We start from the raw sequence: 54,177 nt of genomic DNA, 5'->3' as shown, positions 1-54,177 counted from the left end.
CGCTACCCTCTCTCCCTCATCCTTCCCTTGGCGCCTCTATCCGGCCTTCGCGCCGCCACCTTGCTTTGCCTGCCCGGCCGTCGAGCCGCTTTGCAGGGATCGCCGCTGCTACCGCTTGTCCATGCCGTGGCCGCCGCAGACCCAGGCTATCGGTGCTCCGCGCGCCACCACGATCTGCGCCTGCAACCCCGTGCCGCAACTTATGCCGCGCTCACCCCGCCACACCAGCCCGCGCGTCGCTAACCCACACCACGCCTGCCTTCGTGAAGCGTCCCCACATAAGCAGAGATTAAATGTGATACAAATATCAGTCCTAGGAGTCTAATAACACATTTATTCAACAGATGGTTCGTAAACCGTACAACTCTCGAGGGAGTGGGCGCGACAGCCACGCTGAAATGATAAGTAAATAAACAACAGCAGGGAGCCAAGCTACTATCAAGAGACAACACTCGAGGCAGCGGAAGCATTCTGCAAAGGCCAACACCACAGGCAGTGTTGGGTGCGGAAGTGACCTCCTATTCAAAATCCTCGACGGCGACGTCCGGGTCTTCTTCTGAAGCAACAAAATAAGGGTGAGTACAAAAGTACTCAATAAGTCCAACCCCATCCACGGAGGGGAATACAATCAAGAATATACACAGGATATATCAAGGATAAGGCTAAGGTTTATTTGCAATAAAGCTAGATATTAACACATGTAAGGGTTCATTTTCAAAAGGGGTTTTCGCAAAACATTTCTTTAGTAACCGAATCAATAAGTGGGGTTGATCCCACATGAAGGATCCAAGTTTTAGTGCTACCGGAGTCCCTGTCCGCGGTAATTCACGGCACAATTGCCGGACACTTCCAAAATCCCACACCATGAAAACCATCATCTCCCAAAAACTAGTTATGTGGCAAGTCGTAACTCGTCCAATGCCGTGGACACGGCTATTCGAATAGATTTTAACTCTGCAGAGGTGTACACTTTACCTACAAGTAGGGTACCGCAACACGATCACCTTAGTGTTAGTGCGGATCCTATCAAAGCTGTTACCCACCTTAGCTAAACCTGACTAGCCAACACGGAAGCAACCAAGGGGTTAATGACCTGCCAACGAGGTCTCAATCGGGATCTAAGTCACACAGTTCTTACTCCTTCTCCATGGTCTCCCGTTGCTCACCAGCTCTCCTGATGGCTAATAGACCAGCTAGTGGGATTTATGCTAAGTCGTTGCCGCATACAACAGTCGAGGCGTTGCAAGATAAATTGGGTTAGGCAAGATGGCACATCAACTCGGTCATCAACCGTGATAAGATGGATATCTCCCAACCTTCTCAACCACAGAGATACAAGCCCAATTTGACATTTCACACAAGAAACACTCATCCATCTCATCTAAGCATTTTCTTTCCTTTATTTCCTGAAAACCCATTTTTCTCATTTAAAAACATTCACACCTTTATTCTTTGATAAAACACATTGCAGTCATATTTGAATTGTAATAAAATGAGTAACAAGGTCTTAAGCATTCTAGCAGTAATTATCATCCAAACAGAGCAAGTCATACTTAGACATAATTATAGGACATCAAGGAATAATCACAACAATCAAGGGGTAGCTATCCAACCGTGTTTCAGCAGTAAAACAATATGCAATTTTATAAAACAGGCCAATAGGTTGTGTTTGAAAAACTAGGATAAATATGCATCAAAGGGTGAAATTGGACTTGCCATCTTCGAATCCTTCCGGGAGCTCCTGCTCGCGGTACAGGTCCTCAGGCTCAAGCTCGCGATACTGTCCTTCAAGCTCCTCGGCTAATCCGTGATCTATGACACACACAAGTGGACACACAACAAACTAAAAGAATTAAAGATTTACCCGTTGAGCTCGGAGAGAGAGGAAGTGAACTAAAAATAAAAAGGAGTATTTTTAGGGAATTTGTAGATGACTCAGCGCAAATATATTTGAGAATGACGTGGTTGAATTTGGGGTTCAATGGAGGAAGTTTGCCGCATAAAATGTTAGCGCGAAGGTGTTTAAGGGCTGTTTCAAAATGATTCAGGGACCTTTTCGTAGAGATTCTTGAGAGGGAGGGGATTTGGTGGAAAAGGAATAGGAGAAGGGGTGTCTCCATGTAAAAAGGGAAAAGGGGAGGGGTCTAAAGGTGAGACACCTTTCTTCCCCTCGAACAGAACAGAGGAAGGGTAGGAAAGGGGGGGGGCGGGCGGTGGCGGCAGCGCCGGCAGCACGCCGGGGTGCGGCGGTGGTCGGGAAGAAGGGGAGAAGGAAGAGGGGAGTGAGGGGGCTCCATTCCCCTTCTCACCTTGGGCTGGAACAGCTTGTGGCGGCGGCTCTACAGCGGCGGTGGCAAGCGGCAGTGGTGGTTAGGGGCGCCAGCGCTGGGGAGCTCGGGAGAAGAAGGAGATGGCCGGGGGTGTTCGTGGTGGAGTTGAGGGCTGGAGTGGGGAGCCTTTTATAGGCTGGAGGCGAGGGGAGGGGCGACCACGGGTGGCGCACAGGGAGGCACACCGGGAGGCAGCAGTAAAGGCGCCTGGTGGGGGACGCTGAGGCGATACGGCATTGACGGCGCGCGCAACGAGGTAGCAGCGGCGTGGTTGAGGTGGGGCGTAGCAAGGGGTGGCACGGTGTTGTGCCGGGCGGCAGTGCGAGGTCACCTCGCGGAGCAGGGCGGAGCAGTGAGCATTAGGCCAGGCGCTGTAGTGCATGTGGCACTCGCACGACGCCGGGTGCGACCGGGTGGCGAGGGCACGAACACGCGGCGCGTGGCGCTGGGAGCAGGCAGGGTGAGCGCGGTGAGAGACGGCGTGTGGCAGGGCGACGGCGTGTGGCAGGGCTTGGCGTGGTGGTGTGGAGCGAGCGCAGGCATGGGAGGTGGCATGCGCCAGAGAGGAGGGGGGCTAGGCGTGCTCGGGGCAGCGCTGTAGCGAGCGAGCGTGCGCCGACGGAAGGGTAGTGGTAGAGCTGGGTGCGCGCGGCGAGGTGAGAAGGTGGTGGTATGTGGGGCTGGCGACGGCGTGTGCGCGGCGTGCGAGGGCCAGGAGCGCGGTAGCGAGGCGAGCAGGCGCAGGGCCAGGTAGCAAGCATGGCGAGGTAGTGGCGCGTGGCGCTGGGTATAGTGCGCACACGAGGCTGGCACGGCGCGTGTGCGGCCCAGGGGCGTGCGGCGCTAGGGAACAGGTTGGGCCGGGCACAGGAGCGTGCGGCAGCGGTGCGGTGCTGGGGAGCGCGGGCCCAAGCGTGAGCCAGGGTGCCAGGGAGCATGGGCAAGAAAGAGGAAGGGAGAAAAATTGAAGGGGAAAAAAAGAAGGGAAGGAAAAAAGGAAGAAATAGGAAAGGCAAAAAGGAAAGGAAAAACGAGAAGAAGAAAAGAGGGAGACAACGACGATTGCGGGAAATGGTCGCGGGCACGCACGGCGGTCTTCTGTCCGGCACGCGGCATGACACGTGGAGAGGAAAAAGGAAAAGGGAATGGACAGCGGTCGGCTTTGGTGCCGGGACGACGAATTTGCCGGGAAGTGAGATTTGGGAGCTCAAATGGTGAAAGGTTTTGAAAAACAATTTTTAGCGAATGATTTTGGTTGGTAAATTTTACGGGCATTACACTTCACCGCCGCGCCGCACCATGACATGGCGCGGTCACCGCCGCCCACTCCGCGCCCTAGCCAATCGCGCGCAGGCCACATGCTCAGCTACACGAGCGTGGTGCACAGGATCCGCTCGGCACACCGGATCCCGAGCTAACCCTGTGCAGCCACATGCGCACCACGTGGCAGTGCCATGTAGACTACGATGACCATGTGGAGCCACATGTCACTAACGTGTCAAAGGTGTAGAGAAGTAGATGGAAAAACACCACACACCCTAGTAAGGGGGGTGACCTCTATATATATGGTCAATATGACTTGGAGTACAAGGAATACATCAAGTGTACAAGGAATACATCATGGCGAACTCGAAGTGAAGACGCCCCATGATGTGCTGAAGAAGAGTCGAGGACGAGGCGGTGAGGACAATGTCATCGACGTAGAGCAGCAGGTAGGCGATATTCGGCCCCTCTTTATATACAAAGAGGGAGGTGTCGCAGGTGGAGGCGATGAAGCTGAGCTATCGAAGGAAATAGGCGAACCGCTGGTACCATGCCCTCGGGGCCTGCTTCATTCCATACAAAGACTTCTGCAGGAGACAGACGTAATCGGGGGCAGCAAGGTCGACGAAGCCAGGAGGCTACTGGCAGTAGATGGTCTCCGTGAGGTGTCCATGAAGAAAGGCATTCTTCACATCCAGCTAGTGGATCGGCAAAGCGCGAGAGGTGGCGATGCTGAGAACGGACTGTATCATCGTCGGTTTGACGACCGGACTGAAGGTCTCGTCGTAGTCGATGCCGTGACGCTGGGAGAAGCCACAAACCACCCAGCACGCCTTGTATCGGGCAAGGGACCCATTAGCATGGAACTTATGCCGGAAGACCCATTTGCCCGACACAACATTGGCACCGGGCGGCCGTGGGACTGGTCGCCAGGTGTCGTTGTCGATGAGGGCTTGGAACTCATCAACCATGGCGGCACGCCAGTTAGCGGGACGCTCACTGGTGCAGTCGGAGTGCTCACCCGACCGAGCGAGACGCTCACCGGTGCGGTCGGGGCGCTCGTCTGACCGAGCGGGGCGAGCACTGGTGCGGTCGAGGCATACGCTCGACCGAGCGGGGTGCTCGTCGGTGCGTCCGGCCGACCGATCGGAGCATGTGCCGGTGCGATCGGGGCAGGCAGGGGCGCGATCGGAGCAGGTCGGAGCATGGTGGAGAGTGGCGACACGCCCGCAAATGGAGCAGGGGACACGGTCGGCCCATGGAATAGGATGGCGAGGTCGTCGTTGGTGAGTTCCTACAAAACAGCTGGTGAGGGCCGCGGCTGCTCAACGTCTGACGATGGGGCGACCGAGGTAGAGGCAGGAACAGACGAGGGGCTCGACAAAAGGAAGTCGAGCTGCGATGGAAAAGTAGGATGGGAGGAGAAGGGAAAGACAAACTCATCAAAGACAACATGGCGAGAGATGATGACCCGATTGGTGGATAAGTCAAGACAGCGGTACCCCTTGTGAGCGGAGGGATAACCGAGGAAGACACATGCGGCTGAGCGAGGAGCAAGCTTGTGGCGTGTTGTGGCTGAAAGGTTGGGGTAGCAAAGACAACCGAAGACATGCAAGTGAGAGTACTCGGGGGTCTGGGAGTGAAGAAGCGGTAGGGAATGTCATTCTGAACGGCAGAACATGGGCGCCGGTTCAGAAGATAGGTGGCGGTGGCGAGCGCCTCGGCCCAGTACGGGGCGGCCATGGAGGCGTGAATGAGCAATGTGCGAGTCATGTTATTAAGGGTGCGGAGGACACGCTCGGCTTTCCCATTTTGGGGAGAAGTGTAGGGACACGAGAGGCGTAAGTGGATACCCCGAGAAGTCAAAAAAGAAGTAAGAGGTTTATTGACAAACTCGGTCCCATTGTCAGCTTGGATGCTTCGAACAGGAAGACTAAACTGCGTGTGAGCATAGGTGCAGAAATCAAAGATATGTGAGGTGACTTCAGACTTGTGAACTAGAGGAAACGTCCAACAAAAAAGCAAGAAATCGTCCAAAATGACTAGGTAGTAGCGATAACCAGAGATGCTAGCTACGGGAGAAGTCCAAACATCACAGTGAACTAACTCAAAAGGAGCAGAACTGCGAGAGCTAGAATGGAAGAAAGGTAACTGCACATGTTTCCCTAACTGACATGAATGGCATAGAGTATGACTATCTTTAATACAAGCATTGGATGACCAAGACGGAGATGCCACAAACTGGAGAAGATGGCGAGGCCGACGTAGGGTGCTGCAAAGCTGGCTGCTGGAGGCATGGTGTAAAGATCGCCATCGCTATTGCAGTGAAGAATCACGCATCTGGTCAGAAGATCCTTGACAGAAAAACCAAAGGCGTCAAACTCTATGGTGCAGTTATTGTCCTTTGTAAACTGATGAACAGAAAGCAGATTATGAATCAGAGAAGGAACAACAAGGACATTATTAAGATGAAAGTAAGAGTTGGGGTTGGTAAGGGTGGAGTTGCTACGGCACGTGACGGCAAGAGTGTGACCGTTACCAACAGTAATGGAGGAGTGAGAGGGAGGGAGTCGGGAAAGAAGAATACCATCTGAGGATGACATGTGGCCGAAGGCACCTGAGTCAACCACCCAACCGCTATTCTGCGGCGCCATCTGGTTCAGAGCAGCAACCAGACCCGCCTGGTCCTAGGTTGACGCCTGAGTGGGTGCTGGAACAGGGGCGTAGGCGGCGTGAGCCTGCGGAGGAGGGCCGAGGAGACCAGGGGCGCCGACGCGCTAGCCCCCACCACCGCTAGCCTGCTGGAAACCCGTGGCACCGTAGGGGTTGGCCCCAGGACTGAAATAGAACCATGGGCCAGTGGGCTATGGGGACTTGCCGCCATGAGAGCTGCTATCGCCAGGGGGCGCCTGGAAACCGCCGTCGCCCTTCTTCCGCCACTTCTTCTTGCCGTCGCCGCTGTCACTGCGACCACCACTACTGTTGCTGCCGCCACCGCCAGTCTAGACAGAACTAGACGCCAAGCGACACTCACCCGTACAGCCAGAAGATGAGGAGGTTCCGACGAGGAGGGTGGTGGAATTAGAGATATTCTCCTCATTGGCGAGGCGAAGTTCTTTCAGGGCGAGCATGTCCCGCACTTGGGCGAAGGACGGGAAGCCGGCGGAGGAGTTGGTGATGTCGTCGCCGGTGTTGGAGAAGCGCGGATTGAGGCCACGGAGGAGGTTTAGGATAAGCTGGGAGTCCTGAACGGGATGGTCGACGTCGCGGAGGGCGTCGGCGAGGGTCTTTATGCGGCTGCAGTACTCGACGATGGAGGAGGCATCCTGCGTCATGGAGTGGAAGTCGTGGCTGAGGAAGATCACCCGTGATTGCTTGTTGGCACGAAAGAGGCCCTCGATGGCGAGCCAAAGATCCCGGGCGGTCCGATCGTCGTCGGTCATGGTGAGGTCGAGAATGGAGTCATCGACAGAGCCAAAGAACCAGGAGCGGATGCAACAATCCACTTGATCCCAGTCGGGATCCTGGGGTTAGGGCGCCACCGTGCTATCGATGTGCGACTTGAGGCCGAACTTGACACACATGGACTTGAAGAAGGACGTCCATCGGGAGTAGGCGTTGGACTTCATCGTCAGTGTCACGGGGACGTGAGACTTGACGGAGACGGTGACGTAGGGGTGGACAGCGGGCGGCAGCGTTGGGTACACGATGAAGCCACCGCTGCCGTTGCCGGGCGCGTCGCCGGCAACAGGAGCTTGGGGTGCACCGCCAGAGGAGCCGCCAGTGACAGGTGGCGGCACAGGGGTCGGGATGGGAGGCAGCACAGGATTAGCAACCAGAGCGGTGGTGTCTCCGGACTCAGAGGAGTCGGCGGAGGACATGGCGCACAACCGGGTGGAGAGCCGGTCAGGGAACCGGTCGGGGAGGGGTGGTGGTGGTCGGGGAGGTGCAGTGGAGGGTGGGTAGCGACGGCGAGGGGGGCGCCACCTAGGGTTGCGCGGAAAGGAGGCCTACAATCTTAATCTTGTGATACCATGTAGAGAAGTAGATGAAAAAACACCACACACCCTAATGGGGGGTGACCTCTATATATATGGCCAATATGACTTGGAGTATAAGGAATACATCAAGTGTACAAGAAAAGGATAAATACATCCTAAAATACACATATACTTCCTAATAAAAGGGCTAGGCCCAATCATGGGGCCCACTAACAAACAATGGGGCCCACTGACCAGTGTGCCCACCGGCTGACCAGTGGGGCCAGTTGACCGCTGATCGGTCAATGTTGACCAATTCAACGTTGCTCGTTGACTGCTAACAGTGACGTCACGCTGACGTCAACCAACACGTGGCACCCTCCTATGATGCCACATGGCGCAACCAGAAGCTGACCCGTGTCACCCTAATTAATGAATTCCCAAAATTAATTAAATAACTAAATAAATCATTTAATATTTAAAAATTCATAACTAATTCATTTGAAATCAGAAAAATATAAAACTAGTTGCATTAAATTTGTAAATCGAGCCCGTTCTATTTGTAACTAGTTTGATGTTATTTGGATCTTCTAAATTTGGCTTTCTTGAAGTTTTTGCCTAGATGTAATGCTGGTTAATTTATATTGCGTCGTATTTTGTTCTGCTCTGACCCGAGCTACGACCTGGAAGACTCTCCAGACCCCGATTACACCAAGGAGGATCCCAATGACTGTGGATAAGGTGTCATGTCACTCCCAATCATATAGATCCTATGCATGCTTAGTTGCTAGTGCTTGGATGGTGATTGATTGCATAGCCTATGTTTCTAGCCATGCCTTGATAATTGTTTATCCTGTTTTCCTTGTTACCTACTTGTGGACTAGCTACAGACCCCTAGCTAGTCCACCTTACTTATATTCATATACATACTTTTGAGTTATGGATGGGCATATGCCATGACTTTGGTGATGGGATTCATTGTACACTCTCGCGTGTGTTTTGGGTGAGTGTGATTCTTTGTCGTGTTTTGGCGGGAGCGAGCCGCGGTTGGTACTGAGAAGTGCCTTGCCAGGGGAGAGCATTCTGGACTCTCTCCACCCACCTGCCTATGGCGGATACTTTGTTTGACACTAAGGAGCAGGTGACATACTTGTATGTTGCAGGTGCTTCGGCACATACTTGTAGAGTTGAGTGCTCGCTCTCGACCCCTAAGGACCTAGTCAGTTTACCACCAGTCACAGTATCTATTTTTGTACATACCGTTCACCTTGTTATGGGCGGGGTTTGGTCCGAGACTAGTGGTGGATAGTGTTCAGCCTGTAGGCGGATTGGAGGATCAGTGTAAGGAGTTCGAGGCATTGACCTGCTCTGACCAGACTTCATTCCGGCGTGGGTAGGTTTCACAGCTTTGAGGTCCTCAACTGGTGATGGCGTGCCCTGCAGTTGAAGGACGGTTCCAAACTCGAGGAAACAGAAGAGTATTATCCACTTACTAGAGCTCCGTCCGTTAGGTGGGGTTTGGACGGATCGCTACCGTTCAGGCTCCATCCGTGCGGGTACAATTGTACAACCTCTGCAAAGTGTATAAACCTATAGCTATAGTCCGTGTCCACTAGTTATGGACAGTGATGTTGACTACCGCTACTTCTGACTAGACTTATATTTATACTTCTACCTTCCCTTTTTGAGATAGGCTGGTGTTTGCCATTGAGATGTGAGGGAAGGGAGCTCTCACATCGCCTAGTGTGTTTGGGTGCTGGATTCTTGGGTGAAGGATCTGGTGATTTGTGATGACTTCCTTGATGTGAGGTATTGACCTTGGAGATAGTATTGCTTTGATGCATCCTTGATTGTTGTTGCTGCTGCATATACCTCTACAGCCATATATAGGTTGATCCATGCATATAGTATAATTCCCCCATTTCCTTGGCTTGCTACTTTTGGAAGTTGACATGGCCTACCCGCTTCTCGGAGAGATGGTGGCTTTTCAGGGTTGGAGCCCGACTATGACTTCGATAACGACAGATGGGAAGACTAGGGATGGTTCCTCGCTCAAGTCACCTCTGAAGATGTTGTTCACCACGCTACATGTTTCCGCTGCGTCGATGTTTTACCTTTCATAATTCAATCCTGATGGACTTGTATCGGCATGAGCCAAAGTGTTGTACTCAATATTTATGATATTGTTACTCTGTTGCTATTCTATATTTCTGTGTTGGTATGGATTTGTACTATCTGAGATAGGGATACATAGATGATAGCCTTCCTAGGACTATCACGGAGGTGCGTAGGCTTGAATTCTTTAAAATTGGAATTTGGGTCATTTCAAAATCCACCCTACCTCCTCGCTATTGCCAGAAAAGATAAGGAGAAAACAAATCTCCAATACCATGAACCGCGGCATGGAGAAACCTAAACCCTAAAATTGGACTTGATCTACTAAAACTTATTAGAGAGATGGATCCCCACTCTCTCCAGCCTCCGGTGAGATGCCGGAGGTGGGAAGGGAGGGGGACCAATATTGGTGGTGGAGGCAGAGGGCCGGCGGCAGGATCATGGTGCCGCCCTTGTCGCCCTTTAGGATGACGTGGGGTGATCCATTTTTTCTATCTAAAATTTTTAGGGCTTGTAACTGGCTGTTATCGTTGTGCCACCAGTTGTGCATGGGTCTTGTAATCCACCCAACCCACCCATCATAAACCCAATCCAACCCATTAGAACTTTTAATACATGGATCGGGTGGATCTGGGTAATACACATTAGACCCATGGATCAGCTCCTTCCACATGCCTCCGTCGCTGGGCTGCTGGAGTTAGTGCCGTGACTTATCCTCGATGACACAGAGGTTTTGCGTGGCTGTGGACGTTGTGAGAGGTGTGTCGCACATGGAAACAGCAGGCCGGGTGCAAGCGGCAAGCACAACGACGGCAACGGCGGCTGTGCGAGCAGCAAGCACGACGATGGCAGCGGTGTAAAGTAACCAGGTAGATTATGGAAGCGTTCTCACCTCCCAGAGGAGTCTGTGTGGTTATATTTATATTGGCCAAGCACCCTTGGCGTGGTTTACAAGATGCAGTACAACTCTAGATGATCTCTCCAACTCTATCTCCAATATCTCTAATATAAGAGTTTGTTACATATAATATTCCCTAAGTGTGGGATGAGATCTCCTGTCGGTTGTACCTAGGATTCCAATACATGCTTTCTATCACTAATACTCCCCCTCAATCATAACTTACATAAGTTGAGATTGTATCTAAATTCTTCAAGCTTTCATTGTGTCAATGCTTTAGTAAAACCATCTGCTAGTTGATCATTGGTGGAGATGAAACATACCTTGAGAAGTTTTTGTGAAACACGCTCACAAACAAAATGATAGTCTACCTTTATAAGCTTTGTCTTCGCATGAAACATTGGATTGGCTAATAGGTATGTGGCTCCAACATTATCACACCAAAGTTGAGCTTGCGGTGGGGTTGGCACTTGTAATTCTCGGAGCAAAGTTTGTATCCAAATGATTTCAGCTGTCACATTGGCCATAGCTTTATACTCAGCCTTTGTGCTTGATCTAGACATAGTCTCTTATTTCCTAGAACTCCAAGAAACTAAATTCGACCCCAAGAAAACAGCAAAGCCACTGGTAGAATGCCGATCATCAACAGAACCTGCCCAGTCGGCGTCCAAGAAACCACTAACCATCATTGACACTAACTTTCCAATGTTAAACCCAACTTGAAGATTATATTGTAGATATCTTAATATACGTTTTACTGCAGCCCAATGCACCATTGTTGGAGAGTGTAAGAACTAACATACCTTGTTAACTGAGAAAGAAATATCTGGTCGAGTTAGTGTTAGGTATTGCAAAGCTCCCACAATGCTACGATACTTGGTTGCATCTTCGGGTCCTAAAGGATCTCCTTCTTCAATTGATAATTTTTCAGTGACCAAGAGAGGAGTGCTAACTGGTTTGCATGACATCATGCCTACTCTTTTGATAACATCTTGTGCATACTTGCTTTGAGACAGAACTATCCCATCTTGTCTCTTCTTCACTCCAATACCAAGGAAATAGTGTAGTTCACCTAAATCCTTGAGAGCAAACTCAGCCTTCAAATCCTTAAGCAACAATGAAATAGCTTCTTGATACGATCTAGCAACAATAATGTCATCAACATATATAAGCAAATATATAGTTGTTGACACTATTTTTTGATACGTATCGAAATTGGCGTCAAAAGGTAGCGAAGGTGCTAGTACAGGGCGAAGGAACAACGGCTAGTGGAATCGGCTAATGGAGTCACAGCAGTCCAGCCGACGGAGTCACGGTAGCCCAGCCGATGGAGTCACAGCGGTCCAGCCGATGAAGTCACAAGGGATCGGCTGATGAGAACAGAGGGATTCAGCCGATGGAAGGTGATGGAGACCCAACCGATGAAGACCCAACCGATGGAGACAGAAGGGCCTAGCCAATACCAGAAAGGAGATTCTATCCGATCGGGGATTTCGGAGATTCGGCTGAAGATCTTTCTAGATAGTAAATATAGAGTTAGTTAATAAAGGTTAAACTCATGTCGGACTCTTGCACGAGTCATTTTTTATTTAAATAGCTTGTTTCTTAGAGATAAATTTTGTATTTTGTCGTAATCGACCACGACTAGGAGTTTGGGATTTTAGGATATAAATAGAGGCCCTGCGAGGTCTTAAAAAAGGACATGTACACACATCAATACAAATCAACTTTACTCGCAATTTACTTTCAAGTCGGTGACTTCGCCAAAGTTATCTTTTTCTTCAACGAGTTCTTCCAAGTTAGCAGGGCTGCATCAACTTGATCTCCGGCTGGATTGTGAGTTCCGCGTCTACCGAGTAATTTCTAGGCTTTAACTTCCAAGCGCATCGTTGTGGTTTCATCTAGATTTATTCACCAAGTTATCGATATCTGCTAGATCTACAAGTTCATCTTGTTGTTTTAGCTTTTATCACCATTATCCAGCTTGAAGTAGTTTCTATCGACTTTTTATCCTGTTCTTCTGTCAAGAGATTATCGTACAACCGATTGAATCTGTTTCAAGTGTTGTTCGCATAGCACTGTTCAGGTTACGCTCTCAGCATTTCCTCTACATTGATTACGCATACATCGCCTAATCTAGCCGATCATATCTATTCGTATCGGCTACCTAGCTGTCACGATTCCTTGTCAATCGGCAGGTCAGATTAACTAGCACGCTCGCGTTCACCACGCGCACTAATTTACAAACTGTAAAAGTGCGAAGCAGATTCTCTCGAGTTTCTGCGTTAGCACGTGGAAGTCATCGTGCGATTTTTGCGTCAACAATAGTCACATTACCCTTGACATAAAAGAAAAGTGACGTATCAGCTTTGGAGGATCTAAAATCGAGCTGGAGTAGCTTCTAGCTCAACCAAAAATACCATGGTCTAGGCGCTTGTTTTAAACCATACAATGCTTTATCAAGCTTGCAAATGTAGTTCGATTTTAACTTATCTTCATACCCAAGAGGTTGCTTCATATATACATCTTCCTCCAGAACACCATGAAGAAACGCGTTCTGCACATTTAGTTGATGGAGTTAACATCCTTTCGATACAGCAATAGACAAGATAACTCGAATAGTTGCAGCTTTAACTATTGGACTGAATGTATCTTCGTAATCAATACCATACCTTTGCATGAAGCCTTTAGCAACTAGATGGGCTTTGTATCTGTCTATAGTACCATCTGGTCTTCTCTAGATTTTGTATACCCACTTACAATCTATTAGATTTGTATTAGGCTGTGGAGGAACCAAATGCCATGTTTGATTCCTTGTGAGAGCATCAAACTCACTGTCCATTGCACCTTTCCAATTTTCATTAGCCCACGCCTCTATCAAACTTTCTGGTTCACCAGTAGACGTCAACAAGCCATATCTTATTGTACCATCTGTGTAAACTTTGGACTTACGAATTCCCTTCTGAAGATGAGTTACATGATGACTCATTTGCTGTTGAGAGGAGCTATCTGCAGAAGATCCTGCAGCTGCTCCCACTTCATCCACATCCGATCCTGTGGCCGCTGGTGCTTCCGACGCGACTATAGGATTTGCACAGAAGATCTGGTTGTCTGCTGGTTTTGTCGGGACGGCGACGCGGGAGAATCCCGCGCTCCCGACAGCGGTGATGTGGCCATTGGCGGTTCGCCCGCAGCGCCCGCGGCTATCGAGGTTGATGCTGGGCGTGATCCCGAGGCTGATTCACCCTGCACATTCCTCATTTTTGCGTGCAGTTGCAGGAAGATCTTCCTGGTGATCTATGCCATGGTGCAAACCTGTTTTAGCAAGCACCAAATTCTCCAGAATTTTCACCATTAGCTCCAGAATTGTTAGTAGTATCAGGCAGAGTATTAGAGAGTTGATCACTATGTGTTTGTCTCCCGTGACTGATACTGCTATTTGGCACAAGAGCTCATGGAAGGAGAAGAATTTGAGACCGAAGGAGAGCACCAGAGTTTGGGTGAAGTTTTGAGGAAGGGAAAACTTGTTCATTGAACATCACATCCCTTGAGATGTAGACGCGGCCAGTAGGCACATCTAAACACTTAAAACCTTTATGCAACACACTATAGCCAAGGAAAACACATTGTTTAGATCGAAATTGCAATTTTTGTGTGTTGAAAGGATGAAGATTGGGCCAACATGTACAACCAAAGACTTGTAAAGAATCATAATCAGGTTTTTGCTCAAGAAGAAGCTCTAAAGAAGTTGAGAATTGAATGACCCGAGTAGGGGTTCGATTAATAAGATATGTTGTTGTGAGAAAAGCCTCATCCCAGAACTTTCATGGCATGGACGCCTGAGCAAGAAGAGGAAGCCCAACTTCAACTATGTGTCGATGTTTTTGTTCTGCAGCACCGTTTTGTTGGTGTGCGTGTGGACAGGAGACTTGATGTGAAATCCCAATTTGGGTAAACAAAGAATTCAACCTCTCGTACTCTCCTCCCCAATCAGATTGAACAGCTATAATTTTGTGATTAAATCGTCTCTCAACAAGATTTTGAAACTCATGAAATTTGGCAAACACATCAGATTTATGTTTAATAAATACAAGTAAACTTGCTATAATCATCGATGAAACTAACATAATATTTATATCTCCCCATAGAATCTAGAGTAGGCCCCCATACATCAAAATAGATGAGTTGCAAAGGTACAATAGACACGCTAACAGATCTAGGATAGGGGAGTTGATGACTCTTGCCTTGTTGACATGCATCACACACCGACTCACTACTAGAATCTAAAGAACAAGGCAAATTATTCTTTCTAATGACTTGCTGAACAATAACTGAAGAAGGATGGCCAGGACGACTATGCCAAACTGTAGTGGAGGGAGATTTGTGAACGCCAAAAACATGCTTGCTTGAATGGAGAGATTTGAGAGGAAACGGGTTGAGGCCACCTCTACATCTACCTTGCAGCAAAGTTTGCTTCGTCTCTTGGTCCTTAACAAGAAAATAATCAGGATGAAATTCGATATAGGCTTGATTATCAGGGTAAAGCGATGAACTGAGATTAGATTTTTCTTTGATTTGGGAACATGAGTATATTATTTAAGAATAGATCACAGTTATACGAAGGAACAACACAATGACCAACATGACTAATACTCGTACCTGCTCCGTTTGCAACAAGGATCTAATCATTGCGCATGTACTTCTCCTTGACTTTTAGCTGCCCAAGATTGCTTGTAATATGATCTGTAGCTCCGGTGTCAGTATACCAATTTGTATCTACACCGTATGAAGGTGTTGCTACTGCCACCAATCTTTCATCAGGGACGTAGTCTTCATCGAAGCGATGCCAACATTTAGCTGCTGTGTGATTCACCTTGAAGCACACCTGACATCTGGTTCCTGACGAAGAGCTAGAGGGCTTGTAGTTGGACCTGCCACGACCACGTCCTCCACTAGCTTCATTATTGCGACCTCCAAATCCACGTCCGCCATTGTTTCTTCCTCTGCCACGTGAGTTACCACGGCCTCCTCGACCGCGGTTTGCAGAATTGACTGAGGATTGTGATCCACCATGGAACAAGTTGAGTCAGCGCTCAAAACTTTGAAGCTGAACAAATAGTTCATTGACCAAGATTGATTTAGCACGAGCCAAGACCGCCGAGACAACAGGGTTAAATTCCATGTCAACTATTCCTGTCAGGATGTATTCAACTAGTTCTTCCTCTTCAAGAGCTTTTCCTACAGATGCCATCTCATCTCCAAGCGCTTTCATCTTGCCGACATATTCAGCAATGGACATGGCCCCCTTCTGAGCCGTAGCTAGCGCAATCCGAGTGTTGACTGCTCGTGCGCGAGTTTGAGAAGCATATATCTTCTCAAGGGTGCCCCAGACATCAGCTGCCGTCTTTGCCGTGGCTACCTGCCCAAGTACATCTTTGGACAGAGAAGAAATCAGATAACTCATGAGTTGCTAATCACGTGCCACCCAAGCGGCATACCCTGGATTTGGCACCTTGATGGCCTTGCCATCTTTGCTTTATCATCTAGTTGCACGGGCGGAGCTTGGACCATCCCATCGAGAAAGCCTTCAAGCTGTGCGCCTCTTACAGCCGGAAGGACTTGCACCTTCCATAGAAGGTAGTTGGTCTTCGAGAGTTTCTCTATCACCGGCAAACCAATGGGGCTCGGCATGGAGAAGCCTGAATTGGAGGAACCTGCCTTCTAGATGTGTTGTGGAGGTCAAGCTCTGATTATCATGTAAAGCAACCAGGTAGATTATGGAAGCGTTCTCACCTCCCGGAGGAGGCCGAGTGGTTATATTTATATTAGCCAAGAATCACCCTTGACGTGGTTTACAAGATGCAATACAACTCTAGATGATCTCTCCAACTCTATCTCCAATATCTCTAATACAAGAGTTTGTTACAGATAATATTCCCTAAGTATTGGATGAGATCTGTCGGTTGTACCTAGGATTCCAATACATGCTTTCTATCTCTAACAAGCGGCAACGGCCGCGCGTGAGCAGCAAGAGCAACAATGGCAACAGCAGTCGCGCGCAGCAAGCCGCCGATGACAATGGCAGCAGCCACGCGCGAGGAGCAAGTGCAATCATGGCAATGGCGGCCGTGCGCCAGCAGCAGCCACGATGAAGGCAACGGCAGCGGCGGCCGCGCGCCAGCAGCAAGCACGATGATGGCAACGGCAGCGGCCATGTGCGAGCAGCAAGCGCGGCGGCAGCAAGATGGCAACAACATCGACGACCAAGCGTGAGCGGCAAGCCTAACGACGGCAACAACGACAGCTGCAAGCGACCGGCGAGTGCGACGAGGCCACAGCGAGGCAACAACAACGGCCATGCAGAGGTTTCTGGAGCAATGTCCATGGTGCCGATGCGGCTGTGCAGCAGCAATTGGCCGTAGGTGAGCCACCTCTTTTCTCTAGGGGTGTGATTGGTTGCTCGCATATACCCGGAACCGAGCTCCCCGCGTGCGAGTAAGGCCTGATTGGTTTCCTGGGCCTTCCGCTGGGCCTGGTTCGCCGGATGCAAAAACACCCTGGGAGCCTGGCTCCCGTGGTGCGGCCGATTCGACCTTCTCCCCAGAGCCAGGCTCCGCGGGTGCGGCGGTGCGTGCAAGGCGAGCGCGCGGCGGGCGAAAAAGCTTTGGGCGCGTGCACGCGGGAAGCTTTGGCGCCTTCGCTAGGGTTACCGGGCGATTTCGCGCCATTCCGCGGGCATAAATGTCGACCCCGACCCTTCCCCTTCCCCTTCCCTCTCGCGCAGATTTGTTCCTCCACCGGCGGCTCGCAGGTTAGGGTTCCAGCCTTGTCCACTGTCGTTGTTGTTTCGGATCTCTGGAGGCCTGATCTACCACCCCCATGTCTTTGTTTTGGTTTGCAGGTTCGAGTTGTTGACGGATCTGTTGGGCCAGGCAAGTTTTTTTGCATCCTTTGTTCGGATTTCATCAAAACCGTAACCCTAGGGTACGATGATCCCACTGACCTGTCCTTTCCTTATGTGACACACGCAGTCCCCCACTGGATCTGAGTTCTTCGGTTGTTCCTAGGTACGATTCTTGAGTTGAAGGACCCGATCTGATTTCTTTATGGTTCGTATGTTCTTTTTTGAAGTTTCCGCACCCGATCTAAAATAAGAAGTCGTGTTCTGAGTGATTATTATTTTTGTTTGGATGCTAGGTTTCCCGATTTGACCCCTCCTCCTCCGGACGCCGCTGATCTGTTCGTGGTTCGGTTGCGGAGCTGAGTTCCCCGTCCTCTAACACGCTGTTCTCCCTGTTGCTGTTGTTGCGGTAAAATATCGTAGCCCTTGCCCCTCTGTGCATGCGCATGGTACCCTAAAACCATGCTGTCGATGGTTAGTAGGTGGTTCAAATGATTGGTACCAGTGTTGTTTGATATGTGAGCATACTCTGAGCACACTTGTTCATGATGTTGATGCGTGTATATGGATAGGAGCATGTTTTCCATGTGAATGATATGTTTTTAGATTGGTCTGAGCATTGTTGTTCATGTCAATGATGACTACTATGTTGATCTTATTATTGTTGTCCATGTCACTGATGTTTTACAATAGTCATCTGAGGCATGTTCTCTGCTGTCAGTGATGTTTTCATATATTGACCTAAGCCTTGTTGTCCTTGTCAATGATGTGTTTAGATACTGATCTCAGCCTTGTTGTCCATGCTTGTGATGTTTATACATTTAGATCTGAGCTTCTATTGTCCATGCCAATGATGTTTATACATTTATGTGAGCTTCTGTTGCCCATGCCAGTGATGTGTTTATATGTACTTCTGAGGATCTGTTGCCCATGTCAGTGATCCTTATTTTTGCATGTTATTCATATAGATGGGTCTTGAAGACAAGAGACGCATGCTTATTATTCATGCAGCTGCTCTAGTGGCTGCCATGTATGCATTCTTCCTGAATAGGCTTAGGCTGGCTAAACCCTCACGTCCGCAGATTAGTTATGCCCCCATGAGTGCTATGGATGAGGAAAGGCAAAAAAATTTGGATAGAATATATAACTGTAATGATGTAGAGTGTGTAAACATGCTACGCATGAGAAGAGCCCCTTTCTTTAGGCTATGTAATTTGCTTAGGGGCAGGGACTTGCTTAGAGATACCATACATAGCAGTGTAGAAGAGCAAGTTGCTATGTTTCTCCATGTTGTTGGGCATAACCAAAGGTTTAGAGTTATCCATCAAAGTTGGAGGAGATCTGTAGAGACAGTAAGTAGACATTTCAAAGAGGTGTTGTATGCAATTGGTGAACTTAGGCATGAGATCATTAAGGCTCCATCAACTGAGACACCTCTTAAGATTAGAAACAGCTCAAGATGGTACCCATATTTCAAGGTAACACATTAGTATCCTTATGACAGACATAATGCATAATTCAGTAAAATTTTTGTAGATGATTGTGTTGTTGGGTTTATGTAGGATTGTGTTGGGGCTATAGATGGCACTCACATCTATGCTAGAGTCCCAGCTAAGATGCAATCAGCATTTAGGGGGAGGAAACACTATACAACTCAAAATGTCCTAGCTGCAGTGGACTTTGATTTGAAGTTCACTTATGTGTTGGCTGGCTGGGAGGGTTCTGCACATGATGCCACCATTCTAGCAGATGCACTAGAGAGAGAGGATGGTTTAAGGGTTCCAGAAGGTAATGAAATAAATTAGTTCCTTAAACCTAGTTACAAACTAGTTGACTGTAGGACTAATACCTGTTTATAATCTTTCTAGGGAAGTTCTATCTGGTAGATGCTGGATATGCATGCCGTCCTGGATTCCTACCTCCTTACAGGGGTACTAGATATCATCTTAATGAGTTCGGTGGTAGAAATTACCCAACCAATCCAAGGGAGCTGTTCAATTTGAGGCATTCTAGTCTGCGTGTTACGGTTGAAAGGGCTTTTGGGGCTTTAAAAAATAGATTTCGCATTATTGACAACAAACCTTTTCATCCATTCAAGACACAAGTGAAGTTGGTCCTTGCTTGTTGCATCTTGCATAATTGGATTCTGGGGCATGGACCTGATGAGGTTATTCCTCTTGAGTCCACATGGGAGCCTAATTCTGTTAATGGACATGGGGTCCCTGTTGATGACAATGCAGCTCGGGCTTCTGTTAGAGATGAATGGGCTAATGAAATGTGGGCTAGTAGGGGTAATGCACATTTGTAGACATTGAATAACTTTGCTACTGTGTTGTAATGTTCTGTTCCCTTTGTACCTTGAAACATTGGACAACTGGTCTATGATGTTATGTTATTCCTGTTTCTTTCTCACATTGAGGCTTGGGCAACAATGCTATGATGATCTGTTATTCCTCTTTCTATCTCACTTTGAGGCTTGGACAACAATGCTATGATGTTTCTGTTATTCCTCTTTCTTTCTCACTTTGAGGCTTGGACAACAATGCTATGATGATATTTTTTTCTGTTTCTTTCTCAAATTGAGGCTTGGACCACAATGCTATGATGACCTGTTATTCCTGTTTCTTCCTTACTTTGAGTCTTGGACAAGTGTGCTATGATGATATATGCATTCTGTTAGTTATCCATGAGGCTTTGGGCTATATGCAATGATGATCTGTTATTCCTGGTAGTTGTCCATGAGGCTTTGGGCTATATGCAATGATGATCTATTATTCCTGGTAGTTGTCCATGAGGCTTTGGGCTATATGCAATGATGATCTGTTATTCCTGTTAGTTATCCATGAGGCTTTGGGCTATATGCAATGATGATCTGTTATTCTTGTTAGTTATCCATGAGGCTTTGGGCTATATGCAATGATAATATGTTATTCCTGTTAGTTATCCATGAGGCTTTGGGCTACATACAATGATGATATGTTATTATTGTTTGTATATGCATTGTTCTATACTTATTGCGCATACATAAGGCTGTGGGCTGTATGCAATGATGTTTTACTAGTTCCTGAGGCAATGGGCAACATGCAATGATGTTTACTAGGACATGGCACAAGTGAATGGTCAGTTTGACCTGCTGGAGGAACTTGAGGCTGCTGAGGTTGCTGCCCAAGCTGCCATCCATGCTGCTGGCCAGGCTGCCGCAGCTGCTGGTGGCCAGGCTGCAGCTCAACCTGCTGCCCAGGCTGCACCTGAAGCTGGTGCCCAGGCTGCCGCAGCTGCTGGAGGCCTGGCTGCAGGTGTTGGTGGTGCTGGGCAGCAACCCAGGGCTGCTATGAGGTGGACTAATGTGATGTCTGCATTTGTGCTTCGCCGGTTCTGTCAACTGATCTCTACTGGTGTCAGAACTGACAAGGGGTTCAAGGAAGTGCACTTGAACCAAGTTGCCAAGAGTGTGGTTGAGTTCTCAGGGCTTGAGGTCACAGGGACTCAGGTCTACAACCATTTGAGGAAGTGGAGACAGAGGTGGGTCAGGGTGATCAAGCTGAGAGAGCTGAGTGGTGCACTGTGGGATGATGACAACTTCATGATCACTTTGGAGGATGACCACTACAAGGGCCATGTGCAGGTAATGATCTATCCTTATTTTTTAACTACTACTATATATGCATTATCTGACCATATGTTGTTTGCATTTCAGGCACACCCAAAGGATGCTGAACTGTTGAACAAGCCCATTGAGAACTACCAGCAGATAGAGGTGATCTTTGGGAATGGGTTGGCAACAGGGAAATATGCTATGGGATCGAGTGAACCTTTGGGGTCCCCTTCTGACTTTGCAGATTCAGAGAATGACCACATTAAGCTGGATGATATGGCAGGGAAGGGTCAAGCTGCTGGTCCTCTTGGTTCAGAAGGAGGGAACAAGAGGAAGAGGTCCATGCTTAGTGAGGGGGACATTTTGGTGATGCAAGGGATGACTGATGCTGTGAACAATGTTGCCAATGCCATTATTCAGACCAAGGTAGAGGATGTGCACCCTGATCTCTATGATGCTATCATGTTCATGCCTGGTTTCACTGATGAAGAACTGATGGCTGCCTATGAACACCTTCTTGGCAACAAGGCTCATGGTACTGCTTTTGTCAAGATGAATAATTCTCACAGGGTGCTGTGGTTGAAGACCTACTTGGCAAAGCACTTCTACATGCACTGAGGCTCTAGTGCAGAGACCTACTTTTGTGCAGTGACTATTCTTTTGTGCAGTGACTGCTGATCAGATGGTGGCTTCTTTTTGTGCATGAGCCTCCTGGTCCACTCCTTCATTCTTTTATGCAGTCAGGCTGACCCTGTTCTGTTGGTAGCCTCCTGGTAGATGATTTGTGACTGAACAATGATTCCTCAGATGTGATGACTGTCTGACTGGTGATGACTGAGCATATGCCCATTGCCTATGATGGTGCTGTGTTGATTCTGAGCATATGCCATTGCCTATGATGTTGTTGTTGCTTTATTGTTATTTTGATTCTGAGCATATGCTTGTTGCCTATGATGGTGCTGTGTTGATTCTGAGCATATGCCCATTGCCTATGAGGTTGCTGTTGAGTTGTTGTTATTTTCATTCTGAGCATATGCCAATTGCCTATGATGGTGCTCTAGTGGCTGCCCTTGCTTTGTTGCTTTCATGTCATGCCATATGCCCAACTTTGTGCAGGTACTTGTGCTGCCTTGTCAATGTTGCTGCTGTTTTGATGTTGCATAGCTTCTGTTGTCCTCATTACTGTCATTTTGGTACCTACTTGCATATAATTCAGAATTTGAGGTCATTGGCCTTTTATCATGATCAGTACATTCCTGATTCAGTCATTTATCTCAATTATGTCCTAAATCATGTCATTTTGCAATATTATTTCATCTAATGCATAACCTGTGCTACATTCTGGTCATTTTCCTATTTCCTTTAATCTGGTCCACAATCTGCGCAATAGCCCTTTGCTAAATGATCTCTCATGTTAGTTAACAGAAGTGGAGCACTTCTTGTCAGGTTATTTGTTAGCCCAATTATACTGTGTTCTGTGCTAATTTCTGTCATTTTCCTATTTCATTTAATCTTGTCCTGTAGCTGAGCATTAGCCCTTTGCCAATGATTTGCCATTTCTGTTATCTCAAATTGAGCACTTGTTGTCAGGTTATTTGTAAGGCCAATGCTACTTTGATCTGTGCTAATTTCTGTCATTTAGCTACTTCCTTTAACGTGCTCCTGAATCTGTGCATTAGCCCTTTGCCAATGATCTTTCATTTATGTTTTCTGAAATTTAGCACTTGTTGTCACTACTATTTGTAAGTACAATTGGACTTTGTAGAGTGCTAATTGCTGTCATTTTGCTACTTCCTTTAACCTGTACCTGAATCTGAGCATGAGCCCTTTGCCAATGATCTGTCATTATTTTTTCTGAAATTTAGCACTTGTTGTCACTACTATTTGTAAGTACAATTGGACTTTGTAGAGTGCTAATTGCTGTCATTTTGCTACTTCCTTTAACCTGTACCTGAATCTGAGCATGAGCCCTTTGCCAATGATCTGTCATTATTTTTTCTGAAATTTAGCACTTGTTGTCACTACTATTTGTAAGTACAATTGGACTTTGTAGAGTGCTAATTGCTGTCATTTTGCTACTTCCTTTAACCTCTACCTGAATCTGAGCATGAGCCCTTTGCCAATGATCTGTCAATATTTTTTCTGAAATTTCGCACTTGTTGTCACTACTATTTGTAAGTACAATTGGACTTTGTAGAGTGCTAATTGCTGTCATTTTGCTACTTCCTTTAACCTGTACCTGAATCTGAGCATGAGCCCTTTGCCAATGATCTGTCATTATTTTTTCTAAAATTTAGCACTTGTCAGGTTATTTGGTGGTACAATTGGACTTTGTTCTGTGCTAATTGCTGTCATTTACCTACTTCCTCTAACCTATTCCTGAATCTGATCAGTAGCCCTTTGCCAATGATCTGTCATTTATGTTTTCTGAAATTTAGCACTTGTTGTCAGGTTATTTGTAAGTACAATTGGACTTTGTTCTGTGCTAATTGCTGTCATTTAGCTACTTCCTCTAACCTATTCCTGAATCTGAGCATTAGCCCTTTGCCAATGATGTGTCATTTTTTTTTCTGAAATTGAGCACTTGTCAGGTTATTTGGTGGTACAATTCGACTTTGTGTTGTGCTAATTGCTGTCATGTAGCTACTTCCTTTAACCTGTTCCTGAATCTGAGCATTAGCCCTTTGCCAATGATCTGTCATTTTTGTTCTCTGAAATTTAGCACTTGTTGTCAGGTTATTTGTAAGGCCAATGATACTTTGTTTTGTCCATTTTGTAGAACACATGGCGTGGTACGTTGTCACTGTTGGTCGTCACACTGGAGTCTACTGCAGTTGGGAGGCTTGCCATGATCAAGTGAATGGATTCAAGGGAGCATGCTACAAGAAGTACAAGACCAAAGACGAAGCGATGGAAGCTTTTCATGGTGCCAAATTTCAACCTACTGAGCTACCGGCGCAACCTCGACCTATTATCAACAATGCCCAATGGGACTGTAAATATATGTTCATGTTGTTAGAGGCTTTAATTATCTTAGTTCAAGCTGTAATAATTGTGGTTTTAGTTTCAAAGTCTAAGTAATTTTAGTTTAGTTACAAACTCTACTTTCCTCATAAACTATGTTCAGCTAGGTAACTTCACCTCCTCAATGCAAGTGGTGATTCGAACTGCCTCTATGCGACCAACCAAACAACGTCTCTTTTTTGAATTTTAGATTCGTACATGCAACCAATCACCGTATCTTCGCAGCCTGGTTTAACTCAAACGATAACCAAACACGACCCCATTGCATCCCCAGATCCTAGTTCCGGCCGGCCAGGTTCTCTGATGCGAGCCAAGCTTCTCAGGGAAGACAACCAATCACACCCTAGGTGCTTTGGTACCTGGAACCAGCTGACCCACCCAATCCAATACTATCTGATCCGTCTAAATTAATCACTAAATGGGTGGATCAAAAACCCACCCAAATGCGTGTAAAACCACCCATGCACAGGCCTTACTTGTGGGTTGCCGGATCCACGTGGGGTGGACTTCGAGTTCGGTCGCGAGTGCCGGTTGTCGGGGTGTGGGTGGGCTTGTTGTTTTTGGCTCCTGCCTTCAGGTCGTGAGCGCGTGAGGCGGACGGCTGGACCGGGTCTCGCAGCACGCTGCCCGGCGCCTGCGTTTCACCATGCGGTCTCGGCACGCTGCCGCGACTGCAAGTGGCAGCTGAATAGCTGACGGGTGTTTGGTTCTTTAGGATCTCCTAAAATTCATATCACATCAAATATTCGGATGTTAATTAAGAGGACTAAATATGATCGGAGAAATGATTTCATACTGATTGGCAGCTGCACAGGGCCCACTCGCTGGTGCTCGCACGCCGATGCTGCGACACCTTTACAGCGAACATCTTTTTCCTTCCCTTCCTCTCTCTTCCTTCCTTATCTATTCCTTCTTCCTCCGCCGCCGTTCTTCTTCCTCACGACTACGCCGCTGCCCCTGCCACTGCCCCAACAGTCCGCCTCCCTCGCAGCCGACGGCGCCACCCACGGTGCCGCGGCTACCCACCGTGCTCCCGCTGGCTGCTCCCACCGCCCGCGGCTGCCGCCGACCTCACCGCCGACCCACCAACCTCACCCGCCGCCTCCACCCCGCCCTTCCAAACAACTCGGCATCCTCCGCCCCCGCCGCCAGCACAGCCTACCGGTTATCCTGCCCCGACCCCAGCTGGCGGCGCCCTCGCCGCCCAACAACCCGCCACCGCCACCGGTCGACCGCCGGCCCCAAGCTCTCCTCTAAGTCCGGCGGCCACAGACCAATCTCGGCAACCCCCAACCCCGAAAACTCTAACCTCTATCTTTTTCTTCTCCGGCTGCGAGCCACGTTGTCTCTCTTCTTCTCCTCCAGTTGCGAGCGGCGTTGCGCTCTTCCGATAACGTAATCTCTTCGGTCGCTGCTAACAGGTAGCGGCGCACGCGCGCTCTATAAGGTTTTCAGCTGCACAGCCTTCGTCATGATACGCTGACATCAAGAATCGCAAACATGAAAAAAGAAAAATGAGTTCTGCAAAATAGAACAGCATGTGTGCGTCCGTACATGGCTACGTGGTTCTCTTCTGTTCATGCACGGACGCACCCACAGCCCGGTGGGAAGTTGGTGCCGTGGAGACATCAAGAAGGAAGCCGATCAAGAACGAGCCGTGCCAAGTTCTTGCTTTTGACCTCCACGAGTGCTACCAAAATTCTTTTTTTTTCGAAAACAGCTACCAAAATTCTTGCATGTTTGGATTGGAGCCCAAGCAGTCGTACCAAAATTCCAGCCGTACTAGCCGGTACACCCCAGGTAAGCTCAAATAATTGATGAATTCGTTAAGAGATGCTGATCATATTGCTCGTCACCAACCGTACAATTAGCCCGTACTCGCACTTTTTTTTCAAGAGAACATGTCTAGAGCATGTGTTTCATTAAGAGGGAGAAAAAATACAACGACCAAGCATTACCATGCATCAGTCAGATCGTCCAGTTCGTAATTAACGGCCAGCCAACCCGAAGCAACAAGACGGCGTCCCATCGCAGTACACCACTGCACAGCCACACATCATGGACCTATGCCATCTGATCATGATGCTCATCAGCTATGCTTCGAAATTTGAATTTTGCATGCTTTTTTCCCCATGTGCAGCCATCGCGGTGTGCGACCTACTCCGGACACCTGGACGGTCGCGGACGCCAAAACCCCGGTGCCCAACGCCCCGAGCCCATCAAACCTGACGTGCGCCGCCTGCTCGCCGCCGCCCAGCCACCAGACGCCACGATCGCACCATGTCCTCTCCATGACTCCACTCCACCCCGTTTATATGCACCTCCGCTCCCCGCGCGCCAGCGACTCCGTCCAATAAGCACAACCCGCCCAGCGCCCACCCACCACTGCATGACTGCCACATGACGACGCCTCGCCACCATGCCGCGCCGCCGCCGCTACTCGCCGCGCTCATCCTACTACTACTGCTCGTCGGGCCCGCCGCCGCGCAGGGGCCGTCGCGGGACAAGGACAACGGCGGCGGAGGAGGCGGAGGGTACAGCAGGCAGACGCAGCCGCCGGGGTTCAGCGCGCCCATGGTTGTGCTCCTCGTGGCGCTCATCGCGGCCTTCTTCTTCATCGGCTTCTTCTCCGTGTACATGCGGCGGTGCGGGCGGGGCGCCTCCTCGGGCGGCCCGGCCATCCCAGCCTCCGCGCTGCTCGCGCTGTCGCGGCAGGAGGAGCGGAACCGGCAGCGCGGGCTCGACCCCACCGTGGTCGCGTCGTACCCGACCATGAGGTACGCGGAGGCCAAGGAGCTCCGGGTCGGGGGCAAGGACGCCGCGCTCGAGTGCGCGGTCTGCCTCAGCGAGTTCGAGGACGACGAGGAGCTCCGGCTGCTGCCCCGGTGCAGCCACGCCTTCCATCCGGACTGCATCGGCGAGTGGCTCGCCGGCCACGTCACCTGCCCCGTCTGCCGGTGCAGCCTCGACCCCCAGGAGCTCGCCGCGGCCGAGGCGAACAGCTCCGGCGAGCTGGCTGGGGAGGACCAGCAGGCGGATTCGGTGGCTATCGACGTGAGCTGCGACGGCGCCGAGGAGGAGGACAGGAGGAGGGAGGAGGCGATGGAGCTGGAGCGGATCGGGAGCCAGCGCCGCGCGGTGCGGTCGCGGTCGGGGCGGCCGCCGCTGCCGCCGCCGCTCGTCCCGCGGTCGCACTCCACGGGCCACTCCCTCGCCACGCGCCTCGACGGTGACCTCGAGCGCTTCACGCTGCGGCTGCCGGAGCACGTGCGCAGGGAGATGGTCGCCGCTGGCGAGGAGAGCCTGCGCCGCACGGGGCCGGCGGAGCGGGACCGGGACCGGGACCGGGACGGCAGCGCCGGCGCCGCCCGAAGCGCGCGGCTCGGGCGGTCGGACCGGTGGCCGTCGTTCATCGCGCGGACGCTCTCGTCAAGGGTCCCGTTCTGGTCCGCGTCGAGGAGGGTGCCGGTGCCCGACGCGGGGGAGCCCGCCGTGGCGGCAGGGACGACGACGGAAGCGTCCCCGAGGACCACCAAGCGTGAGAAAACGGCCAACGCGGCGGACGGCGGCGCCGTGACCCCGCCCAAGGGGAGCGTCCGCTTCGACTGCCTCGGCGGCGCCGCCACTGCCGTCTCCGGCGCGAGGGTCGGCGCCGCGGCCGGCGACAGCGAGACCGAGGACGACGACGAGGAGAAGGCGATCGCCCGGCAGCGGCAGGCCTGATTCGCGCCACGCATCGCGCGCGTGTGTTCGTCGATCCACACCACTGACTACGGCGAGACGGCGACGCACGTCGCACGGACGCGGCACATGGTAGCGTATCAATGCGCGGCGAGGCGAGGCGCCGCTGACTATCCATGGCCATGTGATCCACGAGACGAAGCTGCTCGCGCGCAAATGTGAACGCGCCGCGGGAACGACGACTCCGTTCCGTTGGAAACGGTTTCATTTTCCAGTTTTTACTCTTCTGCGTGCTGTAGTACTTTAGAAAAATGAGAATGCGAATACGAGACGTAGAGGAGTTCTTGATTATTCTTTTCCGTTGCCGTTGAAAAATGGGGCGAAGTCGTTGTAAAGATAGGAGCTGAAGTTAGGCTTGGTAAGCTGAGAAAGTATTCAGTTCAAGAAGATTCAAAAGGTTTACGAAGTAAGTGTTGACTGATTACTGAGTCTTTTCTTCCACACTGGCCCATAGTTTATATTGCCTTCCGACGGGGATGGTCAGAAAACCAGCAGAGAACAGTGCCATATCAAATGGTAAGAGCTTGCCCTGCCTCTATCTCACTTCGAAATGCTTTTTTCTTTTCTGTATCCCGTGAAAACAATTACTCCCTCCATTTCAAATTATATATCATTTTACTTTTTCTAGATACATACATATTATTATGCATTTAGATTACATATTATTATGCATCTATATCTAAATGCATAATAAAATTTATAAATTTAATAAATCTAAAATGATCTATAATTTGGGATCGAGGGAGTAGATTCGTGTGAATTTCAATTTCAATCATCGTGACACCGGCGCGACGGAGGGATGTGTACTCCACGGCAGAAGGTACCGTGCCGACGCACAGCCTAATCAATTCCTGTGTCCACGCTCCTGCAGTGCTAGTTTGACTTCAACCTTCTAGATGCGCTCCACTGGACGATTAAACAACGGGGTCCTGACCTTTGAAAACAGTGATCCTTTCTAGATGCCAATAATGGTCCTCATGACTCACTGACAAAGACTCGTCAGCGGGCCGGCGTTGGTTCCTAATCCCCTCTATCTGAGATTCAGTTGAGAGATACCCTGCAGCCTCGTTCCACGTAGCGTCACGCAATCACGTTCCATGGAATCAGAAACTGCTTTTTCTAAGTATTCTTTGTTTTGTTTTCGCAAAAGAAGTAATCTATGTTTTCGTAGAGAAACAAAGGCTGCAGTAGATAATACAGGTAAATCCATAACTTCACCTGACAAAAACAATACAGCACAGTACACACTCCTCATCTCATCTAGTAATACTGGGACTGTGCAGTCAAGTTCTCTCTAGAAGACTATTGCTAGCATTTACTCAGCAGGACCTCATGAACCCTCGTCAAGAGACCAGATCAGTACACGACCCGATAGAAAAATTTGAAGCGTACAATCTCTATCAATTAAGGTCTGTTTGGCAGAGCTCCACGCAGCTCCAGATCCAAAAAAACAGTAGCTCCACTACAGAGCAGCTCCAGCGTGGATCTATGTTCTCACCGTGGAGTTAAGCAAAAGTGTTTGGCTGAGACAACAGCTCCAAATCCAGAAACAGAGTTTTTGGTTGGATTGTCCACTAATACCCTTGGTATTTTCCATTTTTTCTTCTCATTTTTTTCTGAAAAAAGAAAAATGGCCGGAGGAAGACATACTGGTCATTTTCCAGTCATTTTGACATGTTTTTTTATGTCCGAAGAAAAATGGCCGGAGAAAAATGGCCGGAGGAAGACGTATTGACATGTTTTTTTATATACGCATGCATCCAGTCATTTTCCCAAGAAGTTGATTAATTGTTCATACATAAATCAATTGTTCATACATAAATAATTGTCCATACATAGAAAATAAATTTGATAATTCACTACTTCATTTCATTCTACCTCCAAGCAAGAGCAAGATTGGTGGCCAGCTCATCGCGAAAAATATCCATTGTAGTGACACTGCCTTCTGAAGTAGATCCATCCGATGGAACTACAAATGGATTGTACCGTTGCGGTATTGTAGGGACAAAATTAGGATCACGATCAAACCGAGCAAAGTCTGAATCCTCACTATTATGCTCACGAATGAAATTGTGAAGGACCATACAAGCAATAACTACCATTTTTTGTTTCCACATCGGGTAGTTCGGCATTTTGTATAAAATTTGCCACTTCATTTTCAATACGCCAAAAGATCGCTCAATCACATTTCGAATAGAAGAATGGATGCGATTGAATTTTTCCTTTGGGGTTTTTGGTTCCATACCTCTATGCCACTCAGGCATATGATACCTCTCACCCTTATATGGAGCTAGATAACCTGGACGATTGGGATAACCCGCATCGACAACGTAGTATTTACCTACAAATGATGACAAAAAATAAATTTATTTGTAGTCACGTATAATGGTAAAATAACTATTCCAATAAATTTTACCTTGCGGTGGATGTGGAAAGAATTTCTCATCCACACTCAATGCATTGTATAACACACTTGTGTCATGCATAGCTCCTGGTTGGCCCGTTGACACATATGTGAACCGCATGTCGAAATCACAGACTGCTAAAACATTTTGGGTGGCTATCCCTGTCTTCCCGATATACCTCACTTGATCATCCGGTGGAAGGGAAACACGAATATGGGTGCCATCAAGTGCTCCAATGCAATCTTTGAAATGTGGATATGCTCGCCTATCATCCCTTATTCTCCTATGAACATTATGAAAATTTGGATCTTTTGGCCTAATGAAATCCTTTGCCATGACCATCAAACAGTTTAGAACATTCTCAAATTTTCGACTAATAGTTTCACCAGAGTGCTTGAATCGATTTTGACATTTTCTATTAGACTCATTTCCCGCACAGATAAATAAGAAAATTCCTAAGCTCTCTTCGGTAGACATGTGCAACGATGGTGTTAGCCCATACCTCTGTACCAATAAGCCATGAAGATCAAAGAAGATTTCTGTGCTCATACGCAACTGGCTATGGCATTCGCCTGGAGTGTGCAAAGTCTCCAAAATAAAACCCATTCCACTAGTGGTAGATGTCCTTGTAGGGTTTTTAGTAAGGAACATATCAACATATATTTGAGCAAGCATAGCACCTCCTAGGATAGTTTTGAAAAATTCCTCATTCTCATCACTAGAATCATCACTAGACAACTGCAAGAATAAAAATAACATGTCCAAATAACAACGTAAGATGGATGAATTAAAAATGACAACAAATTAAGCATCACAAATTTGTCCATATGACATAGATGAATAAAAATGACATGTCTAAAAAAAATGGCAAATCACTCGGCCATCACTTTGCAAACATCATATCGTACTTCCTCTTAAGCCAACTAAACCTAGCCTCATTGGTGGGAATAGTCATGAACATTTCCCTTTGCTCTTTCTTGACAAAAAGCTCAGTTGCCACAAAATGCTCATCACTGCCACACGCAGCCCCACATGCGGCAACATGGTCCATTACTTGTTCAATAGTGATCCCAGCTTGCCTGCTTGCCACAAAAGAGGAAGCATTATCTGATATCTTGGAGATGTGTTCTTGTATAACTAATGCTGTGCTTGCCTTAGATTTCTTGTTAGGTTTATCAAGGATCACATGTACTTTTTTCTTAGCATTGGCAACGGAAGGAGAAACCTCCTGGACCTCATCGCCATTGTCTAAATCATTGTTACCACCCATCTCTAACCCATCCTCGGCATCAATGAAGTTGGAACTCATAGGATTGGGTGCTTCTTGGCTTGGGGGTATGATGGGGTTGGAACTCATAGGATTCCAATGATCTTGCTCTTCATTAATGATATTTCCAAACATCACCTTCAACTCATCTTCATTTTGGAGAGGCCTATTCTTAAATTTCCCCACGCCAGGAATGTCCTAAAAGTGTTTGACAAAGGTATTAAATTGAAATTATACAAGACTAATATAATCTATATATGAACAAAATACCATGCGAGAAGTGCTCACTTTTTTTGTTTTTTTCCACCACTCGGCGTCCATATTGATAGTTCTCTTCTCCCAGTTCCAACCAGTACCAGTTTGCTTTCTCATTAATTTTTTCCATGCAGACAAATCACCCCTCAACTTATCCCACTTGTTCTTAAGTTGACTTTTTTTCAACATGATACCGGTACTCTGAAAAAACCTTTCTTTCACCTCGGAATATCCCACATTGTTCAAATGAGTGTTTGGTCGATTTCCTTTTCTAACTTGTTCAGCAAACAACTTGCAAACAATGGTGGTATAGCCATCATTCCAATCCATATGATCACCCTATTAATGATTTCCCCAAAATATTGTTCAAATTCCAACTCTATTATACAACAACTCTACTACAATGGAAGAAAAATATACCTCATCATCCCTTGCCCTTTTGTTAGCTGATGCAGCACGCCTCCTAGCTTGCGCAACCAGTGTAGAAGATGCCTGCGATGCCATCAGGAACTCATCGCCGATCACTGCGTCCTACATGCCATTTGCCAATAATCCAATTAGTATATATTTCCAATAATCCAATAATCCCAATTGGCTCCTGGTGCAAAAATAGCAAAATAGCACGCCAAGCATATGGAGCTCCAAGAGAATATTACAAGGCTATTCTATAAGGCAGTATGATGAACCTCGTGTAAACAGATCATTTATAAGCACATAAATATAACAATAGTTGAAGCAAAATTAATGGATTCAATTAAATAGGAAGTTGTCGGTTTCGTTGTTGTTTTGCATACAGACTGAAACATTTCAGCCCGGGCCCTAGGCTAATTTGTAGTGTGTGTGCTTTTTGTTACGCAATGTGTGGCAATTGGCCGGTCTATTTGTCATACCTTCCTCTCAGGTCCACATTATCATTTTTGGCAGAGTACATTGTTGATCTGAACAGGACACGCGACAGGAAGCTATCATAACCATCCAGAAACAGATTGAGACGTTCTGCACATTCTGCTATACCTACCGGACAGCCAAACAAAAACGATGGCCCAACAGAAAGCATATTGACAGTAGGCCGAAGCTGAAAAATAGACAGTCAAACAGCCCATCACGACAGCCCAACAGAATAATACAAGGCCTACTAGATTGCCCCATAATCAGAAAATCTTCTAATTTTTCTAACTAATGCACCTCTGTCTATATTTTATGATTTTCCTCTTTTTATGTATTTTTTTAACAAACGCTTCCATACTCACATGCACACTAACCTGCTATAAAATGCACGCATGCACACATTACCCCTTACCCCAGATAGAACCTCTTGGAGAGCTGACCAGGAAATGTTGAGATGTATAATAGAGCTGTAACTTTTAGAAATGCTGAATTACTAGGACAATCTTTTGTGGATGTGTTTTGGTTGAACTTCATATCCTTGATCTAAGAGCGTCGCTTTGTTTTTATTTATAGGAAGAGTTGCTCCAGCTAATTCGAGTTGTCGGTAGCAGTTTCCATGTAAAGACATAACCTAAATTACTTGGTCAGGTGCGTGTCGAGGAGTGGTACTAATCAACCTGAAGCCCTTTCTATTGAGCACCAGGTGTCAAGTGAGCAAACTGCTACTACAACCAAGGCAAAAGGGAAGAAATCATCTGCTGCAACCAAGCTTCCAATAAGAATACTATTTTTTAACTACATAGCCTTCCAATAAGCCAACAACGTTCCAAGGTAACAAATTGTTTGAGCTGAACTGTCACAATATGAATACTGGTTGTAAACAATTTTTTAGAACAAAAGATACCGTGTACCCCTGTTGACATCAAATACATCCTACTCATATACAATTTGACATGGTTTTCCCTGAAAATACAATTAAACCGCTTTTCATAGCAAACCATATGAATGATGGTATCAGTAATCCACTTGAAAGCGACTGAACGATTGAACCACCGGCTAACATGAACCACATTTGCCACAATATGTAGCAACTATTACAATCACAAAAAAAGCAAATTTTAATTGAGCACAACAAAAGTTTAAACCAAATACGCACATCTAGCAATGTTATTTTCATTCCCACGGCAAAGCAAACTGCTACTACAACCAAGGCAAAAGGAAAGAAATCATCTGCTGCAATCATGTGGAATTTGTGAAATCAACGGGATTGATGGATCTTACCAAGCCATCCGCGTCGCCCAGGCCACCCGCGGCCCGGCTTGCGCCGTCCAGGCCGGCCGCGCCGCCCAGGCCAGCCGCGGCCAGGCTTGCGCCACCCAGGCCGTGCGCGCCGCCCAGGCCAGCCGCGGCCAGGCAGGCGCCGCCCAGGCCCGCGGTGGCCAGGCAAGCGCCGCCCAGGCTCCCGCCGCCGGGGGCGCCGCCCAGGCCGGGCGCGGCGGCTAGGCTCCCGCCGCCGGGCGCGGCGCCCAGGGTCCCGTCGCCGGGCGCGCCGCCCAGGCCCGCGACGGCCAGGCTCCCGCCGCCGGGCGCGCCGCCCAGGCCCGCGGCGGCCAGGCTCCCGCCGCCGGGCGCGGCGCCCCGGGTCCCGCCGCCGGGCGCGCCGCCCAGGCCCGCGGCGGCCAGGCTCCCGCCGCCGGGCGCGGCGCCCAGGCCCACGCCGCCGGGCGCGCCGCCCAGGGTCCCGCCGCCGGGCGCGCCGCCCAGGCCCGCGCCGCCGGGCGCGCCAGTGACGCCGCCGGGCGCGCCAGTGACGCCGCCGGGCGCGCCAGTGATGGGGCCGGGACGGGAAAGTCCAACCCTAGGGGCCGGATTGGAAGATGAAGGGGGCGGAGGAGGTGGAGGAGGAGCTGATCTCCTCATTCCCGGCGGCGGTCCGGCCACCGACGGAGACGAGGCGGCGGCCGGCGCTGGATGCGGCGGGGGAGGAGAAGGAAAATACTACGATGAAAAAACAGAGGGGCGGCGCGCGGAGGAATTAAACAGAGGTCGAACCGGTACGGGATGTGTGTAATCGATGGCATTGGTGGGTAATTTCCACCAACTCCATGAGGGGTTACAAAACCAGCGTTTTGAGAGCACCCCCTTGGGTGCTCCGTGGAATTGGTGGATCTGGGAGCTGGATCCAATTTTTTTGCGGATCTGGAGTTCACGGAGCTGCACCGTTTGGCTGGAAAAAATAGGAGCGGAGCTGTTTTTTTGGATGTGGAGCTGCGTGGAGCTCTGCCAAACAGGCCCTAAACAAATTCTCAACACGCAATGTTCTCCGGTCAAGGCTGATTTAGTGATCTGACAAGAGCAGAAGCCGGGGGTGTTTGGATACCCGGACTAAACTTTAGTCCCGTCACATCGGATGTTTGCACACTGGAGTATTAAATATAGTTTAATGATAAAACTAATTGCATAAATGAGAGCTAATTTGCGAGACGAATCTATTAAGCCTAATTAGTCCATGATGAATTAGCTCTCATTTATGCAATTAGTTTTATAATTAGTTCATATTTAATCTTTTTAATTGGTATCAAACATCTCACGTGATGTGAGCTTAAAAATTATTATACGGATCCGAACACCCCCAGTCAGCGACCAAGAGTTTACAGTTGGCTGCTATTGCTTCTCTGCTACCGTGGACATGCAGCTAGCCGAAGCTCATCAACGGAGGAACACTTCGTGTAATTGCATTCACATGGGCTGTGGGGGGCGATTTGCAACAAGGGTCGGCTCTGGGAGTGGGCTTGCGCAACAAATGGGCTTACGAGGGGACTAAACTCAGACGACGGCCATAATTTGTGGGAGGTGTTTGTGCAATTTTGCCAGTGGTGGCCCATTAAACCCACAACGTGTTGACAGAGTAGAAGGCCTGTCACATTGGATTAAGCCTTTGTGGCAGCCCACCAGCCGCTAAACCCCCGCATTTCCCTTCCTTTCTTCTCCTCCAATCCACGATCCTCTTTCCTCCTGCTCCTGCTGCATCGCCGGGGGCGGCTTGCCGGCTTCTCGAACCGGGACGCTTCCTGGAACCCACCTCCTCCACGCCGCTCTGATCCTCCCTAGGCCTGTCCACTCTCCAGCCGGGGCACCCGCACTTCTCCTCACCCGTGCGCTCCAGTAGAGCCAGTCCCCGCCGCCCGAATCGACCTCTCTCCATTCCGCGCCGCCACCGCCGCCGCCCCCCATGGGCCGGTTCGGGTGGCTCCGGCACGCCTCCAGATCTCTCGCGTTCTGTTCAGGCGAGGTGAGGCCGAGCCCTCTTGCATTTTGCTGCCTTGCCTATTCTGGTCTGGGGTTTTGCGGAGTGCCGGAGTGCTAGTTGTTTACTCCGTTTGGGCTTTGCTTGCAGGTGGCTGCGCCGAGGAGCACATGGATTCGGCCGGATGCGCGTAATTTTCCTTCCATTTGACTTGTTTTGTTTGATCACTTGTTGGTTTGCGGTTTGAGAGACGTTTTGCTGTTTCTGATGCAAGTGCACTGTTAAAAGTGTAGATGATTTGGCGGATTTTAGGGTGAATACAGCGGACTAATGCTTTAGAAACAGTCCATTTTATAGGGTATTGACTCACTAATTTCACCCGCACAATGCTTTCCTATCATGTTGTGGTGTTTTTTTAATCATATGAATAATTTTAGTTTTATTATTTCAAAGTACACTTGTAGAAACAATAACAAAGTTCCATTCTCATTCTGAATAGAATACGAAGGATTATTTTAGCATACACAAATTTTTTGATGCAAGCATAGCGTAACCAATTCATACTAGCACATTCCTGGAAAAAGTTTGTGAGTAGGAACAACTGCTTATTATATACTGAGTGTGTTTCTGTGCATATAATTGGAGAATATCATATATGCAACAGATATGAGATAACTTTTTATATCTGCAGTTGATAGCTGTACATTTACTGGCTACAATCAGTTCCAAAGTGTGGCTCTATAATCTTAGACTACCATTTTTCTACTTTTCAGTATTTCTCTGTTCCTTGCCCTAAAATTTTTTTTCTGTTCCTTGTTTTTATTTTTCATCTTGAGTACTGCAGCTTGCAGCTTTACTGGTATCTATATTGGTGATAAGTACTATGGCCGATTCATGCTGACATCATCTGTATTGAGCAGGAGTTTTCATGCTACAGGTTAATATGCTGGGTTTAAACTAATCTTCGTATCCTAATTAGTTTTGCAATCACAAAGTGCAATTAAACATTTCTGGGTGCTTCTGCCAGGTCACCGTTGTTCGATAGATAAAGATTATTACAAAATTCTTGGTGTTCCTAAGGATGCATCGCAGGATGACATCAAGAAGGCTTTTCATTCTGTGAGTATCATCACAGTTCAGCTAATCCTGAGATATTCTGTGGCTCACCTATAATTGGGCTATTTGTTTAAGATGAGCATGTCATAAATCTAATATCCATGGACTAAGTGCCAATCTCATCTGTTGTTCTCTGAAAAAAATGCAAATGGTGTGATTTCGAGAGTTTTGTTTGTTAATTGAATCATTCACATTTCTGCCTCTAAATTAGAAAAAAAAATGTATGTAGCTTGCAAAAAAGTACCATCCGGACACAAATAAAGGCAATACTGCTACAAAAAGGATGTTTCAGGAAATAAGAGATGCATACGAGGCGAGTAAGTTACCATAATTTGTGTTTTTCTTGTTTATGTTTTCGTTGCTATACCAAAATTAACAATGTCTTTTTATGCTAACTTGGATTCCAGACATTACGGGATCCTTCAAAGAGAGAGCAATATGACATGGTAAATTTTCACGGTTTGTTTTCCCTTTTTGCAACTTTTTTTAGGAAATGGCTTGGTTTCTTTCAAGCCCTTTAAACGGAGTTATTTACTTTATAATCTGGAGAAGTTTATGTTATGTTGTAATATGGCAGCTATTTTCTAGAGGGTCAAGGGGGGATTTTGATGGATCCTATCATGACACATTCTCAGGATCCAACCATGACCCTTTCACAGAATTCCACAGACAGAATGATGGCCATTTCTCTAGTAAATTCTATAAAATATTTTCTGAGGTATTTTCTGTCACTTCAAATACATTTCCTTCCACTTGTCATTTCACTACAGACTATGGAGTACAACTTATTCTCTTGGATTTCAGGTTTTTGGACAAGACACAGATATGCGTGCAAATGATATTAAGGTTCGTTCTTAAGCCTGATTCTCTTTCATTTTAAGTTGTCATTTTCTGTAGTCATTATCTTGTCGAACTTATTCTATCTCTTGACTTAAGTAGGTAGAGTTGAATCTATCTTTCAATGAAGCTGCCAACGGGTGCATAAAGAAGGTGTCTTTTAGTGCAAAAAATGTTTGTGATTCATGTGGTGAGTACACTTTTATGCTGGAATCGTTTGCTAGGTACATTTATTTACAGCACTTGGCTTTTGTATAATTGTGGATTTGTTGAATCAAGTTAAATCATTGTGCTCATGCTGTTAGTCGGCACTTATGCATAAATCATTTTCTGAAGTGAACTGTCTCTTACATTTTGTTTTGACATTTTTTTTCCTGAAAAGGGTGTACAGTGTCTTAGTGCTAAAAGCTACCGCACAAGAGGGTCTGAATAAGGGAATTACTAGGCAGTCTTACCCTTGCTTATTTTGCAAGGACTCTGGTTTGAACACAAGACCTCTGGGACACTAATGGAGAGACATTTTTCCTGAGTATTTTATCTATTTGAGCATTTCATTTATCTGCTGAGTAGCCAACTATTTCAGAGACATTATTAGTTGAATTAGTTGTTTCTGTGGAGAGATAACATTCCATTAGATTGTCCTGGTGTCCGTTTATTTACTTTTTGTTGCATGATATGTGATAAGTATTTTTTTTTTCTCGAACACGCAGGAGAGTTGCGTATCATTATATTAAGAAGAAAAAGGGGTTTAGAAACCCGTACAACACCACACTTTAAATCATAACTACTATTCCATTTTAAATACTAGTCATGTCCTTTGTAAGTCATAACCTTCCAGAATCAAGTTGTAGATGCTAGTAGTTTCAGCGAAGCATTCTAGAGAAAATAATGATCGCTTAAACTCAATAGGAAGATTGCCATATTCCTGTGTTTCTGTCAAACACTTCATGAAATTGTGTAATAATGTACCCGCAGTAACCAGTCATAACTTTGTGTGGTTAGCAAACTCTCATACTTTGTGATGTAGGCAGTGGCAGAGATAAAGAGGGTTCTGGGGGTGTTGCAGCACCCCCTTGGCCAGGAAACTTAATGCATAAAAACTCATAAACCTCTAAATTAGTGTGTTGTTTAGCCCTAAAACACAATGTGATGATGTGCGGAAGTATGTAACATTAGAATCAATTAATTGTTTAATTCTAAGAAGGTTATAAATTTTCTTCACAAAGCTTCCACCTTGCTTGTGCATATAATGATCATCCTGATTTAGCCCATTGTCCTCTTTTCTGTTTTGATTAACCTTGATTTTCTTTTACTGTTAGGTGGGAGAGGTCATTTGGCAAATGCAAAGAGATATGTTTGTCTCTCATGTAATGGTTTAGGAAGAGTAAGTGTTTGCTATTAGTTTCAAAGTTTCCGTGCAGATATGTATGGTACATTGCATATGGCTTGTAATTATACTGTTGGTTTATGCAGGTCACTAACTATCCATTCACATCCACCTGTGGTGTTTGCAGAGGTGTTGGGAAAGTAATTAAGGTAACGACCATGCAAGTAAGATAAAGGACTCATGAGTTTTCCCCTAGTTCATGTATGATAATTTTTTGCAGGATTACTGCTTGACATGCAAAGGTTCAGGGGTGGTAGATGGTATGAAACATGTAGAAGTGAATCTCCCAGCAGGTGCCTTTTGTCAGTTTGCTTCTTTCTACATTCCTTGGAGTTATCCTAAATTCTAATGCAGTTGCAGGGAGAATCATACTGGAAATTCTCCTTGACTGTATTATTTGTAGGCAATTAGGCATATATTGTTGAGCTAACACGTAGCTGCCAAAATCTAGGTTCTATTACGTACTGCGCATCCACTCTTGTGGAACTTTTAGATATCTAGCCCTTTTGTAGCCACTGCTGCTCCTTTTTATTCTACTATATGGAGGGGTTCCTTCATAATTTGCTGAGCTTGTTTCTGGCTTCCTCTTTGCGTCTCCATCATGTTGCCTGAATAAGTTATTAATTACAGTGCGATGTTTTACTATTAATTGAATGTTTAACAGAACAGTTTGCATTGCAATATTTTAACTCATTGAAGATATTTCTTGTTTTCTGCAATGTAGGAATTGATTCTGGTGATACAATTCATGTACGGGAGGCTGGAGATAGTGGTGGACTTGGCACCGAACATGGAAGTCTATACATCACAATTCAAGTGAGAATGCATATTCTTGCATGGTTCTTCTTGTACATATATATCAACCTATAAGTTCATTGAATTCCAATATTCACAGATATCCAGGATTTAGTTACCTATCACCAGAGATATATCTGTCAAATTGACTTGTTGGTGTTAATAGTTGTGGTGCCAATCAGGAACCATTGATAAACAAAACTGTTACTGATGATACTTTTCCTGTCTTTAGTTTGTTATGATAGATGCTGAATGTATAAATCGTATTGAGGCCCAATGGGGACTATATATAGAGTACATGAGACTATGAGAGACACATGAGGGGAACCCTAGACTACGAGATTACAATATTGACCTTGACTATTATACCCTTGACATAGTTCACTACAGTGTGTCACAACAATGCATATTGGCAAATTCAATTGATTGTGCATGTGAACTCAACTTACACAATTTGTTCATGTGCCGTAGGTGTAGGACACTTTACATTTGTCTATGACCATTCTGAACTGGTCTATCATGATTTTACTGGAAAGTGTGGGTTCACAAAGATTATGACTGGTTCATATTCTACTGGAAAGTGATGCCTTCAGTTCCAACAGTTGTTAGATGTGCACGGTGTCATGCATGCTTAGTTCAAACAGGCTTTCAATGCACAAAAAGTGCACCTTTTGCTTTGAATAAAAGGAGACATGCCAGTAAAAGGCGAATTGAATGCTCCAGCAATAGTTCCAGTTCTGAAGGGAAATGAAAAAGGGAAAGTCCTGCTTGTAAATTATGCCTGAACCCAAAGGATCCATTTCCAAGCTTCCGTCCTAGCTTTGCCTGTCGTTGACATCAGAACCATTTTCTCCAAAGCTTCTTTAATGCACCTTGTGTTTACACCAATCGTGGTGCGGTCGATGAAGCAATAGCGTGCAGGTAGTAGCTGTAAATGAATCACCGATACTTCACTAGTCCAGCCGTACCCGTATCCAGTACATCAATACTCCAATACTCTCTCTATACCACCACTGTGTTGTTTTTCAAAGTCACGTATCGCCCGTACTCGTATCGCGTATTGGTGATACATAGGTAGCCGTCTTTCGGGGCCTTTTATCAACTTTAAGTGCAATACCTTCGGGATGTCTCTCCCCTCATTAACTACTAGACTTGGATGGTCCAGCACATTAACTACTTTTAGACCTTGTTTGGATCGTCTAAAACTAATTTTTAGTTGGGACTGAAGTTTAGTTGGCTACAAGTGAGCCAACACTTTTAGATGACTAAAGTTTAGCTACCCTGTTTGGATCCTAGAACTAAAAGATAACTAGGAGATGCATAAAAATCCATTTTACCCTTGTGGGAGAGGAGAGAGAAAGGGGGAGGGATGGGTTACTGGGGGGGGGGGGGGGGCAAAAGTGACTTTTGCTACATGTTAGCTACTTTTAGCTCGAATTAAATGGTTTTGGTGGACTAATGAACTAAACTTTAGTTGGGGTGCAACTAAAAATTAGTTCACCTTTTAGTCCACCCGTTTGGAGCTCCTAGAGTTAATTTTTAGCCAACTAAAGTTTAGTTGGGGTCTCCAAACAGGGCCTTAATGTCTTGGAAATACCTCAAAAATAATTTGATAAGTACCACTTTGCTCCATAAATATTATTGGTGAAGGATTTGTGACCAAAATTTAAAGGATGCCTTGTAGTATACGATTCCTCATTGTTATGCATGCACTTTGCCAATTTGCCACGATGCTCGATGTCTCTGTAATGTGTCGTCTTTGATTCTCGCATCATGTAAGTTTGCGACTGTAACCAACACACTTATTAGGATCAGGAAGTGGTTTTCTTTATTTATCTACTGACTACTGAAGTACTGATGAGTTCATAAGTGTTCTGTCGTGCTATTACGTATTGCCAAGAGCTTATCAGCTTTGGCCGTTATGAAATTAAATATTATACAATATTACCATTCTCTTGTATCAACAATTTAGTTTCTGATTATTCCATCAACTGTGTATATTATAGGTAGCAAATGATCCGGTGTTTACGCGAGATGGTGCTGACATACATGTCGATAGAAAGATAAGCTTCACACAGGTAAATAGTTTCTTTTCACCTTGTATTTTGTTCCTTTCCATTTCAACATTTTAATGCTAATTTCTCACTCTCAGCCTCAGGAACATTTTCCAAACAATAGATTATGTAATTTCCCTTTATATAGTTCATGTATCATTATTTATAATTTGTGGTTTTAATTGTTTCTTGTGATGGGTTTGTTGCTGATTTTCCTTTTATAATTGTGCAGGCAATGCTTGGTGGAAAAGTTGAAGTACCTACTTTAAATGGGAAAACAGAAGTGAAGGTAATAATTGATGCCGAAAAAGGACATGCATGGCCACTAACAAAAATTATGAGAGAGGAGACACTTATGTATTATATTATCTGTTGTGTTAAGAGTTAGGTGGCGAGCCTTTGTCTTAAATCATACTATTTGCTATAAAAATTATACTATTCGCATGGTATACTATTTCAAATTTAAAATGCCTGGTATACTTCATCTTATTTTTATTGAAACATGTATGCTTGCACTTGTTTACTTAATCTTATTTCTGTGAAATAATTGCATGTACTTGTTGAATGGATATGCTATCATGTGTTAAGATAATATCTATTGCCCCCTCCATAATTTCTTTACCTAATTGACATATGGTGGAATTTATCCAGATACCCAAAGGAGTTCAACCAGGTCAAGTTGTAGTTTTAAGGGGAAAAGGTAACTTGTGAAACTTGAGAAACGTCTCACCTGACTTCTAATGAGATGCTGATGATCATAATTTCTATCAGGATTGCGAAATCTGGCAGGATACTCTGGGGACCAATATGTACGATTCTTAATTCATTTCCCCTCGTAAGTTGCTTGTCCTTACCTTGACTCATTTTTTTGCCGACATACAATAGCTTTCCTCCATATAAAACAAACTGTTATGGTGTTCCAATTACTTCAGTCATGTGTTTGCCCTTGAAGTAAAAGTATATTGGGTTGCTCATTGGTTAGCTGTTAGCTCACACTTTGTTGAAACAACCTTGTTATACTCTTCACAACGAAAGTAATGATTACCAGTGTCATATCGATGAAGTGGACAGAGTAAAAGATGTTACAGTTGCAGTGGATATGCTGCTGTTTGGACAGTGATGTGAAACTGATCTGAAGACGGATGGTTAAACTGGCAGTTGGGCTTGCTATTTGATTGGTCCTTGATCACCTCTTAGCATGATTAGATTGTTATTGGTTTTAGGGTTTGGGATTTGTGATCACTTCCTTCTATATTTATGGGTCTATATATACATGTAAAAAGAAGAGTACGAGCTATCCTAATAAATCATCATTTGTATGCGTCTAATAATTTCATTGAGGTATATTTGGATTGACCACCTTTCTTCAATATCTTGAGCCTTTGAGTACTACTAGTTGGCACAGTGCTGCATCAGACTCAGCACTCTGTTAGAAAACAGCGTGTTCGTTTCATATTTTCTCTTGCATTCCTCTGCTTACACATTGCCCTAGTGGGCCTAGTAATAGAGTAAAGCTTGGCATTCGTATCAGTAGGGTGCTCATTGTATATTTCCTCTTGCATTCCTCTCTATATGCAATTGCCCAATTGGGAGCCTGTCATTTGTATCACTTGTTACTATGAATATTTTTTATTTTCTTGGCAATTTCTGCATCAGTACTTTGGTGTCCTGTTCTGTTTATTCTAAGTAAACATTTGATCATTGAATGGCCCTAATATTAGTCATTTGCTTTCTTTGATTTGCTTAACAAAAGTCAATATATTTGATTAAAGGACCTTAAAGAAGATGTTGCCATTTTGTTTGGTTTATGGTAAATCATAACTCATTGGTACTTGCTCTTCAGTTTGGTTTATGATGTACTATCTGCAGTGTGGTTACTGAACGTCAACGTGCGCTGCTGGAAGAATTTGCAGTGGAGGAAGCTACAAAAGAACAAAACACTTCTATGGTGGGAAACTGGTAAGTTCAGCAGTTCTCATGCTTACATGCATGCACACAATCAATCCATCCGCACCCTTCCCAGCATTCAATGGTGAAGGGAAAATGTGTTATTTCCAGTTAAGCGATTCAGTGAAGCTCACAGTAGGTTTTGCCAGTATCAATTGTTTTACCTTTTTTCTATTCTGTTTTATTCCTGTAAACTTATTTACATTGCTAGTATATAATCTCTGAACAAAGGTGGTAGTCTCACTATCTTAACGTTGCCCATCTTTGTAGTTATATTCAGTCTCTTTGAAGTTCATATTATTCTTCAATTTGACCTCTAGAAGTACCACATGGTGGCACCCTCATGATATTTTTGTGTTGATATTTTTTTCCTGTTCATTTATTTATCAAGTGTAAAGCACATACTTATATTAAACGTCATTACAATAGATATAGAATCATGCTGGTGCTAACTAACTGGTCAGCTTTTGAAAAATGATAAATGTGATCTTCATTGTTTTGCATTATAGCATGTATCTTCTGGTAGTGATAAAGATGAAATTTTAAACAGGCTTTATCAGCAGCTCTCTACTGGTTAATACTTACAGGTGGGAGCTAGTCGCAGAAAATATGACAGGACAAAAAGTCATGATCGGAGTCGGCATCCTCATACTGATTCACATGATACTGAGCAAGGCTGTGAGCTAAGGCTTGGAAGCTGCACTTTTGTCGGGGCAGTGGGGCAGCATCATAAATTTCTCTGAAGATGTGACTTCACACAATAGAACAGTGGGTCACGATTCCTTAAAGATTCTTTGCACCCATGAGAGATCACAATTTTGAAGGAGGCGTCAGCTAGAAGATTACTGGTTCCTATGGGAAAGATAATCATAATAAAATATTTGGATCTCATCACATAGTTTGGAGCGTCTGAGATTGTCATTTGAGTTGCCTATGATGTCTCTTCAGTGGTGCAGTATGGATGCTTACTATTGGGATAGTTCAATGTGTCCAACCATGTTAGGGTGAAATCGGGTGTAATTTCTTTTGACTTCACGTCATCCTTTTTCCTTGATCAAGTTATTCTGTACATATTTTTCCTGTCAGCCCGCCATGCTGATGTGGGCTGGGCCACCTCCCAGGCTGCGTTTACTGCTGCTTGTCTCCAGCTTTGTCAACAACGTTGGGCGTTTGGATTATTTTTGGGTTACGCCAATGTTCATCAAAAAGATCTCGCTACTGCTATAGTTCTCACCTTAGGAATGTACGTGTTCTGGGGTCCCATGCTATGTCGAAATCACGCACGAACGCACGCACCACCACCGAAGTTTTAATGTCGAGAGCGATTTTTCAATGAATGCGCTCAAGATCAAATGCTTCGCATCGCACCCTCTCTGGTTTCTTTCACCGTTCCAGACTGGCAGGTTGCCTGTCATCAGTTCCCTCTTCCAGGCTTGGCCAAGACGCTAAGCCCATGCCGATCGTCCAGCTCCCAACCCAGTAAACCGCCTGACCGACCAACTGCGGCCGCGGTTCCAGCCCAGTCACGCGTTACCCGTGTGCCTGCCAGCGCTGCGCGGCGGTGCCCCCTCACAAGTCACAACCCACGCGGCCACGCCTACGATCACTTGCTCTGCACAGGAGTTCCCCAGTAACAACGTGAATGCAAAGAATGCAGTAACTGAAGACACATTCTGAAAAAGCATCAGTAGCTGTTTTCCTTTGACCTCCGGTTCCGTTCAACTTCCTAGGCCCTTGATATTCGAGTTCTCAACAAACATCCAATACTGTCACATTTCAATGTTGGTAACTAAAGCATTCAAAATGGACAGCGGCAGTGTTTTCCCCGTATATATCTCTTGATTACAACACAGGCAGGAATAACAAACATTTCCGACACATGCAAGCTAGTGAGTGTATCGTGTCAAAAGCTCCAGCACAGAGGATTTGAAACAGGAGACACTCAGAAGCCAAGGAATCTGGTTCCAAACTGGAGATGCCCCAATGATGTTGTGCAGATGTATCTGAAAACTTCTATTTGATGTCTTTACGGTTGCAACTCACGAGCACTAGCCAGGGCTTCTTGAAGACTGGCAGCTGCTTTGTCGTACATCAGAAAACCCATGAACCAGAACTCGTGGCCTTCAACGGAGACGACCTGAATATACTTCTCAGCCGGATTCATTTTGCTCACTGAAGGATTAGCTGCTCTTAGCTGGTGAAGAGGAATGACCACCTGTTTCAGAAAGTGAAAAAAAAAACTGCTTTTAGTACACAATCATGTGTTCATTTATGTCCTGCAGATGATTGAACATTAAAATGGATCAAGCAGCCACTGAGCCAAAAGGTTTAAGCTGGATGTGACAAATAAACATGCATAAGTCACAATCAGTGTGTGAGCATCCATCCAGGGACAGGCATAAGAGTAAGCACCCTTGTTAAACCATGTCCTCAGTTCCTTTTGTTTTATACTTTTATATTTCTTCAATGAGCACTCAAAGCAATCAAACAAGTCAAAAACATGGTAAACTGATGCACAAAGAGATAATTGGTTTCAATTGCAGTAGTTAGATGATACAAAGGAAGCGAATGACCCTTACCTTGTAATAACTCCATTCGGTTTTGTTTCCAGCTTTATAAGAGAGAGGATTGTCACTGCAAAATGCAATCTTAGCTGTAGAAATGTACAAGACTCCCATGACAGGACCTGCTGACGTTGAGAGATAGCATGCATAGCATATTTTCAGCTGCTCATCTGGAAGAACTTCGAAGGTCTGCTTAAATATTTTTTCATAGCCTCCTTCTGCTAGAACTTTAGTTCCTTGAGCTAGGCGTCCCATAGCAGCTTCAGTAAGACTAGGTCCAGTCTTGACTGTGAGGGAAAATGGTATATCGTCAGACAAAGAGCAAACCATGTTAACTGACAGAGGATATTAAGTTTTTTTTTCCACAACTTCATTTAGACTTTATAGGTTAATACAGGATATTGTGGGTTGGCAGTTGGCTATCAACTATCTGCCGAATGTCTCACTTCATCACGATGAGTTTAACTGATGCGAAGTAAACATGAATTGGCTACACATGCCACTGAATAGGATCTTCTCTTTGATAAACACTAATTTTCTTTTAGAACTACAGCTTATGCGACAAATGTGAAATCTTCACCGAGTTTATAAGTTATTGAACCCTCTGCTACAAGCACAGTAAGTTTTTGCAGAGTCTCCTAGAGTGCTAGTTCCATAGCAAAATTGGCATAGAAATACATCACTGGTTCTGTGAAATCAGGTATTTACCCTATAGTCCTAATCAATTGTACATAAAAGGTAACAGCAAATCTTAGTGTCATACAAGATTCTTCCCAATATGCTCCTATTATTCCTAAGGACTTTTGTTTATGGTGCAAGCAAACAGAAGTTTTACACATGCATTTGTATAGAAACAGGATGTTTTGAAATTTATAATCTTTCGTTACTGCGAAAACCGAACATTCAGTTAGTAGAAACACCATCCACTTAAGTTAGAAGAAAAGCATGTGAACTTGGTGAACTGGAGATGGAAAACAAGTTTGCTCCTCTCCAAATATTGTTAAGCACACTACAAACCAGATAACATGCTATGACTAATGAATCTCTGAGAAAGATCAACAAGGTTATCAGTAGAGTATAAGTTCTCCTGTAACAGGGCTTAAAGAAATGTTTTAAAGCACTAGTAAACTTTTGAAGATACCTAGCCTACAAGGCATAAAGCATACGGAAAGTTACAACAACAAAGTTCAAGTATGCTTCTTTACTCAGACCAAAGGTTCAAGTATCCTGCTACCCTAGCTCTACAATCCCCACCACAATGCCCAAAAGGGATCTAGCACAGCGTTCACTTTACATTTGCAACTTTATTTCTGGCGATGCCTTCCTTTGATCCTCAGAAAGCTAGCGTGTGGCACAAATCCGTGCACCTCAAGGAATGAATCTCGCAACCAAGCGAACGCAGATGGATTCTCCGAAAGAGAAGAGAAGGTTAGTTGGGTGCTGAGACTCACAGTGCTGCCACGTGTCCCGGCTGAGGCTCTCGACCATCTTTGTTGTCTCCCCCCACGTCTTCCCCCACCTCGACAGCGTCTCCTTCATCGCATCCACCGCGCCTAACAGAGAAAATACAGAACGAAATCAGAAGCCACAAAGCTCCTACACACAGATTATCCCAGCAATACAGCGCCTAGCTGAGCCCGACGCGTCGAGGCAGCGGGGGGGAGGGGTTTTACCCTTGGACGAGGAGGCGGCGGGCCCGCGGGACACGTACTGGCTGGACTCCGCGGCGGCGGCGGCGTGCACGTGCGTCGGCGAGTCCGACGTGAGCTTCTCGCTCCACGTGACGGTCTTGGGCGCCGGCGCGGGCGGCGGATCGGCCGCCTCGGGCGCCGGCGCCGGCGCCGGCGGGGGTGGGGAGGGATCGGATGCGGGGACGGTGGCGGCGGCGGTGGCGGCCTGCGCGGAGTCGGGATGCGGCGCGGGGGACGCGGAGGCGTCGACGGCGGGGTGCATCTCGGCGGGCGGCTGCTGCATCTGAGGGAGGGGGAGGGGGGTGGGGTCCGAGGAAACGGGGGGAGTGGGGAATGGGGTTGGGCGTGCGTGGGGTTGGCGACTAGTGGTGTGGTGGTGGGGTCAACCCGTTTCAGTTTGTTGTTGTAGGAAAGTCGCAGCTCCCACGCGGCGCTGCAATTGCAACGGGCAAGTGCGATCCCCGGTTCGCTTCATCGGATCGGAGAGCGGTGGGTTCTAGAAGTGGGCGGGGACTGGGCCCGTTCGGGCCGGTTCGAGCCAGACAGAGCAAATAGCGTGCAGTTGGATGGGCCTGCCAAGCGGAGGCATGGCGGAAGCAGAGAAGGCGACAAAATCCATCACTGTAGAAGCCGCCCATCAACGTCAACTGGCCCAGCTCCTCGTCTTCCTCTCCACCCACGAGCCACGAGCTACTCGTCGTCGCAACTCGCAATCCAGTGCCGCCATCCTTGTCTCTGGCCAGTAGCTGAGGTATGACTCAGCTAGGCTGATCAAGCTCCAAGCCTCAAATTATGTCGAAAAAACACAGAAGGATGCCGGCATTTAGAAGAGGATGAGATCCTCCTGGCAAAACAAGGTATGGCCCTTGCCGTACCGGGAGCTCCGCCACTGTCTCCTGCCGTCGGATCCATTGCCGCGGATCCACTGCCGGAACCTGCCGTCGCCCTAACTTAACGAGTTTCCACCGTCTCTTATCTCCTCGCCCCCACACCATCCTCCTCCACTGTCTTCAACGCTTGGAGCCGCTGAGTTCGCCTGCCAGGAAGCTCGCCGTCATGCCCCCACCTCCTCCGCCGTCCATCAGTTGTCTTTAGCCACTCACCGCTAGTAGCGCCCCAATCGCCGGTCCGCCACCCCGCACACAACCCGTTGCCATTGCCGATCTGCCACCATCCAAGTGCTCTCCTTCTATGCTCGTAATATTGTCAGAGAAGATCACTCACACCCCAAGAACCCCGAACCCTACTCAGCGCAATTTGCATGCGGGAGATGAAGCGAAGGCGGACGTAGGAATAAGAAAGCTGAGCGGTCCAAACTATCCTTCATGCATGGACCCATTTGTCACCCAGTGTCGCGCGTCGATGCGTGTAGGCGACAGATTGCTATTCGTCCAACACCCCTCCCCTTTTGGGGGCTTAAAGCCCATTATATTTTTTTCATTGGAGGCCCAACCATCCAATTATGCCCATAGTTAAATGGTGACGTGGCCTCCTATATATGATAGGCTGGTAGTTGAGGGAGCTAAAATTGACTTTTTTTCCCCTGGAACAAACGTGCAGTGATGCATATGTCTCTTTTTATTCAGTTTTCTGTAAAGAAAAACTTATTATCAGGTGGGCTGAATTCCTAGCAAAAGTATCCTATATCGTTCCACTTCGATCAAAAGGAATTTTATTGTCCAAACCATATAATCCCAAGCATACCAAATTCTCTCTCCCCCTCAGCTCACTATCCTCCCAAGTCTCAACACGAGATTCCCCTATCATAATCTATCAATTCATCCTAGTTTCATCCCGAAAACTTTGCACTGATTTGTGCTTGTTAAGTCGAAAAACATAGACGGCTAGTGTCACGTTCAACATTTCGACGTGCTTATAGTTATTGTTGAAATACTATTTTGATAGCTTCCGATCGTTATTGATGTGCTCTTAGTTTTGATCGGATAGCTTTTAGTTTTTACATTTCTCATAATACCGACGCCCTACTCGATTCCAACAATATCTTATCATTTTTGTTTTGTCAACAATATCTCATCAGCCATCAAGAATTCAAGACCATACGAAAACAACCAAAGTACAGCCTAGCGAAAAATCAGCCAAACTTTTTATATCCAAGTCATATAAGCAACAAAATCGCCGAGCACTTAGCATCTTCTCAATGTTTCTTCCCTTCCTTCACCTTAGTCATGTACTGATCAAGTTCGACGAAAGGGTCATCGGCTTCAGCGCTCTCCTCAGGCATATCGAACTCGACCGGCCTCTCCCTCTTGCCGGCCGGTCGGTCCGCAGTGCCAGAGAACCCCCTGTCAGGCTTAAACCTCTCCGTCCTGGTAATCTTCTCGATCTGCTTGTCGGCGTCGCCACTGTATATGTCGGAGTCGCCGTGCCTGCTGAGCCTGTAGAGCGTCGACAGCGCCGGCTGCGCTGCGAAGAGCCTCCCGGAGTACACGCTGTACATGTCGTCCGTGGCGGCGAACCCGGAGTTAATCCCCGTTTCCTGGTTGAATAGCCTCTCGTCGTAGGTGACCTCGCCTGCGCCGGCGGCGCCGCCGGTGCTCGCCATGCCGAGCGCGATCCTCTCGCTGACGTCCCGGTCCGCGTCCCTTGTGACGCTGCTCTTCTTGCCGCTCCACGCCTCCCGCCGCCTCTCCCACTCCCTCTGGCGCCGCCGTTCCTCGCGCTGCATCCTCTCCGTGTCCACCGGCGCCGCCGGAGCAGCGGCGGATGCCGCCTCGGCGCGCGCCCTGTTCGCGATCTCGCGCAGCTCCCGCTCCCGCTCCTGCCGCTCCTTCATCATCAGCTCCTTGCGCACCCTGTCGCGCATCTGGATGGCCTCCCTGGCCTTCTGCTCCGCGACGTACAGCGCCTCCGAGAGGCCGGCGAAGCCGTCGCTGATCTGGACGCCCTGCATCCGCCGGCCGCCGTCCGACGACGCCAGCCGCTTGTCGAGCGGGATGCAGTACCCCTTGGCGTTCTTCCAGTCCGAGACGCTGGGCGGGATCTTCCAGTCCTCCGCGTCCTTCCGCGACACGGGGCGCGGCGGCGAGTGCATCACGGTGACCGGTGGCGACCCGGCCGGCCGCGGCACCCGCCTGCGCCTGTGCCTGGGCGGCAGCACCGGATCCTCCTGCGCGTGCGCCATCCTCACGACCCGATCCTCGGCGCCGGAGCTGAACGCCGCCGACTGCCGCCCCGGCCTGTACCTGACGAACGCCGGGTCGTCCTCCCGGTTACGCGGCCGGACGCTCGCCGGCTGCGCCGCGGAGAGGCGGGCGTCAATGATCACCTGCAGCGCCGCCCGCGTCCGCGCGGTGGTGGCTGCCCCCTCGTCCTCGTCCTCGCAGGCGGCGTCCTGATCGGGCACGGCGACGATCTTGGGGACGAGGTCGGCGTGGCTGGAGTACACGATCTTGGCGGCGTTCTCGCCCTGCCGGACGACCGCGTCGAACGCGACGCGGCCGCGCGCGTCGACGGTCAGTGCCAGCACGTTGGACAACGATCCTGCCGCCGTATCGGGGTCGCCGCGGGCTAGGCCCATGGAGAGGGGGTACTGCACGACGTGCACCTCGGGGAAGGCGCCTCCGCCGCCGAAGTCCTCCTGCCGCCGGGGCACGAGGCCCGCGCGCCTGCCGTAGGGCGGCACGGTCTTCGCCGCCATGGTCTCGTGGGCTTGCTCGCGGCGTGCTAGGGCCTAGGGTTGGCTGCTGGTTTTGTTTGCCGTGACACGGACGCACGGCAGTCGATTTATAGAGGAGGAGAGTTACCGACTTCGGGGGGCAACGCAAGTGTCCGAGGCGGCATCGAACCGTACGCGCGCTCCTCCGCCGTGCGTGCACCGACATTCTTTCGGCGCCTCGGAGTCGTTCGTATGATCGTATCCGTGGCCCGCGGGGGCGGTGGTCTGGACTGAGGTGATTTTCGCGCTTGCGCGGGCCTGAAGTTTGGAAGCGGTCGGGCGGGACGGGGTGGGCGTTTTGGGCTACAAGTGGGCTGGGCCTTTTTTGAGAAACAAGACAGATCTAAGTCCTTCCTTCGAAAGAGTTCACGTTCCTTTTGAAGCACTACTTTTGCTTATGGTAATATAGAACTCGAGCGGTCACAACTTTTTAACTTTTGAGAAATTATTTGAATTTTTCTTGTGGACATAATTTTATTTATCATGAAACACACTTTATATGCACTCTTTTGTTATTATTTAAAATAATAAAACGCGCTGAAATGATCATGCAAGACCATGTCATTGCCAAAACGTTATGCATCTACGGACGCAAAGGAGTATGTAATTCACTTGCAAAACTACTCAAAGTTTAGCTTTGGTTTGAATGTTTGATCCATGTCAAAATTTCCACGACCATTTACATTATCTCATTGTGAGTTATAGCATGGTATAACACCTTAAAGATCTTGTGCATACTGCTGCTGCTCATTGCTCAATTAATCAATTATATTATTCTCTTCTCACTACAAAGTAAAGATGAAACAGATATTCCTGGTCCCAAACCCCAGACAATCAAAATTCACATGCATAGGCACAATCCTGCCTTCGCCAGTCCGTAACTTGTACCGTCGTATCACAATTCACAAGCCGTCATCATCACACCTATACAATATGCTGGGGCCAGGGATATTATTGGTCATCGCGTACGAAGGTGCAAGGGGATCGAGAAGAAAAACGACGATATATATACATCGCATACCCTGCAAATTCACCGCTTATCGCCTTCTAGCGCCGGCGCATGGGGCTCACCTGTCATCTCTCTCTTCCTCCTCTACCTCCATCCGACAACCCCCGCCTTCCTTCTCTCCTGTTAGGTCCTCGAGCCACCACCGTCGTCGCCGGGGGAGCCCTAATCGCCATCGACCTTAGAAAGGAGGGTGGGGGCCGCGGGTAGGCTTGCCTGTGAAGGCGGGTTGTGGGGCGGTGCGACGCGGCAGTGGGGACGCTGTCGCGTGGGGTCGGCGGCTGGACAACTGGTGGCCCAGGGATGGACGGGAGCGAGGGTTGGAGGTGAGCTTCCCGACGGAGCCGGGTTAGGGCGGCGGATGTGGCAGCGGGAGCCGCCGGAGCCGGAGGAGGAAGGTGGTGGGGGAGTCGCGGTGGAGCCGGGTTAGTGCGCGGGGGAAGGGGGAGGGTTGCCGGTGACGGGAGTCGCCGATGACGATGCAGGAGGACGGCGCGGGGGCATGCGGGGAGGAAGGTGGTGGCGGCGTGGTCCTGGGCTAGCGGCGTTCTTGGGCCGCACAACACGGCGTGTCTGCAACGTATAGTCGCGTCCGACGAAAAACCTTTGCTTCCTCGCCCCGAACAGCTCGAAATCTGTCGCTTGTTATCATCACCTCCCGCTGCTGCCGCGGGGATCTAGCCCTTCTTCCAGTGTTTGCAATGCTGTCGCCTCTTGGCCTTTGTAGACTTGCAGTGGTCCGCGTACAGTTGGAGTACACGGATAACGCCATCTCATGGGTCCTTAACAAGATTAGCTTTGCGGTATGTGAGTCGTGACAGCAATCGCTTGCGGATTCCTGCAGCGATTATTGAAGTTTTGTTTCATCAGTACGACTCATTAGGCTAGGGCGACCCAAAAACTCATCTCGTCTTTATCTTTCACTATAAGAGCATGTACATCGCCAGATGCTAAGCAGCAGCCACGGGAGAGATTAAAAAAAAATGCTTATCACTGTTGCTAACTGATGGAGGTATCGGTGTTAGCAGCAGCGAAGCCAACTTTTGAGCCGGTGCCAAACTCTCATTTCCAGTGGCTGTATCCTATTCGATTTTTTTATAAAAAATAATTTTAAAGACTTAATTCAGCTGCGTGCTAAGGGGTAAATTAGAAGTAGCTAAGACTAAGGTCATCCGCAACAGTCCTAGCTAATTGC

General features: G+C 47.5%; 7 protein-coding genes and 1 non-coding gene across 15 annotated transcripts; 4 read left to right on the top strand and 4 right to left on the bottom strand.

Annotated features, from left to right (window-relative positions):
• Positions 1-15,677: 15,677 nt before the first annotated feature.
• LOC117854367 (small nucleolar RNA Z247) lies at positions 15,678-15,819 on the bottom strand. The gene has a single exon (XR_004640292.1). It is a non-coding gene; the product is annotated as a small nucleolar RNA Z247 (small nucleolar RNA).
• Positions 15,820-16,625: 806 nt separating this feature from the next.
• LOC140222550 (protein ALP1-like) lies at positions 16,626-19,795 on the top strand. The gene is made up of 5 exons (XM_072293400.1): positions 16,626-16,855; positions 17,488-17,518; positions 18,456-18,965; positions 19,050-19,275; positions 19,356-19,795. The coding sequence occupies exons 1-5, from the start codon at positions 16,626-16,628 to the stop codon at positions 19,793-19,795; spliced, it is 1,437 nt and encodes a 478-aa protein (XP_072149501.1).
• Positions 19,796-20,590: 795 nt separating this feature from the next.
• Positions 20,591-21,700, top strand: LOC140222549 (uncharacterized). The gene is made up of 2 exons (XM_072293399.1): positions 20,591-21,112; positions 21,185-21,700. Exons 1-2 carry the CDS (start codon positions 20,591-20,593, stop codon positions 21,698-21,700), a joined length of 1,038 nt encoding a protein of 345 aa, XP_072149500.1.
• Positions 21,701-26,345: 4,645 nt separating this feature from the next.
• On the top strand, positions 26,346-28,271 carry LOC117852039 (RING-H2 finger protein ATL32). The gene has a single exon (XM_034733958.2). The coding sequence runs from the start codon at positions 26,507-26,509 to the stop codon at positions 27,827-27,829; it is 1,323 nt and encodes a 440-aa protein (XP_034589849.1). The 5' UTR covers positions 26,346-26,506; the 3' UTR covers positions 27,830-28,271.
• A 2,854-nt stretch (positions 28,272-31,125) lies between these two features.
• Positions 31,126-32,288, bottom strand: LOC117851945 (L10-interacting MYB domain-containing protein-like). Its single transcript, XM_034733855.2, has 3 exons — positions 32,195-32,288; positions 31,808-32,113; positions 31,126-31,717 (listed from the first exon to the last, which is right to left on the bottom strand). Exons 1-3 carry the CDS (start codon positions 32,276-32,278, stop codon positions 31,136-31,138), a joined length of 972 nt encoding a protein of 323 aa, XP_034589746.1. The 5' UTR covers positions 32,279-32,288; the 3' UTR covers positions 31,126-31,135.
• Positions 32,289-35,619: 3,331 nt separating this feature from the next.
• LOC117852390 (chaperone protein dnaJ 1, mitochondrial) lies at positions 35,620-45,192 on the top strand. Of its 8 annotated transcripts, none has more exons than XM_034734466.2 (19): positions 35,620-35,954; positions 36,060-36,099; positions 36,754-36,846; positions 36,937-37,028; positions 37,255-37,338; positions 37,433-37,471; positions 37,603-37,743; positions 37,830-37,871; positions 37,965-38,052; positions 39,182-39,246; positions 39,336-39,398; positions 39,470-39,542; positions 39,974-40,065; positions 42,051-42,122; positions 42,331-42,387; positions 42,750-42,798; positions 42,870-42,933; positions 43,942-44,057; positions 44,596-45,192. In XM_034734466.2, the coding sequence occupies exons 1-19, from the start codon at positions 35,895-35,897 to the stop codon at positions 44,730-44,732; spliced, it is 1,467 nt and encodes a 488-aa protein (XP_034590357.1). In that variant the 5' UTR covers positions 35,620-35,894; the 3' UTR covers positions 44,733-45,192. The 8 variants fall into 8 exon arrangements, 6 of the variants coding, with proteins under 6 accessions (XP_034590357.1, XP_034590359.1, XP_034590360.1 ...); XM_034734468.2 differs by having other exon boundaries at positions 35,621-35,954; positions 44,633-45,192; XR_004639826.2 differs by having other exon boundaries at positions 35,622-35,954; positions 42,870-42,907; positions 43,968-44,057; positions 44,633-45,192.
• A 565-nt stretch (positions 45,193-45,757) lies between these two features.
• Positions 45,758-48,598, bottom strand: LOC117852391 (GEM-like protein 1). Its single transcript, XM_034734471.2, has 4 exons — positions 48,283-48,598; positions 48,061-48,162; positions 46,625-46,896; positions 45,758-46,260 (listed from the first exon to the last, which is right to left on the bottom strand). The coding sequence occupies exons 1-4, from the start codon at positions 48,581-48,583 to the stop codon at positions 46,072-46,074; spliced, it is 864 nt and encodes a 287-aa protein (XP_034590362.1). The 5' UTR covers positions 48,584-48,598; the 3' UTR covers positions 45,758-46,071.
• Positions 48,599-50,375: 1,777 nt separating this feature from the next.
• On the bottom strand, positions 50,376-51,958 carry LOC117851376 (SNW/SKI-interacting protein A). The gene has a single exon (XM_034733182.2). The coding sequence runs from the start codon at positions 51,956-51,958 to the stop codon at positions 50,456-50,458; it is 1,503 nt and encodes a 500-aa protein (XP_034589073.1). The 3' UTR covers positions 50,376-50,455.
• Positions 51,959-54,177: the final 2,219 nt, after the last annotated feature.

This window comes from Setaria viridis, chromosome 4 (assembly GCF_005286985.2).
Source record: "Setaria viridis chromosome 4, Setaria_viridis_v4.0, whole genome shotgun sequence".
Classification (NCBI taxonomy): domain Eukaryota; kingdom Viridiplantae; phylum Streptophyta; class Magnoliopsida; order Poales; family Poaceae; genus Setaria; species Setaria viridis.
Note: the sequence above shows the minus strand (reverse complement) of the source record. Positions and strands in the feature narration are given on the sequence as shown.

What these genes read in the sequence shown, in the direction of transcription:
- LOC140222550 (XM_072293400.1), top strand. Translation starts at nt 16,626, where the DNA reads ATGGCAACAGCAGTCGCGCGCAGCAAGCCGCCGATGACAATGGCAGCA. An exon ending in AACAACATCGACGACCAAGC is followed by an intron (nt 16,856 to 17,487) that starts GTGAGCGGCAAG and finishes TTTGGTTTGCAG; the next exon opens with GTTCGAGTTGTTGACGGATC. An exon ending in GATGGTACCCATATTTCAAG is followed by an intron (nt 18,966 to 19,049) that starts GTAACACATTAG and finishes GGGTTTATGTAG; the next exon opens with GATTGTGTTGGGGCTATAGA.
- LOC140222549 (XM_072293399.1), top strand. Translation starts at nt 20,591, where the DNA reads ATGGCACAAGTGAATGGTCAGTTTGACCTGCTGGAGGAACTTGAGGCT. An exon ending in ACTACAAGGGCCATGTGCAG is followed by an intron (nt 21,113 to 21,184) that starts GTAATGATCTAT and finishes TTTGCATTTCAG; the next exon opens with GCACACCCAAAGGATGCTGA.
- LOC117852039 (XM_034733958.2), top strand. Translation starts at nt 26,507, where the DNA reads ATGACGACGCCTCGCCACCATGCCGCGCCGCCGCCGCTACTCGCCGCG.
- LOC117851945 (XM_034733855.2), bottom strand. Translation starts at nt 32,278, where the DNA reads ATGGCATCGCAGGCATCTTCTACACTGGTTGCGCAAGCTAGGAGGCGT. An exon ending in AAAGGGCAAGGGATGATGAG is followed by an intron (nt 32,114 to 32,194) that starts GTATATTTTTCT and finishes AATCATTAATAG; the next exon opens with GGTGATCATATGGATTGGAA. An exon ending in GGTGGAAAAAAACAAAAAAA is followed by an intron (nt 31,718 to 31,807) that starts GTGAGCACTTCT and finishes AAACACTTTTAG; the next exon opens with GACATTCCTGGCGTGGGGAA.
- LOC117852390 (XM_034734466.2), top strand. Translation starts at nt 35,895, where the DNA reads ATGGGCCGGTTCGGGTGGCTCCGGCACGCCTCCAGATCTCTCGCGTTC. An exon ending in TCAAGAAGGCTTTTCATTCT is followed by an intron (nt 37,029 to 37,254) that starts GTGAGTATCATC and finishes AAATGTATGTAG; the next exon opens with CTTGCAAAAAAGTACCATCC. An exon ending in GTCTATACATCACAATTCAA is followed by an intron (nt 40,066 to 42,050) that starts GTGAGAATGCAT and finishes TGTATATTATAG; the next exon opens with GTAGCAAATGATCCGGTGTT.
- LOC117852391 (XM_034734471.2), bottom strand. Translation starts at nt 48,583, where the DNA reads ATGCAGCAGCCGCCCGCCGAGATGCACCCCGCCGTCGACGCCTCCGCG. An exon ending in CGCCGCCTCCTCGTCCAAGG is followed by an intron (nt 48,163 to 48,282) that starts GTAAAACCCCTC and finishes TTTCTCTGTTAG; the next exon opens with GCGCGGTGGATGCGATGAAG. An exon ending in CCGGGACACGTGGCAGCACT is followed by an intron (nt 46,897 to 48,060) that starts GTGAGTCTCAGC and finishes TTTCCCTCACAG; the next exon opens with TCAAGACTGGACCTAGTCTT.
- LOC117851376 (XM_034733182.2), bottom strand. Translation starts at nt 51,958, where the DNA reads ATGGCGGCGAAGACCGTGCCGCCCTACGGCAGGCGCGCGGGCCTCGTG.